Here is a 72,089-nt window from a genome sequence, read left to right as displayed (position 1 = left end):
TTAAGACTTTTATAAGAGACAAAGAAGGACACTACATAAAAATCAAGGGATCAATCCAAGAAGAAGATAAAACAATGGTAAATATATATGCATCCAACATAGGAGCATCTGAATATATAAAGCAAATACTAACAGCCATAAAGTAGAATTCAACAGTAACACAATAATAGTGGGTGACTTTAACATCCCACTTTCATCAATGTACAGATTATACAGACAGAAAATTAATAAGGAAACACAGGCCTTAAATGATATATTAGACCAGGAGGATTTAATTGATATTTATAGAGCATTTCATCCAAAAGCAGAATTATACACATTCTTCTCAAGGGCACACAGAACATTCTCCAGGATTGACCACATCCAGCCACAAAGTGAGCCTCAGTTAATTTAAGAAAATTGAAATCATATCAAGCATCTTTTCTCAACACAGTGCTATGAGATTAGAAATCAATTACAGGGAAACAAATGTAAAAAACACAAACACATGCAGGCTAAACAATACGTTACTAAATAACCAAGGGATCACTGAAGAAATCAAAGGGAAATCAAAAAATACCTAGGGATGAATGACAATGAAAACACGATGATCCAAAACCTATGGGATGCAGCAAAAGCAGTTCTAAGACGGAAGTTTATAGAATAAAATGTTACCTCAGGAAACAAGCAAAATCTCAAATAAACAACTTAACCTTAAACCTAAAGCAACTAGAGAAATAAGAACAAACAGCAGTAGGGAAGATGGCAGAAGAGTAAACACGGAGATCACCTTCCTCTCCACAGATACACCAGAAATACACCTACACGTGGAACAACTCCTACAGAACACCTACTGAACGCTGGCAGAAGACCTCAGACCTCCCAAAAGGCAAGAAAGTCCCCACGTACCTGGGTAGGGCAAAAGAAAAAAGAATAAACAGAGACAAAAGGATTGGGACGGAACCTGCACCAGTGGGGGGGAGCTGTGACGGAGGAAAGGTTTCCACACACCAGGAAGCCCCTTCCCGGGTGGAGACTGCATGTGGCAGAGAAGGGGAAATTCAGAGCTGTGGAGGAGAGCACAGCAACAGGGATGCGGAGGACAATGTGGAGAGATTCCCGCACGGAGGATCGGTGCCAACCAGCACTCACCAGCCCAAGAGGCTTCTCTGCTCACCTGCCAGGTAGGGCGGGGCTGGGAGCTGAGGCTCGGGCTTTGGTCGGAGTGCAGGGAGAGGACTGGGGTTGGCGTCTTGAACACAGCCGGCAGGGGTTAGTGCACCACGGCTAGCCGGGAGGGAGTCTGGGGAAAAGTGTGGACCTGCCAAAGAGGCAAGAGACTTTTTCTTCCCTCTTTGTTTCCTGGTGCGCAAGGAGAGGGGATTAAGAGTGCTGCTTAAAGGAGCTCCAGAGATGGGCGTGAGCCACGGCTAAAAGCGTGGACCCCGGAGATGAGGTGATATGGCTGCTGCTGCTGCCACCAGGAAGCCTGTGTGCGAGCACAGGTCACTATCCACACTCCCCTTAGGGGAGCCTGTCCAGCCCGCCACTGCCAGGGTCCCGGGATCCAGAAACAACTTCCCCAGGAGAACGCACGGCGCACCTCAGGCTGGTGCAACCTCACGCCGGTTTTTGCTGCCATAGGATCTCCCCGCACTACATACCCTTCCCTACCCCCCAGCGTGAGTGAGCCAGAGTCCCCGAAACAGCTGCTCCTTTAAACTCATCCCGTCTGAGGGAAGAACAGACACCCTCCGGCGACCTACACGCAGAGGCGGGGCCAAATCCAAAGATGAGCCCCGAGAGCTCTGAGAACAAAGAAGAGAAAGGAAAATCTCTCCCAGCAACCTCAGACACAGTGGATTAAAGCTCCACAATCAACTTGATGTACCCTGCATCTGTGGAATACATGAATAGACAACGAGTCATCCTAAATTGAGGAGGTGGACTTTGAGAGCAAAATTTATTATTTTTCCCCCTTTTCCTCCTGTTAGTGTGTACATGTATGTTTCTGTGTGAGATTTTGTCTGTAAAGCTTTGCTTCCACCATTTGTCCTAGGGTTGTATCCGTCCGTTTTTTATTTTTTCTTTCTTTAAAAAATTTTTTTTCTTAATGATTATTTTTTATTTTAATAACATTATTTTATTTTATCTTACTTTATTTTATCTTCTTTCTTTCTTTCTTCCTTCCTTTCTTTCTTTCTTTCTTTCTACTTTTTCTCCCTTTTATTCTGAGCTGTGTGGATGAAAGGCTCCTGGTGCTGCAGCCAGGAGTCAGTGCTGTGCCTCTGAGGTGGGAGAGCCATCTTCAGGACACTGGTCCACAAGAGACCTCCCAGCTCCACATAATATCAATGGTGAAAATCTCCCAGAGATCTCCATCTGAACCCCAGCACCCAGCTTCACTCACCAACCAGCAAGGTACAGTGCTGGACACCCTATGCCAAACAACTAGCAAGACAGGAACATAACACCACCCATTAGCAGAGAGGCTGCCTAAAATCATAATAAGTCCACAGACATCCCAAAACACACCACCAAACGTGGAACTGCCCACCAGAAAGTCAAGATCCAGACTTATCCACAAGAACACAGGCCCGACTCCCCTCCACCAGGAAGCCTACACAACCCACTGAACCAACGTTAGCCACTGGGGACAGACAACAAAAACAATAGGAACTACAAACATGCAGCCTGCAAAAAGGAGACCCCAAACACAGTAAGGTAAGCAAAATGAGAAGACAGAAAAACACACAGCAGATGAAGGAACAAGATGAAAACCCACCAGACCTAACAAATGAAGAGGAAATAGGCAGTCTACCAGAAAAAAAAAAATAAGAATAATGATAATAAAGATGATCCAAAATCTCGGAAATAGAATAGACAAAATGCAAGAAACATTTAACAAGGACCTAGAAGAACTAAAGATGGAACAAGCAATGATGAACAGCACAATAAATGAAATTTAAAATACTCTAGATGGGATCAAGAGCAGAATAACTGAGGCAGAAGAATGGAGAAGTGACCTGGAAGATAAAATAGTGGAAATAACTACTGCAGAGCAGAATAAAGAAAAAAGAATGAAAAGAACTGAAGACAGTCTCAGAGACCTCTGGAACAACATTAAATGCACCAACATTCGAATTATAGGGGTTCCAAAAGAAGAAGAGAAAAAGAAAGGGACTGAGAAAATATTTGAAGAGATTATAGTTGAAAACTTCCCTAATATGGGAAAGGAAATAATTAATCAAGTGCAGGAAGCACAGAGAGTCCCATACAGGATAAATACAAGGTGAAATACGCCAAGGCACATATTAATCAAACTGTCAAAAATTAAATACAAAGAAAAATTATTGAAAGCAACAAGGGAAAAATGACAAATAGCACACAAGGGAATCCCGATAAGGTTAACAGCTGATCTTTCAGCAGAAACTCTGCAAGCCAGAAGGGACTGGGAGGACATATTTAAAGTGATGAAGGAGAAGAACCTGCAACCAAGTTTACTCTACCCAGCAAGGATCTCATTCAGATTTGATGGAGAAATTAAAACATACAGGCAAGCAAAAGCTGAGAGAGCTCAGCACCACCAAACCAGCTTTACAACAAATGCTAAAGGAACTTCTCTAGGCAAGAAACACAAGAGAAGGAAAAGACCTACAATAACGAACCCAAAACAATTAAGAAAATTGGAACAGGAACACACATATCGATAATTACCTTAAATGTAAATGGACTAAATGCTCCCACCAAAAGAAACAGATTGGCTGAATGGATACAAAAACAAGACCCATATATATGCTGTCTACAAGAGACCCACTTCAGACCTAGAGACACACACAGACTGAAAGTAATGGGATGGTAAAAGATATTCCATGCAAATGGAAACCAAAAGAAAGCTGGAGTAGCAATTCTCAAATCAGAAAAAATAGACTTTAAAATACAGACTATTACAAGAGACAAAGAAGGATACTACATAATGACCCAGGGATCGATCCAAGAAGAAGATATAACAATTGTAAATATTTATGCACCCAATATAGGAGCACCTCAATACATAAGGCAAATACTAACAGCCATAGAAGGGGAAATCGACAGTAACACATTCATGGTAGGGGACTTTAACACCCCACTTTCACCCATGGACAGATCATCCAAAATGGAAATAAATAAGGAAACACAAGCATTAAATGATACATTAAACAAGATGGACTTAATTGATATTTATGACATTCCATCCAAAAACAACAGAATACACATTTTTTTCAAGTGCTCATGGAACATTATTCTCCAGGATAGATCATATCTTGGGTAACAAATCAAGCCTTGGTAAATTTAAGAAAATTGAAATTGTAACAAGTATCTTTTTGGACCACAACGCTATGAGACTAGATAACAATTACAGGAAACGGTCTGTAAAATATGCAAACACATGGAGGCTAAACAATACACTACTTAATAACGACGTGATCACTGAAGAAATCAAAGAGGAAATAAAATAAAATACCTCGAAACAAATGACAGTGGAGACACGTTGTCCCAAAACCTATGGGATGCATGAAAAGCAGTTATAAGAGGGAAGTTTATAGCAATACAATCCTACCTTAAGAAACAGGAAACACCTCGAATAAACAACCTAACCTTGCACCTAACGTAATTAGAGAAAGAAGAACAAAAACCCCCAAAGTTAGCAGAAGGAAAGAAATCATAAATATCAGATCAGAAATAAATGAAAATCAAATGAAGGAAACGATAGCAAAGATTAATAAAACTAAAAGCTGGTTCATTGAGAAGATAAACACAATTGATAAACCATTAGCCGGACTCATTACGAAAAAAAGGGAGAAGACTCAAATCAATAGAATAGGAAATGAACAAGATGAAGTAACAACTGACACTGCTGAAATACAAAAGATCTAGAGATTACTACAAGCAACTCTATGCCAATAAAATAGACAACTTGGAAAAAATGGACAAATTCATACATATGAACAACCTACAAAGACTGAACCAGGAATAAACAGAAAATATGAACAGACCAATCACAAGCACTGAAATTGAAACAGTGATTAAAAATCTTCCAACAAACAAAAGCCCAGGACCAGATGGCTTCACAGGCAAATTCTATGAAACATTTAGAGAAGAGCTAACACCTATCCTTCTCAAACTCTTCCAAAATATAGCAGAGGGAGGAACACTCCCAAACTCATTCTACGAGGCCATCATCACCCTGATACCAAAACCAGACACGGATGTCACAAAGAAAGAAAACTACAGGCCAATATCACTGATGAACATAGATGCAAAAATCTGCAAGAAAATACTAGCAAACAGAATCCAACAGCATATTAAAAGGATCATACACCATGATCAAGTGGGGTTTATTCCAGGAACGCAAGGATTCTTCAATATATGCTATTCAATCAACGGGATACACCGTATTAACAACTTGAAGGAGAAAAACCATATGATCACCTCAATAGATGCATAGAAAGCTTCTGACAAAATTCAACACCAATTTATGATAAAAACCCTGCAGAAAGTAGGCATAAAGGGAACTTTCCTCAACATAATAAAGGCCATATATGACAAACCCACAGCCAACATCGTCTTCAATGGTGAAAAACTGAAAACATTTCTACCAACATCAGGAACAAGGCAAGGTTGCCCACTCTTACCACTAATATTCAACATAGTTTTGGAACTTTTAGCCACAACAATCAGAGAAGGAAAAGAAATAAAGGAATCCAAGTCGGAAAAGAGGAAGTAAAGCTGTCACTCTTTGCAGAAGACATGATAATATACATAGAGAATCCTAAATATGCTAACAGAAAACTACTAGAGTTAATCAATGAATTTGGTAAATTAGCAGGATACAAAATGAATGCACAGTAATCTATGGCATTCCTATAACCTAATGATGAAAAATCTGAAATTGAAATTAAGAAAACACTCCCATTTACCAATGCAACATAAAGAATAAAATATATAGGAATAAACCTAGCTAAGGAGACAAAAGACCTGTATGCAGAAAATTATAAGACACTGATGAAAAAATTAAAGATGATACAAATAGATGGAGAGATATACCATGTTCTTGGATTGGAAGAATCAACATTATGAAAATGACTATACTACACAAAGCAATCTACAGATTCAATGCAATCCCTATCAAACACCCACTGGCATTTTTCACAGAACTAGAACAAAAAATTTCACAATTTGTATGGAAACACAAAAGACCTCAAATAGTGAAAGCAATTTTGAGAACGAAAAATGGAGCAGCAGGAATCAGGCTCCCTTACTTCAGACTATACTACAAAGCTACAGTCATCAAGACAGTTTGGTACTGGCACAAAAACAGAAATATAGATCAATGGAACAGGATAGAAAGCCCAGAGGTAAACCCACGCATATATGGGCACCTTATCTTTGATAAAGGAGGCAAGAATATACAGTGGAGAAAAGACAGCCTCTTCAGTAAGTGGTGCTGGGAAAACTGGACAGGTACATGTAAAAGTATGAATTTGGAACACTCCCTAACGACGTACACAAAAATAAACTCAAAATGGATTAAAGACCTAAATGTAAGGACAGACACTATCAAACTCTTAGAGGAAAACATAGGCAGAACACTCTATGACATAAATCACAGCAAGATTCTTTTTGACCCACCTCCTAGAGAAATGGAAATAAAAACATAAATAAAGTTCTTAATGAAACTTAAAAGCTTTTGCACAGCAAAGGAAACCATAAACAAGACCAAAAGACAACCCTCAGAATGGGAGAAAATATTTGCAACTGAAGCAACTGGCTAAGGATTAATCTCCGAAATTTACAAGCAGCTCATGCAGCTCAATAACAATAAAACAAACAACACAATCCAAAAATGGGCAGAAGAACTAAATAGACATTTCTCCAAAGAAGATATACAGACTGCCGACAAACACATGAAAGAATGCTCAACATCATTAATCATTAGAGAAATGCCAAACAAAACTGCAATGAGATTTCATCTCACACCAGTCAGAATGGCCATCATCAAAAAATCTAGAACAATAAATGATGGATAGGGTGTGGAGAAAAGGGAACACTCTTGCACTGTTGGTGGGAATGTAAATTGATACAGCCACTCTGGAGAACAGTATGGAGGTTCCTTAAAATCTACAGATAGAACTACCATACGACCCAGCAATCCCACTACTGGGCATATACCCTGAGAAAACCATATTTCAAAAAGAGTCATGTACCAAAATGTTCATTGCAGCTCTATTTACAATTGCCAGGACATGGAAGCAACCTAAGTGTCCATCAGCAGATGAACGGATATAGAAGATGTGGCACATATATACAATGGAATATTACTCAGCCACAAAAAGAAACGAAATTGAATTATTTGTAGTGAGGTGGATGGACCTAGATTCTGTCATACCGAGTGAAGTAGGTCAGAAAGATAAAAACAAATACCATATGCTAACACATATATATGGAATCTAAGAAAGAAAGAAAGAAAAAGTTCATGAAGAACCTAGGGGTAAGATGAGAATAAAGACACAGACCTACTAGAGAATGGACTTGAGGATATGGGGAGGGGGAAGGGTAAGCTGTGACAAAGTGAGAGAGTGGCATGGACATATATACACTGCCAAATATAAATAGATAGCTAGTGGGAAGCAGCCGCATAGCACAGGGAGATCAGCTTGGTGGTTTGTGACCACCCAGAGGGGTGGGATAGGGAGGGAGGGAGACGCAAGAGGGAAGAGATATGGGGATATACGTATATATATAGCTGATTCAGTTCTTTATAAAGCAGAAACTAACACACCATTGTAAAGCAATTATACTCCAATAAAGATGTTTAAAAAAGAAAGATTTAAAGTATATACCCCCCTTAAAAAAAATAAGTGCTCTAGAGCCAATAAGATAACGGAAGACTCACAAACACATTTTTATCTCTAATTCTTTTCCGTCTTCTGTATCTTTGTGTTTGTGTACTTGTGTATGTGTATGTATCTTTTTTTCCCCTAGTTTAGTTGTTTGGATGAGACATTATAGAGGGGTGGTTTGGCTCCAGAAGGTAGCAAAAGTGAAGGATACTTTTCAGTAGTAGAGAAACAACAAAGATCAGGATTTCATGGAAACACAAAGTAAAAAGCAAACCTTTGAATACTTTCATGCAATACAGTGGATAAACTATTGCTATATTCTTACCTTCTTATTTCTAAAAAAGAGATGTGTAACCTCCATTTGAAGTATCAGTAAAATTTTACATTGGACTCGAATAAATTCCTTGTTGTCCCTCTGAGATCCTTTCCCTCAGTCTACAAACATGACTAAGGTCCCCATATTTTTGTTTTTAAAATTCTCTCTCCTAAGTTAAGCTATCCTTCAAGTCACTACCACATCCTTTTACTTTATTCTTCACCAAGTCATATCCTATAAGAGCCGTTTACATTTTCCTGAACTCTAAAACTCTACAAAAGACTATATTTTAATTTCACTAAAGATCTAAATGCAATAATATCAACTTTCATCTTACTTATTTTAATGTCTCCCAGGCATTTCAAACATAAAATGGCCCAAATTCTAACATATTATCTAAATATCCAAATATGATCTGTCCCATCATTCCCTATCAATATTAGTGACATCCCAATTTTTGTTTACCTAGGCTAGAAAAACTTCATTTGCAATGACAAATTCAATAATCGAGTATTACTCTTCAAATTCTATAAAGACATTTTCTCACAAAATGAATATTTTTCGGCTAGAATAACTTCATTTGCAATGACAAATTCAATAATCGAGTATTACTCTTCAAATTCTATAAAGACATTTTCTCACAAAATGAATATTTTTCTGCCAGAAAGACAACTTGAAATAATTTGTTTTGGCTGAATAATCCATTGTAGAGTTTGGCTACTCCACACATTTGAACTGGGCAGTTCAAAAATCCCCATGCTTCCTTCCCTATCATGGTGAGAAAATAGAAAATCTGAATTGACCAATGGCATGGCAAATTTTCAAATATGATGGAAACAGGAAATATGAATGTGAAAAATACTTTTCAGAGTGTTTTCTAAATAATTTACCACTATTAGTCATGTTTCTATCAACAGAAGAATGGACAAACATGATACGGTTTATTCATATAATACAATAATATTCATCAATAAAAAACCAACACATCACTAACACATGCACAACTATGGTTGATTCTCAAAAACATTATGCTGAGTGAAAGAAGACTTACACAAAAAAGTATAAATGTATGATTACATTTATGTGGCATTCAGGTAAATACACACCAAATATGTAGTGGACCAAAAAATCAGAATAGTGTTGCTTTTGGCAGGTGAGGATATAGTTAAATTGGAAAAGCACAAGTGGAAAATTTTGGGGATCATGGTAATGCTCTATATCTTGACAAACATTTGATATACATAGCTATATGCATTTGCCAATACATACAATAGAATGGTACACTTTACCTTAAAAGGAAAAATAAGAGAAAAAATAAAACATTTACATCTAATTAACTATATGCAATCTGAGGGATTTAGGCAAAAGTGTAGTAAATGTCTGCAACTTACTCTTTAATGCTTCAAAATATAAGATGAATTATGGATAGATAGAAGGATATTTAGAGTGATTGATATGTAGATAAAACCTAATAGTAAAATGTAAATGATAGGATCCAGGAGGTGGAAACATGAGTGTTCACTCTATAGGTATTTCAACATTTTTACACGCTTTAAATTTTTCAGATTAAAACGTTGAAATGTATAAAAGAAAAATCATCCTAAAAATAGATTTTGGACACATGCTTGGAACATTTAACCACCAATATATGTTTTATTGTGGTAAGAACACTTACCATAAGATCTACCCTCTTAAAACATTTTAAGTGTATACAGAATTGTTAACTATAGGCACTATGTTGTTCAGTAAATCTCCAGAACTTATTCATGGCACATAACTGAAGCTTTATACCTACTTGAACAATAACTTTCCATTTCTCCCTCTTCCCAGATCCTGGCAACCACTGTTCTACTCTCTTCTATGAGTTTGACTATTTCAGATATCTCATATAAGTGGAATCATGAAGTATTTTCTTTCTGTGGCTGGCTTATTTCATTTAGTATCATATAAGTGGAATCATGAAGTATTTTCTTTCTGTGGCTGGCTTATTTCATTTAGTATAATGTCCTCCAGGTTCATCCATGCTGTTGCATATGGCAGGATTTCCTTTTTTCAAGGCTGAATAATATTTCATTGTATATATACACCACATTTTCTTTATCCATTCATCATTGATAGACACTTAGGTTGTTTTCATATCTTGGCTACTGTGAATAATGCTCCAATGAACGTGGGAGTGAAGATATTTCTTCGAGAGCCTGATTTCAATTCTTTTGAATATATATACAGAAGTAGGATTGCTGGATCATATGGTAGTTCTATTTTTAGTTTTTTGAGGAAACTCCAAGCTGTTTTCATAGTGGCTGCACCAATTTACATTCCACAGACAGTCAACAGAGGTTCCAACTTCTCCACATTCTTGCCAACAATTATCTTTTATTTTTTTATAATAGTCATCCAACAAGACATACAAATGGCCAACAGATTTATGAAAAGGTACTCAACATTACTAACCTCAGGGAAATGAAAATCAAAACTCCAATAAATCATCACCAATATTAATAGGATAACTTAATATATATTTAGGAGTGGCATCATTTTGCAGTATTTTGTCCTCAAAAAATTTCCCTCCATTTAAAGGTACAGTACACTAGGATCAGTGTCATATGCTATATAATAAATATAAAGACTTCTATACTTCATCATGCCATTTTAATATGTGTATTTTTTCACTGTGTAAACTTTGTCCCTTTTTCACTGTTATGGAAAACCAAATACCTTTTTTTAAACTAATTAATTAATCAATTTATTGGCTGCATTGGGTCTTTGTTGCTGTGCGTGGGCTTTCTCTAGTTTCAGAGGGCAGGGGCTACTCTTTGTTGCAGTGCACAGGCTTCTCATTGTGGTGGCTTCTCTTGTTGTGGAGCATGGGCTCTAGGCACGTGGGCTCAGTAGTTGTGCCTCATGGGCTCTAGAGTGCAGGCTCAGTAGTTGTGGCTCACAGACTTAGTTGTTCCGTGGCATGTGGGATCTTCCCAGACCAGGGAATGAACCTGTGTCCCCTGCATTGGCAGGTGGATTCTTAACCACTGCACCACCAGGGAAGTCCCCCAAATACCTTTTCAGGAATGTGATTAGTTCTCCACTACCATCTTTCCACAAGCTTAGGACCAAAAAGAAAGTGAGCTGGATTCCTGCTGCTATCTTGGTAAGTTTCATTTACATCATCCATGGGATTTTGGCTTCAAGTACTTTGTCTCCTTATGTGACTAGATTTATTCCTTTGCCTTTCTCTCTGATTAGCAGTACACATGTGTGTTTGTATGAACACACAAGACATGAGCACACATAGTTAAATACGCATACACCTTTGTGACAACATACATGACTATACACATAGTTAGCCACTTTCAAATACAGTATAGCTCTCTAATAAAGCTGAAGCTTCTAAGTATATTAGCTAAGATGAAATACCAGGAATAAAATTTACCCTTTTGCTTAAAAAAAAGTAAAAACCAGAAAAGAACAGCAGTTTTCAGAGAACGACTATCAAATAAAGATTGTCACCAACTAAGGTATGGGAAAAAACTAAGTTAACTCTACTATTTCCACTGCTTTTTGCCTGGAGAGAATTTGCAAGTCATAGTACAGGGACGATAACCCCAAGCAGAGCCCAGGGATCTCCCTGAGTTGAGGAGAGAAATGTGAGGGTCCAAATACACAAAGGGGCCTAGAGCTTGCAAGAAAGAACAACGTAGAGGAGAGAGAGAGCTTAGAACATCTATAGAGTGTTAGCCTTGAGTTTTCAACCCGAGTGCTTATTAGTGTATGCATGTGAAGAAACTACCCAAAACCAGGGAAAGAACCACCTGAAAGGATCATAGTTAAAAATCCTTGGAGCTCAAACTGGGCGAGATATAATTTGTTTTCAAACCAACCAAAGTAGAAAACTCAGTATGTCCTGGGACATTGGGTAGAGTACTCAAAAGTGTACTACCTCTGTAATGGGGAAAATTAGCCCTAGATTAAAAGCTGTTATGTCCCCATGCAACAAAGTCTGAAAACAGACTTTTAGAAAATCACACTGTTTCCAAGTAAATTAACTGCATCCCAGAACAAAGCTTAAAAAGATGAGAATACAAAAATATCCAACAAATAATAAGGTAAAATCACAGCATCTGGCTGTGATGTTGTGAAAGAAGAAAGAAGGAGGAAAGAAGAAGGAAAAGAAGAAGGAAAATAGGACCCATCAAGAGAAAAAAAAAATCAATTAAGAAAAAACTCAACCTAAAGTGACACAGATGATAGACTTAGTAGGAAAGGGCATTAAATGAGTTTTTATAAGTTCTTTCCACATATTGAAGAGATGGGGTAAAGATTAAGCATATTAAATAAGGACATGAAAGATATTTTAAATGATATATCTAGAAGATATTTAAAAATACTCATTGAAATTATAGACATGAAAAATACTATAAATGATTTGAAAACTTACATGGAATAGAATAAACAGCAGATTAGACATTATAGAAGTGACTTGTGAATTTGAAGACATTCCCAACAATGTTGAAGAATCTGCCCACAATGAAATAGAGAAAAAAGATGAAAAAAAAAGAAAAAGAACATCAATGAGCTGAGATAAAAATTCAAATGTCCTAAACATATGTGTAATTGGATTCTCCAAAGTGGGAAAGAGAAAGGGAATGGGAAAGATATTGGAAGAAATAATAGGCAAATATATCCCAAATTTAGTAAAAAATATAAAGGCATGAATCTAAGATGTTCAACAAATCTCAAATACAAGAAACATGAAGTAAACTACCAGCAAGGTATATGGTTACCAATTTGTTTAAAACCAGTGATAAAGAAAATATCTTAAACATAGCCGGAGAAAAAATATGAACAATGTATAGAAAAACAAAGATAAGAATTAAAGCCAGCTTCTCAGCAGAATCAAAGCACAATAGAAGAAAGTGGAGTGATATCACTGAAGTACTGAAAGAAAAAAATTCAAACTAAAATTCTATACCAATAAAAATATCTCAAAAATGAAGGCAAAAGAAATATTTTTTAAGATACAAAGCTAAAAGAATTAATCTTCAGCAGCACTACAAAGAATGCTAAAGGAAGTCCTTCTGGCAGAAGGAAACTAATAACAGATGGAAATATAGATCTACTTTCCTCTTAGGATAGTAAGGATTAAATGAGATAAAATATGAAAACTACTTGGACATTGCCTGGCATATTGGCAGCCCTTAACGTATATTATCTATACTGATAATAACAATTATTATTATTCAAGGGAATACAAACTATGTACAGAAATTATCTCTTTGTTCACATAGTGCACTGACTCCACCCATATCTCCCAGACTTTTCACAAATATTTCTTGATGGGTTTCCTTTTGTTCTGGATGCCCTACTTGAAACAATCAATGAATGTATACCCATTTTTAAAGCACATGGGTCTCTAAAACCCCCAAATTTTCCTCTCAAATAAACACTCAACTGTCACCATCTCTACAATATGGTACAAAAATACCTTTATTAAGCTCATAAATTCTACTCAAGTACTCTGTTTTTCTTTGAATATGAATGTGCCTTAATTCTAAATTTATAGGTGACTATCAGTTTTAATGTTAATAATAAGCATATGATTGCCCATTTATTCACAGATTAGTATTTACCAGGTATTTCTCACCCAATTTCTCTTTCAATCTCCAGCTCAATCCTGTGGGTGGAAAGTATTATTACAACCACTTTACAGGTAAGGAAACTGAAGTTTAGAGAAGTTAAATAATTTGCCTATGGTCACACAGTTATTGAATGATGGAACCAGATTCACACTCAAATCTATGTGGCTTTAAAGTTCAAGTCTTAACTAATCCACCATGCTGCCTGAAAGAAAATGGAATGAAGAGACAAGGTACCTATGCAGAGAAGCAAATGCAGGCTAGAGAACATACACAGGCTAGAGAGGGATACAAAAAGGAGCAATGCCCTTCTCTACAATCCATAAAAAAGGAAATAAATATTGGCTATGTGTATTGGAAGATTATAGTGATAATAGTCTAATCTCCCTCTTTGTCACATAAAGGGAAATAGAAGTTGAAAGAATGGACATGGATTGGCCAAGGTAACATGTCTATATAATAACAGAACAGGATATGGAGCCTAAGTGTCTTAGATCCCAGATCAGCTCCTACAACAATATGTAGGGAAGTGTGTGAAAATCTATATTTCATACACTTCATTCAAGCTAAAAGTAGAAATTAGCAATCCAGCATAATTTATGTGACATGGGCAGATGTATTTTTGTAGCTGATACACCCTTGTTTAAAATCAAATGAATTATTATAAGAAAAGATAAAACAGTTTTGTCAATATAGATGCAAATACTAAAGGAAAATGATTTATGGAGGGGAATTCAATCAGTTATTGGAAAACTCTTGAGACTCTGGTCACTGAAGCTCTCTGAACCACTATAAAATACACTAAACATATATTTGAAAGTGATATAAATATATATCTTCAGAAGTGGTTACTAGCCTAAGCTAAATAAATGAATCTCTAATTGATGGATTTCAGGCACTAGAAAGGGATGGTAAGAAATAATTAACGGTATAGGGCAATACTGTTCAACAGAAATAAAATACAAATCAAATATGTAATTTTAAGTTTTCTGCTAGTCACATTTAAAAAGTAAAAATGAACAAGCTAAGATTGAATTGAGTAATGTAATTTATTTGTCCCAACCTACACAAAATACATCAACATGTATCAATAATTAATATATAATATTATTAAATGAGATACATCATATTGCTTTTCCACACTAACACCTTACACATTACAATTTGGGTCCTACATTTAAATGAGAAATACACAATATGTACTTAGATTTCATAAAATTTACAGTTTAAAAAGTTGCTGCACATATGCAAATTGTTTCAAATTTAATTCAGTTTTCCAAAAACTGAATCAAATCACCCCCAGTTCCTTTAATATTGGTATCCACATTAACAAAGTAATTTAATCTTCTTTGGAAGAATTTTATTTTAAACAACAGCATATCAGTTTCAAAACTATTTTCTGTCAATGTTAAGTAAATTCATTAATTTGTGGGTCAATTCAGCATTAACATCAAAGTCAAAGGGATATTGCATTCTTCAAAATTTTCTTGTAGATTTTAAGGCTAACTTATGTAATACTAATAATTAATATCTTCACATTCATCCATGTTAGAAAAAATTATATAAAATAATTATATTAATTTTTGAGAGGGAAGATAGCAGAAGTAAGAAGAAATACAATTCTGCAGCCTGTGGAACAAAAACGACATTCACACAAAGTTAGACAAGATGAAAAGGCAGAGGCTATGTACTAGATGAAGGACCAAGATTAAACCCCAGAAAACAACTAAATGAAGTGGAGATAGGTAAACTTCCAGAAAATATTTCAGAATAATGATAGTGAAGATGATCCAAGACCTTGGAAAAAGAATGTAGGCAAGGATCGAGAAGATGCAAGAAATGTTTAACAAAAACGTAGAAGAATTAAAGAACAAACAAACAGAGATGAACAATACAACAACTGAAATGAAAACTACACTAGAAGGAATCAATAGCGAAATAACTGAGGCAGAAGGACGGATAAGTGACCCGGAAGACAGAATGGTGAAATTCACTGCTACAGAACAGGATAAAGAAAAAAGAATGAACAGAAATGAAGACAGCCTAAGAGACCTCTGGGACAACATTAAACATAACAACATTCGCATTATATGGGTCCCAGAAGGAGAAGAGAGAAAGGACCTGAAAAAATATTTGAAGAGATTGTAGTTGAAAACTTCCCTAACATGGTAAAGGAAAGAGCCATCCAGTCCAGGAAGTGCAGAGAGTCCCATACAGGATAAACCCAAGGAGAAACACACCGAGACATATAGTAATCAAATCGGCAAAATTTAAAGACAAAGAAAAATTATTGAAAGCAACAAGGGAAAACTGACAAATAATATACAAGGGAAATCCCATAAGGTTAATGCAGATTTCTCAGCAGAAACTCTACAAGCCAGAAGGGAGTGGCATGACATATTTAAAGTGATGAAAGGGAAGAACCTACAACTAAGATTACTCTACGAGGCAAGGATCTCATTCAGATTTGATGGAGAAATCAAAAGCTTTACAGACAAGCAAAACCTAAGAGAATTCAGCACCACCAAACCAGCTCTACAACAAATGCTAAAGGAACTTCTCTAAGTGGGAAACACAAGAGAAGAAAAGGATCTACAAAAACAAAGCAAAAACAATAAGAAAATGGTCATAGAAACATACATATCAATAATTACCTTAATCGTGAATGGATTAAATGTTCCAACCAAAATACACAGGCTCTCTGGATGAATAGAAAAACAAGACCCACATATATGCTGTCTACAAGAGATCCACTTCAGACCTAAGGACACATACAGACTGAAAGTGAGGGGATGGAAAAAGATATTCCATGCAAATGGAAATCAAAAGAAAGCTGGAGTAGCAATACTCATATCAGAAAAAAATAGACTTTAAAATAAAGAATATTACAAAAGACAAGGAAGGACACTACATAATGATCAAGGGATTAATCCAAGAAGTAGATATAACAGTTATAAATATATAGGCTCCCAACATAGGAGCACCTCAATACATAAGGCAACTGGTAACAGATACAAAAGAGAAAATTGACAGTAACACAATAAGAGTAAGGGACATTAACACCTCACTTACACCAATGGAGAGATCATCCAAACAGAAAATTAGAAAGGAAACACAAGCTTTAAATGACATAATACACCAGATAGATTTAATTGACATCTACAGGACATTCCATCCAAAAACAGCAATTTAAACTTTCTTCTCAAGAGCACACAGAAAATTATCCAGGATAGATCACATCTTGGGTCACAAATCAATCCTAAGTAAATTTAAGAAAATTGAAATCATATCAAGCATCATTTCTGACCACAATGCTATGAGATTAGAAATCAATTACAGGGAAAAAAATGTAAAAAAACACCAACACATTGGAGGCTAAACAATACATTACTAAATAACCAAGAGATCACTAAAGAAATCAAAGGCAATCAAAAAATACCTAGAGACAAGTGACAATGAAAGCATGATTATCCAAAACCTACGGGATGCAGCAAAAGCAGTTCTAAGAGGGAAGTTTAGAGCAATAGAAGCTTACGTCAAGAAACAAGAAAAATCTCAAATAAACAATCGAACCTTACACCTAAAGGAACTACAGAAAGAAGAACAAACAAAACCCAAAGTTAGCACAAGGAAAGAAATCATAAAAATCAGAACAGAAATAAATTAAATAGAAACAAAGGAAACAATAGCAAAGATCAATAAAACTAAAAGCTCATTCTTTGAGAAGATAAACAAAATTGATAAACCATTAGCCAGACTCAGCAAGAAAAAGAGGGAGAGAACTCAAATCAATAAAATTAGAAATGAAAAAGGAGAAGTTACAACAGACACCACAGAAATACAAAGCATCCTAAGAGACTACTGCAAGCAACTCTATGCCAAGAAACTGGACAACATGGAAGAAATGGACAAATTCTTAGAAAGGTATAACCTTCCAAGACTGCACCAGAAAGAAAGAGAAAATATGAACACACCAATCACAAGTAATTAAATTGAAATTGTGATTAAAAATTTTCCAACAAACAAAAGTCAAGGCCCAGATGTCTTCACAGGGGAATTCTATCAAACATTTAAAGAGCTAACACCCATCCTTCTCAAACTCTTCCAAAAAATTGCAGAGGAAGGAACACTCCCAAACTCATTCTATAAGACCACCATCACCCTGATACCAAAACCAGACAAAGATACTACAAAAAAAGAGAATTACATACCAATATTACTGATGAATATAGATGCAAAAATCCTCAACAAAATACTAGCAAACAGAATCTGACAACACATTAAAAGGATCAAACACCATGATCAAGTGGGATTTATCCCAGGGATCCAAGGATTCTTCAATATACGCAAATCAATCAATGTGATACAGCATGTTAACAAATTGAAGAATAAAACCCATATGATCATCTCAATATATGCAGAAAAAGCTTTTGACAAAATTGAACACCAATTTATGATAAACTCTCTCCAGAAAGTGAGCATAGAGGAAACTTATCTCAACATAATATAGGTCATATACGACAAACCCACAGCAAACATCATTCTCAGTGGTGAAAAACTGAAAGCATTTCCTCTAAGATCAGGAACAAGACAAGGATGTCCACTCTCACCACCATTTTTCAACATAGTTTTGGAAGTCCTAGCCATAGCAATCAGAGAAGAAAAATAAATAAAAGGAATATAGGGCTTCTCTGGTGGCACAGTAGTTGAGAGTCCGCCTGCCGATGCATGGGACATGGGTTTGTGCCCCAGTCCAGGAAGATCCCACATGCCACCGAGTGGTTGGGCCTGTGAGCCATGGCCACTGAGCCTGTGCGTCCGGAGCCTGTGCTCCACAACGGGAGAGGCCACAACAGTGAGAGGCCCGCGTACTGCAAAAAAAAAAAAAAAAAAGGAATACAAATTGGAAAAGGAAAAGTAAAATCATCACTGCTTGCAGATGACATGACACTATACATAGAGAATCCTAAAGATGCCACCAGAAAACTACTAGAGCTAATCAATGAATTTGGTAAAGTTCCAGGATACAAAATTAATGTGCAGAAATCTCTTGCATTCCTATACACTAATGATGTAAAATCTGAAAGAGAAATTAAGGAAACACTCCCATTTACCATTGCCAAAAAAAGAATAAAATACTTAGGAATGAACCTACCTAGGGAGAAAAAAAGACCTGTATGCAGAAAACTATGAGACACTGATGAAAGAAATTAAAGATGATACAAACAGATGGAGAAATATACCATGTTCTCGGATTGGAAGAATCAATATTGTGAAAATGACTATACTACCCAACGAAATCTAGAGATTCATTGCAATCCCTATCAAATTACCAATGACATTTTTTACAGAACTAGAAGCAAAAATCTTAAAATCTGTATGGTGACACAAAAGACGCCGAATAGCCAAATTAGTCTGAGGGAAAAAAACGGAGCTGGAGGAATCAGACTCCTGACTTCAGACTATACCACAAAGCTACACTAATCAAGACAATATGGTACTGGCACAAAAACAGAAATATAGACCAATAGAACTGGATAGAAAGTCCAGAGATAAACCCACGAACCTATGGTCAACTAATCTGTGACAAAGGAGGCAAGGATATACAATGGAGAAAAGACAGTCTCTTCAATAACTGGTGCTGGGAAAACTGGACAGCTAAGCTACATCTAAAAGAATGAAATTAGAACACTCCATAACACCATACACAAAAATAAACTCAAAATGGATTAGAGGCCTAAATGTAAGACTGAACACTGTAAAACTCTTAGAGGAAAACTTAGGAAGAACACTCTTTGACATAAATCACAGCAAGATCTTTTTTGATCCACCTCCTAGAGTAATGGAAATAAAAACAAAAATAAACAAATGGACCTACTGAAACTGAAAAGCTTTTGCAAAGCAAAGGAAACTACAAACAAGACAAAAAGACAACCCTCAGAATGGGAAAAATTATTTTCAAACGAATCAATGGACAAAGGATTAATCTCCAAAATATATAAAGAGCTCATGCAGCTCAGTATTAAAAAAACAAACAACCCAATCCAAAAATGGGCAGAAGACCTAAATAGACATTTCACCAAAGAAGACATACAGATGGCCAAGAAGCACATGAAAAGCTGCTCAGCATCACTAATTATTAGAGGAATGCAAATCAAAGCTACAATGAGGTATCACATCCCACCAGTTAGAATGGGCATCATCAGAAAATCTACAAACAACAAATTCTGGAGAGGGTGTGGAGAAAAAGGAACCCTCTTGCACTGTTGGTGGGAATGTAAATTGATACAGCCACTATGGAGAACAGTATGGAGGTTCCTTAAAACACTAAAAATAGAATTACCATAGGACCCAGCAATCCCACTACTGGGCATATTCCCAGAGAAAACCATAATTCAAAAAGACACATGTATCCCAGTGTTCACTGCAGCACTATTTACAATAGCCAGGTCATGGAAGCAACTTAAATGCCCATTGACAGGTGAATGGATAAAGAAGTTGTGTTTCATATATAAAATGGAATATTAGCCCTAAGAAGGAACGAAATTGGGTCTTATGTAGAAATATGGATGAATCTAGAGACTGTCAAAGAGAGTGAAGTAAGTCAGAAAGAGAAAACATATATTATATATTAATGCATATATGTGGAACCTAGAAAAATGATAGTGATGAACCGGTTTGCAGGCTAGAAATTGAGACACAGATGTAGAGAACAAGCCTAGAGACACCAAGGGGGGAAAGTGGTGGTGGTGGTGGGGGGGTGCTGTGATGAATTGGAAGCTTGGGATTGGCATATATACACTAATATGTATAAAATGGATAACTAATAAGAACCTGCTGTTTAAAAAAATAACTAAAATAAAATCCAAAAGAAAAAGAAATAATAATAATTATATTGATTTCTATTATAAAAAGTCAATTTCAGCAGAAATTCTCATATTTGTCTTGTGATGTATAAATGAACTTATCCATTCTGTACAGCTTCAAATTTAACTTGGTCATATGCAGTGTGATATCAGTGAGAAAACAGAAATCTCACTGCAATTTGTTTTGTCTTCCAATACTTAATGTTTGACAATCATTCATTTTGTAGAACTCTGCCATGACTCAACCAACGACAACTGGTAATATGAGATGATTAAATTCATCTTTTCTATTTCTTGTAACAGTTCCCTTAATAAATGAATTTTAACAACTGTATCCATGTATTTCATAGAGCCTGCTTCAGAAAACTGAACACAAATATTGCAATATGTACCACATAGTTCAGCAAAGCAACAAAGGAAATACCAGTCTTTTCTTTTATGATTCTAATATAACTGGATTTTTGAACTAACAGCTGCAGCATAGTTTGTTGTGTTAGTAACTATATTTTTCATAGCTATCTGAAAGTTTTCTGTGAATAATCAAAGCTATACGTATAGCTGATTCACTTTGTTGCACAGCAGAAACTAACACAACATTGTAAAGCAATTATACTCCAATAAGTATATTTGAAAAAACAATATATGCCACAATTTTTATTTTTAAGCTGAAAATTGACAATATTTCTTCCTAAGTTTGGAAGTCCTTTGATGCAAGACATATGTAAAATATTATTTGTATGGTATTACTTATATTACATAACATATACAGTTAAAGAAAAGTACTTGTACTTTTCAAATTTTGAATCAATTGATCTATAAGATTGTTAGAAGGGACTTGTAGTCTATGGGCATTCGTTTGGTAAATATTTTAAAAATTCTATCCCTGATATATTTCCAACAAAATTTATATAACCAAAATAATTGTTTTACCATTTCTTCATCCAAATATGGTTTTTGTTTTTGAGGAAAATATCAAGTTCTTTTAAAGCTGGCCAACGTTACAAGCTCAGGTTCTATTAAAAATCATTTTTATAGTTTTGTTGGACATTTAATTCTTATTTCAGGTGACAAAATTTATTGATTCTTCCTAACTTTTTAGAAGAAACTTCTAACCAAATCCACAGTTTTTGCTGAAAATGTCACTCAATATTATACACTTTGTTATTTTTTACACTATAAATAGCTTTTCTGATTTTCTCACAGCAAATAGCAATCAACATATTTTATGAAATTCTCAACATACTTTTTTCCAGTCTCTTTTTCTCTTTAATATTTTGGTTGTACTATTAGCTTCTGCATCTCCACTCAATTCTGCATCAGGAGTATGTCTTTATTTTAACTTTCAAACTTATCCATGCATTTTTTTAAACTAGAAGATGATTCCATTCTATTACATTTAAAATAATAAGTATTTCAATTTAATAACCAATTATGATTTATATAGGAATCATTATAAATCATACTGTCTGCATAAAATATGCAAATAAATACATTAGAATCTTATAATAGTACCTAGAATAAATCAGTGGAACTGAGTCATTCTCTTGATACTGACTAGATAGATGATGTGATTATGTGTAATATTAGAAATAACACAAACACATGACATGCATACTACCATATGAGAATTATCTCTAATACAAAGCAATGAATGGTAAAAATGAAACATAGTCTTACCAAAACAGTAGTCTTTAATGAAAAAGATAGCTTACACTGCTTCAGTTTTCCTGCTGTACAGCTGAAACAAACACAACATTGCTAATCAACTATACTCCAATATAAAATAAAAATTTTAAAAGAAATAAAGAAAAAAGATACTAAAAAAGTTAAATTTAATTAAATTTAAAAATTCAATTCTTCAGTTGCACTAAATCCATTTCAAGTGTTTAATATCCACACATGACTGGTAGCTACCATACTGGATAAAATAGGTATTAGGTTTAGGACAGCATATTAATATTGCATAATGTTGTTCTTCCTCCGTATACAAGATTTTTCCTGTCAAAGGAAAAGTAAAGAAATTTATTTAAATGTCTCGTCAATCTAAGGGGAAAAGTTTATCAATCTGGCCACTGAAGATTGGAACTGCATCTAGTTACTCATATATACTACCACTCTTTTGCATTGCTTATGTATCAAGCAAACATGGACAACAATTAATCTGTGAATTTAATGTCAATAAAAACATTGGCATGATAGGATAACTACAAATTTATATGGAAGAGAAAAATCCATCCAAATAGTCAACATTTGTTAAAGACATAGACTGGCTGAATGAATACAGAAACAAGACACATATATATGCTGTCTAAAAGAGACCCACTTCAGAACTAGGGACACATACAGACTGAAAGTGAGGGGATGGAAAAAGATATTCCATGAAAATGGAAATCAAAAGAAAGCTGGCGTAGCAATTCTCATATCAGACAAAATGGACTTTAAAATAAAGACTATTACAAGAGACAAAGAAGGACACTACATAATAATCAAGGGATCAATCCAAGAAGAAGATATAACAATTGTAAATATTTATGCACCCAACATAGGAGCACCTCAATACATAAGGCAAATGCTAACAACCATAAAAGGGGAAATCGACAGTAACACATTCATAGTAGGGGACTTTAACACCCCATTTTCACCCATGGACAGATCATCCAAAATGAAAATAAATATGGAAACACAAGCTTTAAATGATACATTAAATAAGATGGACTTAATTGATATTTATAGGACATTCCATCCAAAAACAACAGAATACACATTTTCCTCATGTGCTCATGGAACGTTCTACAGTATAGATCATATCTTGGGTAACAAATCAAGCCTTGGTAAATTTAAGAAAATTGAAATCGTATCAAGTATCTTTTCCCACCACATCGCTATGAGATTAGACATCAATTGCAGGAAAAAATCGGTAAAAACTACAAACACCTGGAGGCTAAAAATACACTACTTAAAAACCAAGAGATCACTGAAGATATCAAAAAATACCTAGAAACAAATGACAATGAAAACGCGACAAACCAAAACCTATGGGATGCAGCAAAAGCAGTTCTAAGATGGAAGTTTATAGTAATACAATCCTACCATAAGTAACAAGAAACATCTCAAAGAAACAACCTAACCTTACACCTAAAGCAGTTAGAGAAAGAAGGACAAAAAAATCTCAAAGTTACCAGAAGGAATGAAATCATAAAGATCAGATTAGAAATAAATGAAAAATAAATGAAGGAAATGATAATAAAGATCAATAAAACTAAAAGCTGGTTCTTTGAGAAGATAAACAAAATTGATAAACCATTATCCAGATCATCAAGAAAAAAGAGAGAAGACTCAAATCAACAGAATTAGAATTGAAAAAGGAGAAGTAACAATTGACACTGCAGAAATACAAAGGATCATGAGAGATTACTACAAGCAACTCTATGCCAATAAAATGGACAACGAGGAAGAAATGGACAAATTCTTCGAAATGCACAAACTGCAGACAATGAACCAGGAAGAAATAGAAAATATGAACAGACCAATCACAAGCACTGAAATTGAAACTGTGATTAAAAATCTTCCAGCAAACAAAAGCTCAGGACCAGATGGCTTCACAGGTGAATGCTATCAAACATTTAGAGAAGAGCTAACACCTATCCTTCTCATACTCTTCCAAAATATATCAGAGGGAGAAACACTCCCGAACTCATTCTATGAGGCCACCATTACCCTGATACCAAAACCAGACAAAGATGTCACATAGAAAGAAAACTACAGGCCAATATCACTGATGAATATAGATGCAAAAATACTCACAAAATACTAGCAAACAGAATCCAACAGCACATTAAAAGGATCATACACCATGATCAAGTGGGGTTTATCCCAGGAATGCAAGGATTCTTCAATATATGCCAATCAATCAGTGTGATAAATCATATTAACAAATTAAAGGAGAAAAATCATATGATCATCTCAATAGATGCAGAGAAGCTTTTGACAAAATTCCACAACAATTTATGGTTAAAAAAAAAAAGACCTTCAGAAAGTAGGCATAGGGGAAACTTACCTCAAAATAATAAAGGCCATATATGACAAATCCATAGCCAACATCATTCTCAATGGTGAAAATCTAAAACCATTTCCCCTAAGATCAAGAACAAGACAATGTTGTCCACTCTCACCACTATTATTCAACTTAGTTTTGGAAGTTTTAGCTACAGCAATCAGAGAAGAAAAAGAAATAATGGGAATCCAAATCAGAAAAGAAGTACTAAAGCTGTCACAATTTGCAGACGACATGATAGCATACATAGAGAATCCTAAAGATGCTATCAGAAAACTACTAGAGTTAATCAATGAATTTGATAAAGTTTCAGGATACAAAATTAGTGCACAAAAATCTCTTGCACTCCTATACACGAATGATGAAAAATCTGACAGAGAAATTAAGGAAACACTCCCATTTACCACTGCAACAAAAAGAATAAAATATCTAGGAACAATCCTACCTAAGGAGACAAAAGACCTGTATGCAGAACACTATAAGACACTGATGAAAGAAATTAAAGATGATATAAACAGATGGAGAGATATACCCTGTTCTTGGATTGGAAGAATCAGCATTGAAAAAATGACTCTACTACCCAAAGCAATCTACAGATTCAATGCAATCCCTATCAAACTATCAATGGCATTTTTCACAGAACTAGAACAAAAAATTTAACAATTTGTATGGAAACTCAAAAGACCCTGAATAGCCAAAGCAATTGTGAGAAAGAAAAATGGAGCTGGAGGAATCAGGTTACCTAACTTCAGACTATACTACAAAGCTACAGTAACCAAGACAGTATGGTACTGTCACAAAAACAGAAATATAGATCAATGGAACAGGATAGAAAGCCCAGAGATAAACCCACACACATATGGTCACCTTATTTTTCATAAAGGAGGCAAGAATATACAATGGAGAAAAGGCAACCTCTTTAATAAGTGGTGCTGGGAAAACTAGACAGCTACATGTAAATTGAAATTAGAACACTTCCTCACACCATACACAAAAGTAAACTCATAATGGATTAAAGACCTAAACGTAAGGCCACACACTATAAAACTCTTAGAGGAAAACATAGGCAGAACACTCTATGACGTACATCACAGCAAGATCCTTTTTGACCCACCTCTAGAAAAATGGAAATAAAAACAAAAATAAATAAATGGGACCTAATGAAACTTCAAAGCTTTTGCACAGCAAAGGAAACCATAAACAAGACAAAAAGACAACCCTCAGAATGGGAGAAAATATTTGCCAATGAAGCAACTGACAAAGGATTAATCTCCAAAATTTACAAGCAGCTCATGCAGCTCAATTTCAAAAAAACAAACAACTCAATCCAAAAACGGGCAGAAGACCGACATAAACATTTCTCCAAAGAAGATATACAGATTGCTGACATATATATGAAAGGATGCTCAACATCAGTAATCATTAGAGAAATGCAAATCAAAACTACAATATGGTATCACCTCACACCAGTCAGAAGGCCATCATCAAAAATTCTACAAACAATAAATACTGAAGAGGGTGTGGAGAAAAGGGAACCCTCTTGCACTGCTGGTGGGAATGTGAATTGGTACAGCCACTATGGAAAACAGTATGGAGGTTCCTTAGAAAACTAAATATAGAACTACCTTACAACCCAGCAATTCCACTACTGGGCATATACCCTGGGAAACCCATAATTGAAGAAGAGTCATGTACCACAATGTCCATTGCAGCTCTGTTTACAATAGCCAGGACATGGAAGCAACCTAAGTGTCCATCGACAGATGAATGGATAAAGAAGATGTGGCACATATATACAATGGAATACTACTCAGCCATAAAAAGAAACAAAATTGAGTTATTTGTACTGAGGTGGATGGACCTAGACACTGTCATACTGATTGAAGAAAGTCAGAAAGAGAAAAACAAATACCATATGCTAACATATATATGGAATCTAAAAAAAAATGTTTCTGAAGAACCTACGGGCAGGACAGGAATAGAGATGCAGTGGTAGAGAATGGACTTGAGACATGGGGAAGGGGAAGTGTACCTGGGATGTGAGAGCATGGCATGGACTTATATATACTACCAAATATTTAATAGATAGCTAGTGGGAAGCAGTCGCATAGCACAGGGAGATCAGCTCAGTGCTTTGTGACCACTTAGAGGGGTGGGATAGGTAGGGTGGAAGGGAGACGTGAGAGGGAGTTGATATAGGAATGTATGTATACATATAGCTGATTCAATTTGTTATGAAGTAGAACCTAACACACCATTGTAAAGCAATTACACTCCAATAAAGATGTTAAATAAAATACAAGAAAAAACCCAAAGCCTAGGTCTCAGGTGTTGGAGGACATGAGAGAGAAAGTGGGACTTTTGAGCACAGTGCCTTGGGAAATCTGCTGGGTTGCTGATCCAGGAGACTACAGGGGTAGCATATTTGTCCAGATGTCACCAAGCATCAAGCAAAGGGGTCTTTCTGCCCCATAGACCCAAAGGGCCAAGTAGTGATCAGACCTGGAAACAAATCAGAGGGCGCTGCCTGCAGGAAGCCAGGAACCAAGATGAAGTTTGAAGTTTTAAGTGCCTCAAATTTGAGTTGAGACAAGATCCTCACACCTCCCTCAGTGGGCTCTCTTGTTCCCCTGAGACTTCATCCACAGAAACAACTCTTTTCCCTGGATTATATATAATCCAGAGGATATTTTGTGAAAGTTCCTTTTAAAGTGACATTGCTGGAACAGGGAAAACAATAATGTGAGAAAGTGTAAGGTTGAGGGTACTCGTCTTCAGAGGCATCTCCTACTTTCTACCCTTGGGCAGGAGACACAGAGAACTAAGTAGCTTTCCCAGCAGCTCTGGCCTGGTGGCATCAGAACCCACTCCTCCCAGTGCTCTGTGGATGTGTGGGAAGGTGGGAGATAAAGTCTCTACGAAGGGGCATCGGGTGAACATTAGGTGCACTAAGGGAAGAGAAAGCCGAGAGTGTTTACAGAACCTTCCTGTGCCCCTAACTCTCTAATCTGGTATCAACACCGTGGCTGTGAGAAGCAGCATTCACTCAGCATAGAAAATGTCAGGAGTCTACTGTGATGCGGGGAAAGGCATCTCTCCCAGCCGACTTGGGAGGAGAAAAGGTGTGGGGGGCTGGGATGCAGTCGGTGGGGACATTGTATTCCATCCTTTTTTTATCAAAACATCTTACCTTTGCTTCTTAAGGGACAATAAAAATGCAGCCAAGGGCTTGAAGAAAAAAAAAACACTATAGAGCTACATGGTATATAAACGAACGTAGTATTGGCACAGGAATAGACTATTCAACATACGGAATCAGTACAATTACTATCCACTTAGAAAAAAATAATAGGCCTTCCTTTATTTCAACCCATATGCAAAAAAATTTCCAGATGAATTAAAGGGTTAAACACATAATTATAAGACTGTAAATTTTTAGACATTATCTTAGAGGAAGGAAAAGAACAAAGTTCAGAATCCATAAGTAGATACTAACAGATCTTTCTGCCCCCAAATTAAAATAATTTATATAATGAAAGTGACTATTATAAAATAGAGAAAACATGATATAATTGGAGAATCTGCTGAATAAATAATAGGCAAAGGATCAACATCCAAATTATATAGCTACTAAAAGTCAATAAAGAAAAATAGACTGTCACTGTTTGCAGATGACATGATACTATACATAGAGAATCCTAAAGATGCTACCAGAAAACTACTAGAGCTAATCAATGAATTTGGTAAAGTAGCAGGATACAAAATTAATGCACAGAAAACTCTGGCATTGCTATATACTAATGATGAAAAATCTGAAAGTGAAATCAAGAAAACACTCCCATTTACCATTGCAACAAAAAGAATAAAATATCTAGGAATAAACCTACCTAAGGATACGAAAGACCTGTATGCAGAAAATTATAAGACACTGATGAAAGAAATTAAAGATGATACAAATAGATGGAGAGATATACCATGTTCTTGGATGGGAAGAATCAACATTGTGAAAATGACTCTACTACCCAAAGCAATCTACAGATTCAATGCAATCCCTATCAAACTACCACTGGCATTTTTCACAGAACTAGAACAAAAAATTTCGCAATTTGTATGGAAACACAAAAGACCCCGAATAGCCAAAGCAATCTTGAGAACGAAAAAAGGAGCTGGAGGAATCAGGCTCACTGACTTTAGACTATATTACAAAGCAACAGTAATCAAGACAGTATGGTACTGGCACAAAAACAGAAAGATAGATCAGTGGAACAGGATAGAAAGCCCAGAGATAAACCCACGCACATATGGACACCTTATCTTTGATAAAGGAGGCAGGAATGTACAGTGGAGAAAGGACAGCCTCTTCAATAAATGGTGCTGGGAAAACTGGACAGGTACATGTAAAAGTGTGAGATTAGATCACTCCCTAACACCATACACAAAAATAAGCTCAAAATGGATTAAAGACCTAAATGTAAGGCCAGAAACTATCAAACTCTTAGAAGAAAACATAGGAAGAACACTCTATGACATAAATCACAGCAAGATCCTTTCTGACCCACCTCCTAGAGGAATGGAAATAAAAACAAAAATAAACAAATGGGACCTAATGAAACTTCAAAGCTTTTGCACAGCAAAGGAAACCATAACCAAGACCAAAAGACAACCCTCAGAATGGGAGAAAACATTTGCAAATGAAGCAACTGACAAAGGATTAATCTCCAAAATTTACAAGCAGCTCATGCAGCTCAATAACAAAAAAACAAACAACCCCATCCAAAAATGGGCAGAAGACCTAAATAGACATTTCTCCAAAGAAGATATACAGAATGCCAACAAACATATGAAAGAATGCTCAACATCATTAATCATTAGAGAAATGCAAATCAAAACTACAATGAGATATCATCTCACACCAGTCAGAATGGCCATCATCAAAAAATCTAGAAACAATAAATGCTGGAGAGGGTGTGGAGAAAAGGGGACACTCTTGCACTGCTGGTGGGAATGTGAATTGTTTCAGCCAATGTGGAGAACAGTATGGAGGTTCCTTAAAAAACTACAAATAGAATTACCATATGACCCAGCAATCCCACTACTTGGCATATACCCTGAGAAAACCAAAATTCAAAAAGAGTCATGTACCAAAATGTTCATTGCAGCTCTATTTACAATAGCCAGGACATGGAAACAACCTAAGCGCCCATCATCGGATGAATGGATAAAGAAGATGTGGCACATATACACAATGGAATATTACTCAGCCTTAAAAAGAAATGAAATTGAGCTATTTGTAATGAGATGGATAGACCTAGAGTCTGTCATACAGAGTGAAGTAAGTCAGAAAGAAAAAGACAAATACCGTATGCTAACACATATATATGGAATTTAAGGGAAAAAAATGTCATGAAGAACCTAGGGGTAAGATAGGAATAAAGACGCAGACCTACTGGAGAACGGACTTGAGGATATGGGGAGGGGGAAGGGTGAGTTTTGACAGGGCGAGAGAGAGTCATGGACATATACACACTAACAAACGTAGTAAGGTAGATAGCTGGGGGGAAGCAGCCGCAAGGCACAGGGATATTAGCTCGGTGCTTTGTGACAGCCTGGAAGGGTGGGATGGGGAGAGTGGGAGGGAGGGAGACGCAAGAGGGAAGACATATGGGAACATATGTATATGTATAGCTGATTCACTTTGTTATAAAGCAGAAACTAACACACCATTGTAAAGCAATTATACCCCAATAAAGATGTTTAAAAAAAAAAAAAAGAAAAATAGAAAATTTGGCAAAGGAAATGAACAGAAAATTTATGGAAATATCACAAATGGTCAAGAAACATAAAATGTTAAACCTCACAAAAAGAGAAATACATATTAAAATAAAAATAACTTTTTACCCTATGACTGCCAACATTTAAAAATATGTATAATATCTAATTTGGCTAGGATATTATGTTTTTTCATACAAAATTGATGACAATATACATTTGGTATAGGCTTTTGATTTGGAATGGCAATACCTGTAAAATTTTTAAATTGCATACATTCTGACACAGTAATTCTTCTACTAAGAATCTATTCTAAATATATATATATATATATGTTTATATTTATATATAGTGAACCTCCCCCGTGAGAGGGCATTCAGATTATTTTCAGTTGTTCATTATTTAACATAATACCTGTATATGTATATATAGGTACTTGAACATATAGCAAGTAGATGAAATCTAACAAGGATATTGATTCAGGAATTGTTTCAAATAGTGAATTTATACGTATATATATGCATATATGTGTATATATGTATAACCATGAATATATATTTAAATATTGAATATATAAATATATAACAGTAAAATATACCTACTTAGATAGTGAATGTATACATTCACTATTTAAAAGAATACTTGAATCAATATCCTAGCTAATTTTGTGTACCTACTACATATGTATGTATATAATATACATATATACACATTATGTTAAATAGCAAATGACTGAAAGAATCTGAATGGTCACCCATAGAGGATTGCTTAAATAAATGAGTATATGTCTATATATGAAATTTATGAAGTACTGTGTAAGATTTAGAAGAATAAAGTAACACTATAAATTATTGACATTCAAATATCTGCAAGATATATTGTTGAACAGAAAGCAAATTACAGAGTATTTCATATAGTATAATTAAATTTTGTAAAGTACATATTTGTATATCTTCTATATGTACAAAAAAGCATAGAAAAATAACTAGAAAATACCTACCAAATTGTTATTAGTGGTTACCTTTGGGGATATTGATGGGAGTTAAGTGGCAAGAAAGGAAGGTTTTTCACAGTTTACTCTGTATTGCTTGAACAAAGAGAAAAGATTCATGTTCTGCCACTGTAATAAAAGATAACTGCTAGAAGCATTCCCATTCATATTAGGAGGAACACAGTAAATAGTCACTGGGGATGATGATGCATGCACTGTAGAAATCTTAGTCGTCATTATTATAGTTTTAAAGTAATAGTAATAATGGCTAACACTTTTATCATAAATCAATATTTTCAGTCTCACATGGTGAGCAGGGAAGATAATATTGTGCAGAGTTCACATCTGAGAGTTCTCACAGAAAGTCAACATTTAGTGGATGATCTAGGAAAAAACTCATCTACTGACTTCAAAGCCAGGTTCTTTCAACTAAGCCTTTATGTTTCTTTCAAAACCTATTTAGAAAATAAACAAATGACTTTAATATAAAATTTAGTGCAATAAGTGAAATTAAATTTTTCCTTGAAATAATAATAATGTTAATGAACATTAAATCCCTGTATCGTTCATAACAAACACATTTTACTTCAGAATAATTTATGATATTTATCAGATAACCACCTGGATCTATCATGCTCCCTTTATTTTTTTTATTTTTTTTTTTAAATATCTTTATTGGGGTATAATTGCTTTACAATGGTGTGTTAGTTTCTGCTTTATAAGAAAGTGAATCAGCTATACATATACATATGTTCCCATATGTCTTCCCTCTTGCGTCTCCCTCCCTCCCACTCTCCCCATCCCACCCTTCCAGGCTGTCACAAAGCACCGAGCTAATATCCCTGTGCCTTGCAGCTGCTTCCCCCCAGCTATCTACCTTACTACGTTTGTTAGTGTGTATATGTCCATGACTCTCTCTCGCCCTGTCAAAACTCACCCTTCCCCCTCCCCATATCCTCAAGTCCGTTCTCCAGTAGGTCTGCGTCTTTATTCCTATCTTACCCCTAGGTTCTTCATGACATTTTTTTCCCTTAAATTTCATATATATGTGTTAGCATACGGTATTTGTCTTTTTCTTTCTGACTTACTTCACTCTGTATGACAGACTCTAGGTCTATCCATCTCATTACAAATAGCTCAATTTCATTTCTTTTTAAGGCTGAGTAATATTCCATTGTGTATATGTGCCACATCTTCTTTATCCATTCATCCGATGATGGGCGCTTAGGTTGTTTCCATGTCCTGGCTATTGTAAATAGAGCTGCAATGAACATTTTGGTACATGACTCTTTTTGAATTTTGGTTTTCTCAGGGTATATGCCAAGTAGTGGGATTGCTGGGTCATATGGTAATTCTATTTGTAGTTTTTTAAGGAACCTCCATACTGTTCTCCACAGTGGCTGAACCAATTCACATTCCCACCAGCAGTGCAAGAGTGTCCCCTTTTCTCCACACCCTCTCCAGCATTTATTGTTTCTAGATTTTTTGATGATGGCCATTCTGACTGGTGTGAGATGATATCTCATTGTAGTTTTGATTTGCATTTCTCTAATGATTAATGATGTTGAGCATTCTTTAATATGTTTGTTGGCATTCTGTATATCTTCTTTGGAGAAATGTCTATTTAGGTCTTCTGCCCATTTTTGGATGGGGTTGTTTGTTTTTTTGTTATTGAGCTGCATGAGCTGCTTGTAAATTTTGGAGATTAATCCTTTGTCAGTTGCTTCATTTGCAAATGTTTTCTCCCATTCTGAGGGTTGTCTTTTGGTCTTGGTTATGGTTTCCTTTGCTGTGCAAAAGCTTTGAAGTTTCATTAGGTCCCATTTGTTTATTTTTGTTTTTATTTCCATTACTCTAGGAGGTGGGTCAGAAAGGATCTTGCTGTGATTTATGTCATAGAGTGTTCTTCCTATGTTATCATGCTCCCTTTAAATTGCTATGTAGTTTTTCAATAATTGTTGATATCCAGGTTTTGCATAATTAACAGTGAATGTCAAATGGTGCATTTGTTGAATGGTTCTTTATATGTTTTGTGATAGGCAACTTAGCCAAAGACAAAAGTAAACATTTTTATTTTCTCAATATTGATAGTTTCTGGACAAAATGAAAACTTAATGGTAATTTTTAAAACATAATTAGTAACAAAAACAATTTATTGTTGAACACCAGTAAAAAAATAGACTTTTGTTTCATGTATACTGCAGACTTGCACCTTAGCACAGCTCTTAGCAATGGCTATCACCACCTCCATACCTACCGAGCTTATCTCTAATGGCTAGGTTTGCTTCCAGTCAGACCAATTCTACACATATGCCACAAACACACACACACATCACCCGTTTTTTTCCATTTCCATGTCTTATTTCACACTCTTCCCTACCTGAAGTGCCTTTCTTCCTTCTTTCATCAATTTCTATATATTATTTCCTCCATTACCTTCTTCCTCTAAGGAATTTCTCTTAATCTACCAATAGTAATCATAATTTGTGGCCCTTTGTGTACATTCAGGATTTATAATAAAATCAATTATACTCATAGAATAGCAAACATAGAGGGAGGTCTTAGAGAAAACTTAGTCCAATGGCTTTAAAATTTTTATTACCCATTGTATTAGAGTTCTCCAGAGAAACAGAACACAATATGTATGTGTATGTGTGTGTGTGTGTGTATATATATATATATATATATATATATATATATATATATATATATATATAAAATACATAAATTTATTATAAGGAATTGGCTCACATGATTATGGAGACTAATGGACTAATGAGTCCAAATCTGCAGTGTAAGCCAGCAGGCTGGAGACCCAGGAGGGCCAGTGGAGCAGATGAAATCTGAAGGCAATCTGCTGGGGAATTCCCTCTTGCTGGGGAGGCTGGTCTTTTTGTTCCATTCAGGCCTTCAACTGATTAGATGAGGACTATCCACATTATAGAGGGCAATCTGCTTACTCACATGTCACTGATTATAATGTTAATTTTAACTCCAAACACCTTTCAATTTGACACATAAAATTAACTATCACAGCCATAAAAGCTTCTTCAAATAAAAATTTTAATCAATAACATTGTTGTTGTCATTGTCATTACCATCAGTATAGGAATTGCTATTTAAGTGCTTATTGAGCTCTTGCCACTATTATAATTGCTTTCATTTTTTAATCCTCACAATGACACTGTGGCACAAGTACTGTTATTATCATTTTTTTTCTTTTTTTTTTTACAGATGAAGAAACTGAAGTATAGAGAGGTTATATAACTTGCCCAGGATTACACAGCTAACAAGTGACAGGGCTAGAATTTGAACCCAGACAATCTGAATTCAAGTTTCTCTATGCTATATGGCCTCTCACAGAGGTACGGCCAAAACCTACTGCTGATTGAGTCTAACCTCCTTGTTGAACAGACAATTATACATACACTACTGAATTCTTCTCTGTGTTTCTCTAATCAAACTTTACTCTGGACAAGTAGCTAACAATTTATTTTCTCTATACTCAAACTCTAGGCTGGAGGAAGAGAGAATCAGGAGAAAAGACATAAGTTGCAACCACTTCTAGATAATTGATTTTAAAAAATGGTGCATTGTTTCTCTATGGAATAAAAGTTGGAAATTGACAGTTATGCCATATGGTAATACTTTAAAAATATTCTTTAATTTTCATATTCATTTTATGTAGCCTTGCCACCATAATTAGGCAGCGGCTCTTGGAGAAGGAAGATTACACCTTTGTTTTTTATCAGACTCTCTTATAAAGCTTATCCAGAATTATGGATTTTTCAGAAATGAAAACAAAATAAATGTAAGCATAAGGCAGGACTTTGGAAAAAAAGTATCTTCTTTTTCAGTAAATGTCAACTTCTAAGCCATTTCCAGAACTCTGTGGAGGGAGAGTATACTATAGTAGCTAAGTATATCATCTATGAAGCCAGACAGATCTGACCTTGAATTCTGCTTTCACTACGTAGTAAACAGTTCACCATTTCTTTGACTCAGCCTCCTCATCTGTTAAGAGACATTGTTAGTACCCACATCACAGAGCTGTAGTGAAAATTAAACATGGGAATTCACAAACATTTTCAACACAGTGTCTGGCACAATGTGTTCAAAAATATAATCAAATTAGGTAATATTATTTATCTAGGCGATTGCACATGAATCCTCACCAAGTCTTTGAGATAAGTGTTACTATCATCATCATTTTACAAAAGAGAAAACTGAGACAGATAGGCAAAGTGATTTGCCTAAGGTCACACAACTAGTTAAGGTACAGAACAGGGATTCAAATCCACGGTGTCTGTCTCCAGAAACCATGTACTTAGCAATGAAACTATACTGCTCCTCAGGATTCAGATGAGTTTGTGTTTCTATAATTCCTCCCACAGGAAATGAGAATTAACCTCTCTGAAAATGAAAATTGTCACTTTTCAAAGGTACTCCAGACTTCAACAAATGGATGGAGGTTGTATTTAGGGGAAACAGAGGTCTTCACTGAATCTTAAAAGTCACTGATGGCTATCTTCTCCCTTTTTCAGAAGGCCCTCCTGTTTTGCTGGCCAAAGTTAGTGAACTTGCCTTAACTACTTTCCCTTCCCCAGCAAGAAATTTATACATAGCAGATGCAGAACTGTCACCATGGAAAGGAACCTCCCCTAGTCCTGACATGATGCATTAAAATATTCTTTAAATGATTTCAGAGACATCAGCCCACTGAAGCAATCATTGTGTTACAGAAGTTACTTCACCTGACGGGTGCTACAGCTTTCAAATGGGAAGACAAAATTTTTCAATTCTTCAGTAATGACTACATTTTTGCTTCAAAATTAACTTGACTTCTGTATGGGATACAATTTTGGCATGGATATACTCATTGTAAAATTTAGCAATTAAACAAAACAATACTAAAATATCATCAGTGATTCAGCAGTGCACAGGCAATTCAAAAAACATTGCTTTGTAAAGCAAAATGTCTTCAGCCTTCATCAGCATGACTGCACTTAAGAAATATTGGTATACATGCAGCTGTGGTTCAGAGATGCTACTGGAGATGCAGGCTACTGGAGATGCAGTACTCTATTTCTGGAGTGATCTCACTTTGTTAATAGATGGGACAGACCATAGACTTCTATTGAGTGCCTGAGTGTAAAAGTCCATTCCGCAGTACAGGCATTATCAAACCCTGACCTATAGAGCTCTAGTCACCTTGGGAGCCTTTAGTGATATCTTATGTAACAAGATTGACTGTGCAGGGCTGGCTTGCCTTCCCACCTCTGCTTCAATCAGAGTAGCTCTTCATTTATCCTTTAATGTATTGAGATTCCTCATAAGATTTCCTTTAAAATAAAAACTAATATTTTGATAAGACAAAACTTGGAAATGATCCTTGGAAACAGAAAAAGAAGTATATGTTTACTGTTTTCAGTTAGATTTACTATCTTTGGGGGATATAAGATACACAGAGTACAAATCAATATAGTATAAGTATCTAGGGAGGAATGAATAGTTTTGAGCCCATGCAGAGTTGTACAATCAGACAATGAAGCCCAGTTAGTCTGAGGCATTTTACATTCATTATCACAATAAATATTTACAACAATCATGGTAATGTTATCATTGTCCCAAGTTTATGGAGCAGTAAACTGCATTTCAGAGAGTACGTAAACTGCATAAAACCGGACAACTATAATCTGCAGAGAAGGGACTCAAACCATGTCTGTCTGTTCCCAAAGTCCATGATCTGTGAATGCTGTCTCGAACACATGTCATTGTCACAGGATTTTAGAAATGGATGACATCATTGTAGGCCATGTAGTCCAAAGGGGCTCACCAAAATAAGTCTAGCACACAAGGGTTCAATTCTATATCACCTTAGCCATTGTCCACTACAGAGCTTCAAAAGAATTAAATTGAAGACGTTGCAAATAGGCAGGCCCTCAAGCTGCATTTGGCTCACAGAAGTGCTTTGTTTCATCTGCAAGGAGTTTTAAAAATCAGGACATCCTACTAAAGATACAGATTTCCAGTTTTCTCTTTCAAAGAGTCAAATATTTGAACACCCTGGTTCTACATGACTAAACTTCAATTTAACTAAGCAGCAGCAGTTCTATTTAAATCAAAGAAGTGTATATTCTCTAGCTCCCCGCAGTCCTCACCATTCCCTATTGTTTTATTGACTGCTGTACTCATTTATGCCACCTGCCTGGTTTCTGTGGAAAACTGCATTTGTAATCCCTTATTTAAGAATTAGGAACAGGAGAGAGAATCTTCCTGCAACTGGCTTCTCTGAGATCATCCATGTGAAAAAGATATTAGATGGAGTTTGAATTAAGGAGCACATTAATAATATGGGGAAATATCACAATCTTGAATATACTACAGAAGAAGTGGTAAATTCAATAATTTAGGTGAACAATACTAAGGAGGTAGTATGGGAAGAAACACTGTATAAAGCTGATAATAAGATGAAAAAATCCATTTATACAACATATATTTATTGATTACGTATCATGTTTCTCAAAGCAACAGGGAGACAGAAACATAAAACATGGTCCCTGCTTTCAAGTTGCTCAGTCTAGTAGGGCAAAAAGACAAGAAAATGAACAATGAAAACATAATGTGAAAACATAAAAGCACTACATAAACAAAATAAGAAAGCTATAGCAGCACAGAGGCAGTGTATAAAACTAGGGGTTCAGGGAAAGTTATCAATGAAAACTGAGTTATTAGATAAGGAATAGATGAGAGAGAAAGAAAGGATAATCCAAGTAAAGGAATGACATTTATGAAAACAGAAAATTTGAATCATGACTCTTCAGAGAAATATGTTTTCTTCCTATAACTGAGCAAAGGGAGCATTTGGGGGGAAATGGCTGAAGATGAGGCTAGATTAGGCATACATTCATACATACATACATGTACCTATTCATTCAACAGAAGGTTAAAGGTACCAATTTGGGTATTGGGAATATAGCAGAGAACAAGGCAGAGGAGGACAGTACCTTTATGAAATTTACATTCTTAAAGATAGAGTCATATTAACAATGTAAATGATTAACTACATTAGTGCTAGGATGAAAGGTTTCTTTTTTTTTAAGTACTATAATAGAAACTAATAAGAGAGCTGGCTTTAGATAAGATGATCTAGAAAAACCAACGGTTCATAAACTTACATATCATAATTTTTTATTTAAAGAAAAAGAGCCACAGAAGGTTTTATAAGGAGGTGGAGTTGTGATTTAATCAGACATGTATTTTAGAAAGATAATTGTGGCAACAGTGTGAAGGACAGACTAGATGAGAGAAACATTGGAAGTAAGTAGACTAGTTAAGAGAATTGCTGGCAGTTTAGGTAAGAGAGGTGACAGCCTCAACTATGCTATTTTTGGCAGAGATGAAGAGAAATAGACAAAGAGTTAAGCACTTGCAAAATGACCACTGTGAATGAGGGAGAGGAACTTGTAGTAGTTCCAGGTTTCTAATGCTAGTACATCAATATCAAGATACGATTCAAAGTTATGGACAAGTTGGAGTGAAGGTCAGGGAAGGTCAATTTAATTCAGAAATCTATAAGGAGAGTAGAACAAGTAAGTCAAGTCATAGATTCCATCAGTTCAGCTGGTTATAGTTCTAGTCTTATTACCTAAGCAATATCAGTCCCTTTTTGAAGCTATGCTGTAACCCATAGGCAGGTAAAAATGGCATCTGGTATTTGAGAAACAGACCAGGTTGTGACAAACGATTTATGGAGAAGTTGACTCTAGCTTATTAATAAGAAACCTTCAAGGATGGGAAAATTCAAGCAACTGGAGACATGGAAGGCAATGTGAATTAACAGCACGATGAGAAAGCAGTGCAGAGATGAAAATGACCAATGTATTTTGATGGGATAGCAACTGTGGCAGAATATTCATGTTGGTACAAATGGGGAAAGTGGCGTATTCCTAATATTATCCACAAGTACTAAGAAGAAGAAGATTAAGTACTCTACTTTCAGAAATTTTTCAGAATTCTCTATTTCCAAAAGCTCTGCCTACCAAAACTTATTCAGCCTGTTCTAACCCATTTTAAGTCTCTATACATATACAATGAACAGGTTAATTTTCTTGTGAAAATATAGGTAATTGAGAAATTACTAACAGAATATTACCTAACAAGATCCAAGTTCTGCCAAATGAAGCACAAACTGGCTAATATGGGAAATCCCTTAATTATAAATTAATAAACTCAGGAGAGAGTTAAGATTTTAGCAGAGATGAACATTCTAGACAAGATAGGATAAAGTCATCCTATTGAAACTGTGTAATGGAGGATTACTTTTTCTTTCTATCTGTTTAGGTTTCATGAAAAAGTACCATCTGTAAAAAGAAATTGAATATTAGAAAAACTACTTCATTTTTATTACTATGCCATTCTACATTGAATCTTTCTTGTGTTGGTAGAGAAATGTATAGATGATCTAACTTTTGGCAATAACTCTGAAATTTGAAAATCATCACTAAAAGATCTGAATCTCTTTATACCAAGTCCAGAGGCTTCAGTTTACCAAGTAAACTTAAAAGGAAAAGACAAAATCCCATCAAGTACATAGAGGTGCTTAATGAAGCCACAGGATAGCCAAAATATGTGCCAGATTGCTCAAAGCTATTGAAGCTCTCATCTGAGGTTCCCATTTCTCAAGCACTCTCTTTGGTTGCTCTCTTTTCATTTCTTATCTGACCTCCCAGATCATGGTGACATTCCTTACACCATTATGGTTTGAAGTTGAGTCTACAACTCATATTGACTAACTCTGAAAAAGAAATTAGTTTAGATGGGGCTTAATTAAGATCAGTGTTCTCACTCTTATTCTGCATTTTAGATTCTATTTTTGTATACTTAATGTACTTCTACATTTTAGTGATCAAAGATTGGTTTGGAATTCAGACAGTGTTCTTAAGTAACAAAATGAGAGCCATTTAGCTACTCTCAGAAAAGGCTTCAGAGTCTTCTTACATACACTCACTTAGCACAAATTCACTTCTTCATTAAATGAGGATAGTGTTATAAAACACCTTATATATGGCTTCTTGAGTGCTAAAAGTGCATTTCAAAAAATCTGAAAAGACATTTTCCTAGCTAAAGATTTAATAAGAAATAAGACGTATTAAGATTTAACTCAAACTGGCTTTCATTGAAGTTGAACTAAGCATAGTGGTGCATCCAAAAGAAAACAAATCGCCAGCTCCAAAAGCCAAAAATAGCACAAGCGATTATTTATCATCAGAGACAGGTAAGTGTCATAGAAAAAGTAATGCTGGAGCATGGTCTTAAAGAATGAGCATACTTTCACAAGGCAATGGTGTATGGGTTGTAATACCAAGGGGATTCCAGACAGATGAAATAGCATAAGCAAATACCAAGGGATATACAAGTTTATTAAAGATTCAGAGAATAGGAATTAGTGTAGTAGAGCTAGAACATGGGTTTCATGATAAGGAAGCAGGAGCAGATTGAATGCCAGGAATCAAATGTGAGCTGGAGCCAAATTATGACAGTCTTTACTACCAAACAAAGGAACATATAATTTATATTGTAGACAATTAGGATACCCTAAAAATGTTTAGTCAAAGGAATTGCATGCTGAGAGTTAAGTTTTAGAAAGATTATTCTGGCAGAAATATGGCGAATGGATTTGGGATGAAAAACAATGGTAACGTGGAGACCAATTAGGAAGCTGGCAAGGAGAGGTTAGGAATCTGAAATGGGAAGAAGGAGTGTGAATGGAAATAAGGAGCACAAGAGTCTACAAATATAAACAAGACTCGAGAATAATTTTATATTGGGAGTAAGAGAAAGGAATCAAGCAGCTATAAGTCCTAGGTTACTAGCTTGATTTACTTAGTAGAGAGCACCATGTCTTTAATCAGAAAAATTAATGTAAATAGCAGGAAGTATGAGGCCAGGCTTACAGAGGTAATGAATTCAGTTTGGGACAATTTGTGTGACATCCAGCTGGATATATAAGTCTAGAAATATGATTAGAGAAATAACATTTAGGAGTCAAGGGTAGAAGTGTAAGACCATCTGCAGAAAAATTACAGGGAGAGAAGAAGGTTGAAAAACTTTAGAGGACATAAATATCTATAGAGTGATTAGAGAAAGAGGAATCAGAGGGAGATACTAAAACAAAGCTGGTAGATTGCAGGAGAACCTGGAAAGAGAAGTAGATCTATAGCTAAGAGTTCCAGGAAGGAAGGGGTAGTTGTCCCTCTTCATATTTTAGGATGAAAGAGATCTTTGCAATCCCACTCCTGGGCATATATCCAGATAAAACTCTAATTTGAAAAGATACATGCACCCCAATGTTCATAGCAGCACTATTTACAATAGCCAAGGCATGGAAGCAACCTAAATGTCCATCGACAGAGGAATGGTTAAAGAGGATGTGGTACATATATATATATACAATGGAATATTACTCAGCCATAAAAAAGAAAGAAATATTGCCATTTGCAGCAATATGGATGGACCTAGAGATTATCATACTAAGTATGTGAGACAGAGAAAGACAAATATCATATGATATTTTTTTCACTTATATGTGAAATCTTAAAAAATGATATAAATGAACATGTTTACAAAACAGAAATAGAGTCACAGACATAGAAAACAAATTTAGGGTTACCAAAGGGGATAGCAGAGTGTGGGGGGAGAGATAAATTAGGAGTTTGGGTTTAATATATATACACTACTATATATAAAATAAACAACAAGGACCTACTGTATAGCACAGGGAACTATACTCAATATCTTGTAATAACCTATAATGGAAAAGAATCTGAAAAAGAATATATATATATTTATAACTGAATCACTTTGCTCTACACTTGAAACTAACACAACATTGTAAATATTAACTATGCTGAAATTTTAAAAATAATATAAAAACAGCGATTATTTATAAGTAAAAAAAAAGATGTTTGATCAGACCTCACCTTCTTGAATCCTCAACTAGCTGTCTATTGCCATAGATATTTACAAGCTACATACAAATACACAGTACCAAGAAAACTCCAGGGTATCCAAACTCTTTATTATTAGCTAACACCTTAATCAATACCACCTGCTGATCCACCTACCCACTGAGCTGGGCTAAACCTGTAAGAGCCGAAGGAAATCCTTTTGGCCCTGAGCTCAGGAAAGAATTAGAGGAAAAAGAAGATGTGACACATATATACAATGGAATATTACTCAGCCATAAAACGAAATGAAATTGAGTTATTTGTAGTGAGGTGGATTGACCTAGAGACTGTCATACAGAGTGAAGTAAGTCAGAAAGAGAAAAACAAATACTTTATGCTAACACATATATATGGAATTAAAAAAAAATGGTTCTGAAGAACCTAGGGGTAGGACAGGAATAAAGATGCAGATGTAGAGAATTTACTTGAGGACACGGGGAGGGGGAAGGGTAAGCTGGGACGAAGTGAGAGAGTGGCATGGACATATATACACTACCAAATGTAAAATAGATAGCTAGTGGGAAGCAGCCGCATAGAACAGGGAGATCAGCTTGGTGCTTTATGACCACCTAGAGGGGTGAGATAGGGAAGGTGGGAGGGAGGGAGACACAAGAGGGAGGAAACATGGGGATGTATGTATATGTATAGTTGATTCACTTTGTTATACAGCAGAAACTAACACACCATTGTAAAGCAATTATACTCCAATAAAGCTGTTAAAAAATACTCTATATATTTTTTAAGTTTTTTTCATTGCATAAAACCTCATATCAGTTATATCTTAGTAGCTTGACCCTGTTCTTATGATGTGATGTTCCTTCTTACCCTTGTTAATGATTTATGCCTTAAATTATATCAAAGGAAACATCACCCATCCTTCCCCTCTCCTCTGTCATGTGGCTTTAATCCTGAAATTTTTGTTTTAACTTATTTGACCATATTTGATTCCTAAAGTAATACATTATTTAACTTTGTATGTTTTTTATTTTTAAAATTGTTTTATTTTTAAAAATTTTTTAAAGTTTTTAGGGAGAGTTTTAATAATTATGTGTGCTTATATATACAAAGTGAGCACACACACAGATTTATTAGAAAGAGGGCCCACTTGTGTGTTAATTGGTCATGTTCAATGATCTATGAAGTCATCTCCCTTTTTTGCATTAACTTGGGAGTCAGGGAGGGTGAGATTCAGTGGGGTTATGTCACCCATGAAATCCTTACCTAATGGTATGGGAATTTCCCCAGTCTCTTTTCCTAACTAGTAGAAACTCACCAAGCAGGTGGTATGACAACGAAGTTTCTCTTTTCCTTTTGGATCACTCATATCCTTTACTCAACAATTGCCAGAAACATTCCTATAATGTCAGATAAATGAAATCATATTATTTTGTAACTTTCTTCTATCACTCAACATTATGACTAAGAGATTCATCCACATTGCTGCTTAGTTTAGTTTGTTCATTTTCATTGCTGTATAAGAGCCCATTGTATGAAAATACAACAGTTTATCTATTCAACAATGGATAAACATTTGTATTGTTTCTAAATTGTGGCCATTAACAAATAATTTTTATAAACATCTCGATACGCATACATTAGAGTTTCTCTCAGGGGCTGGCAAATTTCTTTAACAGCCCAGATAGTAAATATTTTAGGCTTTGTGGATCATATACGGTCTCAGTCACCTATTCTTTTTTTAGATTTTTAATACATCTCTTTAAATATGTAAAAAACATTCTTAGTTTGCAGGGCCATACAAAAAGAGGCTGCAGGATATACCCGTCTGTGGTCCATAGTTTACCAACCCCTGCTGAGTAAATAGCCAGGAATGAAATAGCTGTCAAACTTTTATATTTTTGCCAACATGAGAAATGTAAAATGGTATTTCATTGTCATTTTAATTTCATGAGGCTACACATCGTTTCATATGTTTATTGGCCACTTGGGTTTCCTCTTCTGTGCAATGACTATTCAAGAATTTCCCTCATTTTTCAAGTGGATTGCTTTCTCTTATGACCTGTACATTAGTCCATCCTGAGTTATCTGCATAGCAGTTCATAGCTTGGTTGCTGAACAGAAACTCCTAAACTTATTTTAATCTAATTTATCTACCTTTTCTTTATATTATGTACTTCTTGCCCCTTATATTGTCTTCTAAAAGTTTTTATAATATTATCCTGAAGTCTTGAATACACCTGGAATCTATTTTTATATATAATGTGATATGGGAGTACAATTTCATTTCTTTCTATTGCTTTGAAGGAAGAAGTTCCTTCTTTCTCTCTTGAACTAGAATGCTGATTCTGTGGTACACTAGGTTCTCATAAAATTAATGCTGCAATAACAAAAAGCCCTGACATGTCAGTGGCTTATACAGTTCATTTCTTGCTCACATTACATGTTGACAGCCTGTCAGCATTAGGTCTCATCCATTTTTTTTTTTTAATTCAGGATTCAAACTGAAGGAGCAATCCTTATTTGGAACATGACATTTTTTTTGGCAGAAGTAAAAGAATTGTCAAACCATGCAATGAAATTTCTGTCATTATAGTTATACAGTTAGCATGGTTAAAGCTGCTGTCCAGTGTGGTGTATGACTGCTCATATTTTATTGGCTAAAACAAGTCACATGGTCAGGCCCAACATCAACTGGATGGGTGGTGAGGAGCATACACTCCTCTCACATAAAGGCACTCCAAGTTGTGTGGCAATGAGTGAACACATAAAATCCTCTTGTAGAGAGGAGAGTAATTTGGGGGAATAATAATACAGTTTATCACAACGTATGTGTGAATCTTTTTCTGGGCTATCTGTACTATTCCTCTGGTCAGGTTATCTATCCCTGTGCAAATACCACACTATCTTAAATAGTATAGTTTTGTAATAATAACTGATATGTGGTAAGGCAAATCACTGCACCTTGTTCTTTTCCTTTATAGTGTTTTGACTCTCTTTGGACCTTGCTCTTCCATACGTATTTAAAATTCACTAATAATATTTAAATATTCTAAAAGATTTTATGCTACTAAACATAGTATCTTTTATTATATATTTCATTGGTTTCTGGTGAATATAAATGTACTTGATGGATTTTTATGTCCAAAAAACTTGCCAACCTGCCTAATTAATTCACTAAGTCTGTAAATGAATTAATTCTATAGATTCTTCCAGTTTGTAAAGAATTAATAAACAGACACTTCAGTTAAATAGAGTTGGGATTTCTCAGAGCGGTAGTCACCACATTCCCTTATATTTAGCCCTTGCCCTCTGCCAAGCCAAGCACTTGCACACATAGTATCTCATTTAATCTTCATGGAGTCACACTGAGGTCACTGTTATTAACTCCCTGGCAACACAGTATCAACCTCATAGTGTTGTTGCAAGTTAGTATAGTAAATCACTGCCTGGCTCCTACCAAGTGCCCTGTAAGTATAAGTCATTATCATTGCTGCTGCTGCCACTGTTGTCTTCTGGTTGTTAAGGAGACTAAATGGTCTGTCCAATTTCAAACAGCTTCTCAGGCAAAGCCAGGCCCATCTGACACCAAAAAGTCCATGACTTTCTGTCCACTCACCACACATGGAGGCACCACACATAGCAGCCAACAGTATAGGCGCTGGGGCTTAGAAAGACAGATCTGGGTGTGAATTCCAGCTCTGCCAGTTACTTAGCTGGACACTGCCTGGCCAGATCAGACGCTGACCATAAACATCCAGCCCAGGCCTAGGAGGGAACCTTCACAGTCAAATTGCTTCCAGTGTGATTTTCTGGTTGTTCAGTGCGTATATATTATCTTCCCCTACCACCCCCAGCAAAGCTTTTAAAGAACCTTGTCATAAGAGATGATATTTTAAACATTTATCTCAAAAAAAAACAATTAATCACGTTGACTGATGGCTTGGTTAATGAACTAGCTGGAGGGTGCGATGTGACTCATCCTCTCCACTCACCCACTGTCGCCGAACAGGAGCAGGACAGTCTGCAAGGGAGGAGGACAAGAATTAGACCTCCAAGCACCAGCTCTGAGCCAGACCCATTGTCCATTAATCATCCCAATTAATCCTCATGACACCCTTGAGGAGGAGCTGTTGCAGTTAGAAGGGAGAAGGTGGAGCTCTGATGTTCCCAGAGAGGCCTTCTTGGGGTATTTGGGTCACCCTGGCTAGTTCACCATGCCTCAGGCCCAGGCATCCTTGGCCTTGCAGCCTCAGAAACCTCACCAGGTCAGAACAAAGAGCAGGGCCCATTTCTCGGAGACAGACTCATGGAAACCAAGTTCAAGAGCAGATACTAACACAGCCATGGCAATGAGAAATGCCCCCATCACAAGGACCTGAATAGCGCATCGTCTGTCTATGGATACTGGAAGCCAAATTAGTTACGAACAGCCACGCAGTGAGTGTGGAATCAGAAGGAGGTGACCAATGGGGGAAATCTGCAGTGGTGCTCAGCGGATTCTAATTCTAGTTTGTCTATTGAGCCTCAGTTCAGGTGTCACCTTCTATTGGAAGGCTCCCTGTCCCCACCTCCACCCCCATACCAAGACTGGGCCCGGGACGCCCCCTCCATGCTCCCAGAACACAGTCTCACCATGGCACAGACAGCACTGCACTGCCCCACATCTTCACAATCACACTGATCAGCCTGCCTACCCTGCTACATCCTCTGAGGCATAGAGGGTGCCTTAACTCCTAGGTATCCCCTTCGCCTGCCATACAGAGGGGGCTCAGGAAAGGTTTACCCAAAATGTAAAAAATATAAATCTTTGGGCCAGGACTCCTTCTCACTAGGGAAGGCCAGCACGAGTCTGTCAGCTTCGGGCTCTTTCTTTTCCAAGCTACGTGCTGGGGACACCCTTCTGCTTGTTCTCCAAAGAGGATATACACTGCTGTGAGTTTGCGTCCTACTAGCAAAATTATAATCACACACCAGTCTCATCTTCCCAAGATTACATGCAGCTACCTTGCCTGAAGGTTTGTGTAACCCTGGTCACACGGTCAGTCCCATGGGATCTCCTGGGTCCCTCCACCCATGACTCCTGTTGTGTATGCTGAGTTTAGTGTTTAGCTTTCAGAGGGCAGTGAAAGTGTCAACTGATAAGGGCATAGTTAGATAAACCATACCTCCTTACAATGGAGTATTGTGCAGCTAAGACAATGATGTTTACAAAGCAGTTTTAATAAAACCAGAGGAGTGCTGATTCTATGATATTACAGGAAAAAGTAGGTTAAAAATTTGTGTACATCATATGGTTTTAGCTATGTGAATAAAGGGCAAAGATAAAACACTGGAAAAGATATAGTAAACTGTTAAAAGTAGCTACTTCTGTATGGTGGGCTAATCGGTCACTTTCCCCCTCTTTCTTTATGCTTTTCTGTGCTTCCCAATCTATATATAATAAGTAGGTTGCTTTTATGGTTAAGTAATACAATGAACTTTAAGGAAAAATTCATGAGTAGTACATTTCTCTAAAAATATATTGCTATTTAATTATGATAAATAAATAAATAAATAAAGAGTTGGGAGACCAGAAGGGGGAGCTCTCATACCCTGCAACAATAGCACAGCCCAACAGGAAAAAGAGACACCTCTTCTTTCCCGGCAAGGACTCAGCCAATGAAAAGCCAAGGACTCTTTGTTTACTATAGCCCTCCCAACTTCTTTTTCCTCTCTGTAAAAGCCGTCTCTCTCACTTGCCATGTGGGGTCTTGCAGGTGGCTTGCCATGGTTGCAGACCCTGAATTGCAATTCCCTACTGATCCTGAATAAATCTATCTTTGCTGGACAAATATCTGGCAGTCTATTTGTATCAGGTCAACACGTTTTTATGTAAGTAATCATATCAAGTACAATAATAATGACAGTTAAATATACCTTTTCTAATTGCTCCATTTTCCAATTTTATATTTAATTTTGTTTTAGGTTTTTCTCTTATATGCATAATATAACTGATTTTTCTCAAATCCAATTTGATACACTTATTTACTTCTTTTTTTGATTATGATATACTTTAGTGTATTTCACCCATTGCCTTTTATGTTTTCTTTACTATACCTTATTAATAATTCATTTCCACCCTTTAATGATTTTTTGATTCATAAGGTTACCTATAAACCTTTTTCTTTCCTCTATTATACTGAAATCTATGGATTGCATTTCTATTTTATGAATAGTTATACTTTATATTTTTGCATATATCCTCACCTCAAAATGTTCCTAATGGTATCTAACATTATTCAGTACATCCTTTCCCTCTTCACCCACACACACACACACACACACACACACACACACACACACAGTCTTGACTTGCTTTAAGTCACCACAAAACATATTGAAGAGCACCAACTCAAACCCCATTGTTGTTATTGCTGTCTAAAATTTCAGTTTCATCTTTTAATTGCAAAAAGTTATTTTCTATTCAATGGTAAATTTAATTTACTAATATATTATCAAAAATCTGTGCTTGTGGGGCGGTGCTGGGAAGATGGCAGAAAGTAAGACGTGGAGATCACCTTCCTCCCCACAGATACAACAGAAATACATCTACACGTGGAACAACTCCTACAGAACACCTACTGAATGCTGGCAGAAGACCTCAGACCTCCCAAAAGGCAAGAAACACCCCATGTACCTGGGTAGGGCAAAAGAAAAGAAAAGAAAAAACAGAGACAAAAGAATAGGGACAGCACCTGCACCAGTGGGAGGGAGCTGTGAAGGAGGAAAGGTTTCCACACACTAGGAAGCCCCTTCGTGGGCGGAGACAGCGGGAGGTGGATGGGGGAGCTTCGGAGCCGTGGAGGAGAACACAGCAACAGGGGTGCGGAGGGCAAAGCGGGGAGATTCCTGCACAGAGGATTGGTGCTGACCCACACTTACAGCCCGAGAGGCTTGTCTGCTCACCCGCCAGGTGAGCTGTTTTGTGTTTTGGTCGGAGCGCAGGGAGAGGACTGGGGTTGGCGGCTTGAAGGGGTTAGTGCACCACGGCTAGCTGGGAGGGAGTCCGGGGAAAAGTCTGCACCTGCCGAAGAGGCAAGAGACTTTTTCTTCCCTCTTTGTTTCCTGGTGCACGAGGAGAGGGGTTTAAGAGCGCTGCTTAAAGGAACTCCAGAGATGGGCACGAGCCACGGATAAAAGCACGGACCCCAGAGACGGGCACAAGGCGCGGCTAAAAACATGGACCCCAGGGACGGGCGCGAGCCACGGCTAAAAGCGCGGACCCCAGGGACAGGCGGGATACACTAAGGCTGCTGCTGCCGCCACCAAGGGGCCTGTGTGTGAGCACAGGTCACTATCCACACCCCTCTTCTGGGGAGCCTGTGCAGCCCGCCACTGCCAGGTTCCCGGGATCCAGGGACAACTTTCCCGGGAGAATGCAGGGCGGGCCTCAGGCTGGTGCAACGTCACGCCGGCCTCTGCCACCGCAGGCCCACCTCGCATGCCGTGCCCCTCCCTCCCCCCGGCCTGAGTGCACCAGAGCCCCTGAATCAGTGGCTCCTTTAACCCCATCCTGTCTGAGCAAAAAAAACAGACGCCCTCCAGCGACCTACATGCAGAGGCATGGCCAAATCCAAAGCTGAGCCCCTGGGAGCTGTGAGAACAATGAAGAGAAAGGGAAATCTCTCCCAGCAGCCTCAGAAACAGCGGATTAAAGCTCCACAGTCAACTTGATGTACCCTGCATCTGTGGAATACATGAATAGACAACGAATCATCCCAAATTGAGGAGGTGGACTTTGAGAGCAAGATCTATGATTTTTTCCCCTTTTCCTCTTTTTGTGAATGTGTATGTGTATGCTTCTGTGTGAGATTTTGTCTGTATAGCTTTACTTCCACCATTTGTCCTAGGGATCTATCCATTCATTTAAAAAATTTTTTTTCTTAATAATTAATTTTAATAACTTTATTATACTTTACCTTCTTTCTTCCTTCCTTCCTTCCTTCCTTCCTTTCTTTCTTTCTTTCTTTCTTTCTTTCCTTCCTACCTTGCTTCCTTCCTTCCTTCCTTCCCTCCTTTAGACAACGAATCATCCCAAATTAAGCAGGTGGACTTTGAGAGCAAGATTTATGATTTTTTCCCCTTTACGTCTTTTTGTGAGTTGTATGTGTATGCTTCTGTGTAAGATTTTGTCTGTATAGCTTTGCTTCCACCATTTGTCTTAAGGTTCTATCCATCCCTTTTTTTCTTTTCTAAATAAATATTTTTTAATTCAATAACTTTATTATACTTTATTTTATCTTACTGTATCTTCTTTCTTTCTGTCTTTTTTCCTTCCTTCCCTCCTTCCTTGCTTCCTCCCTCCCTCCCTCCCTCCTTTCTTTCCTTCTTCCCTTCTTTCCTTCTTTTCTTCTTTCTTTCTTTCTTCCTTCCTTCCATCTTTCTTCCTTCCTTCCTTCCTTCCTTCCTTCCTTCCTTCCTTCCTTCCTTTCTTTCTTTCTTTCTTTCTTTCTTTCTTTCTTTCTTTCTTTCTTTCTTTCCTTCTTTCTTTCTTCATACTTCTACTAATTCTCTCTGCTTTTTCTCCCTTTTATTCTGAGCCATGTGGATGAAAGGCTCTTGGTGCTCCAGCCAAGACTCAGGGCTCTGCCTCTGAGGTGGGAGAGCCAACTTCAGGACACTGGTCAAAAAGAGACCTCCCAGCTCCACATAATATCAAATGGCAAAAATCTCTCTGAGACCTGCATCTTAACACCAGCACCCAGCCTCACTCAATGACCAGGAACCTACAGTGCTGGACAACCTATGCCAAACAACTAGCAAAACAGGAACACAACCCCACCCATTAGCAGAGAGCCTGCCTAAAATCATAATAAGGCCACAGATACCCCAAAACACACCACCAGACGTGGACCTGTCCACTAGAGAGACAAGATCCAGCCTCATCCAACACAACACAGGCACTAGTCCCCTCCACCAGGAAGCCTACACAACCCATTGAACCACCCTTAGCCACTGGAGACAGACATCAAAAACAACGGGAACTACAAACGTGCAGCCTGCAAAAAGGAGATCCCAAACACAGTAAGATAAGCAAAATGAGAAGACAGAAGAACACACAGCAGATGAAGGAGCAACATAAAAATGCACCAGACCTAACAAATGAAGAAGAAATAGGCAGTCTACCTGTAAAAGAATTCAGAATTATGATAGTAAAGATGATCCAAAATCTTGGAAATAGAATGGACAAAATGCAAGAAACATTTATCAAGGACCTAGAAGAAATAAAGATGAAAAAAGCAACAATGAACAACACAATAAATGAAATTTAAAATACTCTAGATGGGATCAATAGCAGAATAACTGAGGCAGAAGAATGGATAAGTGACCTGGAAGATAAAATAGTGGAAATAACTACTGCAGAGCAGAATAAAGAAAAAAGAATGAAAAGAACTGAGGACAGTCTCAGAGACCTCTGGGACAACATTAAACGCACCAACATTCGAATTATAGGGGTTCCAGAAGAAGAAGAGAAAAAGAAAGGGACTGAGAAAATATTTGAAGAGATTATAGTTGAAAACTTCCCTAATATGGGAAAGGAAATAGTTAATCAAGTGCAGGAAGCACAGAGAGTCCCTTACAGGATAAATCCAAGGAGAAATACACCAAGACACATATTAATCAACCTGACAAAAGTTAAATACAAAGAAAGCATATTAAAAGCAGCAAGAGGAAAACAACAAATAACACACAAGGGAATCCTCATAAGGTTAACAGCAGATCTCTCAGCAGAAACCCTACAAGCCAGAAGGGAGTGGCAAGACATACTGAAAGTGATGAAAGAGAAAAACCGGCAACCAAGATTACTCTACCCAGCAAGGATCTCATTCAGATTCAATGGAGAAATTAAAACCTTTACAGACAAGCAAAAGCTGAGAGAGTTCAGCACCACCAAACCAGCTTTACAAGAAATGCTAAAGGAACTTCTCTAGACAAGAAACACAAGAGAAGGAAAAGACCTATAATTATGAACTCAAAACAATTAAGAAAATGGGAATAGGAACATACATATCGATAATTACCTTAAATGTAAATGGACTAAATGCTCCCACCAAAAGACACAGATTGGCTGAATGGATACAAAAACAAGACCCATATATATGCTGTCTACAAGAGACGACTTCAGACCTAGAGAAACACACAGACTGAAATTTAGGGGATGGAAAATGATATTCCAAGCAAATGGAAACCAAAAGAAAGCTGGAGTAGCAATTCTCATATCAGACAAAATAGACTTTAAAATAAAGACTATTACAAGAGACAAAGAAGGACACTACACAATGATCAAGGGATCAATCCAAGAAGAAGATATAACAATTGTAAATATTTAGGCACCCAACATAGGAGCACCTCAATACATAAGGCAAATGCTAACAGCCATAAAAAGGGAAATCGACAGTAACACAATCAGAGTAGGGGACTTTAACACACCACTTTCAGCAAGGGACAGATCATCCAAAATGAAAATAAATAAGGAAACACAAGCTTTAAATGATACATTAAACAAGATGAACTTAATTTTTATTTATAGGACATTCCATCCAAAGACAATAGAATACTTTCTTCTCAAGGGCTCATGGAACATTATCCAGGATAGATCATATCTTGGGTCACAAATCAAGTCTTGGTAAATTTAAGAAAACTGAAATCGTATCAAGTATCTTTTCTGACAACAAGGCTATGAGACTAGATATCAATACAGGAAAAGATCTGTAAAAAATACGAACACATGGAGGCTAAACAATACACTACTAAATAACCAAGAGATCACTGTAGAAAACAAGAGGAAATCAAAAAATACCTAGAATATTATGACAATGAAAACACCACGACCCAAAACCTATGGGAGGCAGCAAAAGCAGTTGTAAGAGGGAAGTTTACAGCAATAAAATCCTACCTCAAGAAACAAGAAACATCTCAAATGAGCAACCTAACCTTACACCTAAAGCAATTAGAGAAAGAAGAATAAAAAACCCCAAAGTTAGCAGAAGGAAAGAACTCATAAAGACCAGTTCAGAAATCAATGAAAATCAAATGAAGGAAAAAATAGCAAAGATCAATAAAACTAAAAGCTGCTTCTTTGAGAAGATAAACAAAATGGATAAACTATTAGCCAGACTCATCAAGAAAGAAAAGGGAGAGGACTAAAATCAATAGAATTAGAAATGAAAAAGAAGTAAAAATTGAAACTGCAGAAATACAAAGCATCCTAAGAGACTACTACAAGCAACTCTATGCCAAGAAGATGGAAAACCTTGAAGATATGGACAAATTCTTAGAAAGGTATAACTTTCCAAGACTGAACCAGGAAGAAATAGGAAATATGAACCGACCAAACACAGCATTGAAATTGAAAGTATGATTAACAATCTGCCAACAAACAAAAGGCCAGGACAAGACGGCTTCACAGGAGAATTCTATCAAATATTTAGAGACCCATCTTTCTCAAACTCTTCCAAAAAATTGCAGAGGAAGGAACACTCCCAAACTCATTCTACGAGGCCACCATCACCCTGATACCAAAACCAGACAAAGATACTACAAAAAAAGAAAATTACAGACCAATATCATTGATGAATACAGATGTAAAAATCCTCAACAAAATACTAGCAAACACAATCCAACAACACATTAAAAGGATCATACACCATGATTAAGTGGGATTTATCCCAAGGATGCACGGATTCTTCAGTATATGCAAATCAATCAGTGTGATACAACATATTAACAAATTGAAGATGAAAAAAACAAATGATCATCTCAATAGATTGAGAAAAAGCTTTTGACAAAATTCAACACCCATTTATGATAAAAACTCTCCAGAAAGTATGCATAGAGGGAACTTACCTCAACATAATAAAGGCCATATATGACAAACCCACAGCAAACATTCTCAATGCTGAAAAACTGAAAGTATTTCCTCTAAGATCAAGAAAAAAAACAAGGATGTCCACTCTCGCCATTATAATTCAACATAGTTTTGGAAGTCCTAGCCAAAGCAATCAGAGAAAAAAAAGAAATCAAAGGAATGCAAATTGGCAAAGAAGAAGTAAAGCTGTCCCTCTTTGCAAATGACATGATACTATACACAGAGAATCCTAAAGATGCCACAAGAAAACTATTAGGGCTAATCAATGAATTTGGTAAAGTTGCAGGATAGAAAATTAATGCACAGAAATCTCTTGCATTCCTATACACTAATGATGAAAAATCTGAAAGAGAAATTAATGAAACACTCCCATTTACCATTGCAAGAAAAAGAATAAAATACTTAGGAATAAACCTACCTAGGGAGAAAAAAGACCTGTATGCAGAAAACTATAAGAAACTGATAAAGAAAATTAAAGCTGATACAAACAGATGGAAAGATATACCATGTTCTTGCACTAGAAGAATCAATATTGTGAAAATGACTATACTACCCAAAGCAATCTATAGATTCAATGCAATCCCTATCAAATTATCAATGGCATTTTTCACAGAACTAGAAGAAAAAATGTCACAATTTGTATGGAAACACAAAAGATCACGACTAGCCAAAGCAATCTTGAGAAAGAAAAAGAGCGCTGGAGGAATCAGGCTCCCGGACTTCAGACTATACTACAAAGCTACAGTAATCAAGACAATATGGTACTGGCACAAAAACAGAAATATAGATCAGTGGACCAGGATAGAAAGCCCATAGATAAACCCATGCACATATGATCACCATATTTTTGAGAAAGAAGGCAAGAATATACAATGGAGAAAAGACAGCCTCTTCAATAAGTGGTGCTGGGAAAACTGGACAGCTAACCACATGTAAAAGAATGAAATTAGAACACTCCATAACACCATACACAAAAATAAACTCAAAATGGATTAAAGACCTAAATGTAAGACCAGACACTCTAAAACTCTTAGAGGAAAACATAGGCAGAACACTCTATGACATATATCACAGCAAGATCCTTTTTGACCCACCTCCTAGAGAAATGGAAATAAAAACAAAAATAAAACAATGGGACCTAAAGAAACTTAAAAGTTTTTGCACAGCAAAGGAAACCATGAATAAGATGAAAATACAACCCTCAGAATGGGAGAAAATATTTGCAAATGAAGCAACTGACAAATGATTAATCTACAAAATTTACAAGCAGCTCATGCAGCTTAATATCAAAAAGACAAACAGCCCAATCAAAAAATGGGCAGAAGAGCTAGACATTTCTCCAAAGAAGATATACAGATTGTCATCAAACACATTAAACTATGCTCAACATCACTAATCATTAGAGAAATGCAAATCAAAACTACAATGAGGTATCACCTCACACTAGTCAGAATGGCCATCATCAAAAAATCTACAAACAATAAATGTTGGAGAAGGTGTGGAGAAAGTGGAACCCTCTTGCACTGTTGGTAGGAATGTAAATTGATACAGTCACTATGGAGAACAGTATGGAGGTTACTTACAAAACTAAAAATAGAACTACCGTACAACCCAGCAATCCTACCACTGGGCATATACCCTGAGAAAACCATAATTCATAAAGAGATGTGTACCACAGTGTTCATTGCAGCACTATTTACAATAGCCAGGACATGGAAGAAACCTATATGTCTATCGACACATGAATAGATAAAGAAGATGTGGCACATATATATAATGGAATATTACTCAGCCATAGTAAGAAAGGAAATTGAGTTATTTGTAGTGAGGTGGATGGACATATAGTCTGTCATACAGAGTGAAGTCATAAAGAAAAAACAAACAGCATATGCTAAGACATATATATGGAATCTGAAAAAAAAAAGGTTCTGAAGAACATAGGGGCAGGACAGGAATAAAGATGCAGATGTAGAGAATGGACTTGAGGACACGGGGAGGGGGAAGGAAGGTACCTCAAAGCAATTATTAGACACAAAATATATATAACACATTAGGAGTTACTGTTGATTTTTATTTGCCAAGGAGACATCTGATATATGTACACACAGACAAACTATATCATCACTCATATTGCTAAAATACTTTCATATCAAGCCCTCAGTATGGTACAGGAAAATTTATGACAACTACCCATTTTTAGATGTCCCTTTTGGCTTTTCAATTCTACACCAGTAGCTTTTTCTTTACTAATGTTACATGATAGTAGTAGCACTGGCTGTTTCAAATTCGCAGAGGAGAAAATAAAAGAATACTCTATGACCTTTTTGAAACATCAGAAAGATTTTAAATGCTCTCATTTTTATTGCTGACAACACTCTTAAATTCTTATTTATTCTCAAGGATGATTAAAATCAGGTATGTTCGTTTTTGTTGCTTTTTCAAAATGTGATTTATGGACTATAAACATTAGAATCAACTCAAGTGCTTGCTAAATAGGTCACATCCTAGGCCTATGGAATCAGATAGTCCAGGGATGAGGCAATGGAGTTTGTATAGTTACAAAGCCCCCCAGGTGAGTCTCATGCACTAAAGTTTAAGAAATACCATGAGATCCTTCCAAGAAACCACTCTGTGATGTAGAAAAACCATAGTTTTCTTCCTAGCCCCACCCTCAAATGGAACATGTTTAACAGTAAGTAGAGTTACCACTTACTGAGTGCTTCGTACATGCCAGACACTATTTTATGATCTCTATATGCATTATCTCACTTAATCCTCAAAAACCTTACTAGGTAAAGACTACTATCGTCTTCAAGTGAGGGGATTGAGGCTCAAAGGATTTAAGTACATTTCCTAAGGTTGTAGCATCAGTAAGAGGTAGAAACAGTATTTGAACATAACTGGATGAATGAACCCACTCTCTTCACCGAAGGATACATGAAAATTAGAATTTCCAAGAACTTAAGATGTTCAAAGGAAGTACTCAGTAAATTGTAACTCTTAGTTGGTTTATATGATTTGAAACAGAATCCCACTCAGTAGCTAGGGGTACAGGAGATAAGGAGCTTACACATAGTTCATCTGCATTATCAAAAATACATCTGTCTCGCAAAAAAAATTACTCAAGATTTTGTTGACAGGACTGGCAACGCAGGGACTGATAGGTACAAATTAAATCACAGTAGACCCTTCTCATACATGGACTTAATATTTTATTTTTGTCTCTTCACATGCAGGTCTATGACACATAACAATTTGTAATGGAGATCATGCAAAATTATCATAGGTTTGTGAGTATGAAATAATAATGTATATAAAGTATCATTAACTGAGAGGCAGGTATGTGGGAGCAAATCACATAGCTACTGAGTAAATAAAACTAACAACATGAGGTCGATATCACATTTAGTAGTATCCATGAATTTAGGGAACCCCAAGTTCTTATAACCCATCTCTTGTGGCTATGTTATTTTATGGAAATCATGAAAAGAAAGACTACATTGAAGACAAGCTCAACAAGAGAGGCTTTGCTATGTCTATATTTTCACTTATGTCTTAAACACAGTAAAAGAGTAGAACATGTAAAAAGGAAAATGGAGGGCATATCAAGAGACATCAACACCACTGGAAAATTTTCCATTGGCCTGGGCTATAGCATGAGGAAATGAGATTAGGCTAGCACATAAGAACCAAAACCAGATGTTTAAAAATGAAAGGTATCAACACATTGGGGAAAGGACAGTTGAGCATCTACTATGTAATAGTCCCTATACTGAGACACTAGCCTTATCTAATCTTCACACTGAAAATTTTGATGTAAGTCTCATTTTTTTTTTTACTCTGTTTTTGGTCAAATCAGTCATACAATCAACTGGGTCATTCCATCATTGGATGACTTGAATAATATATATATATATTTTATACAGCAGATTCTTATTAGTTATCAATTTTATACACATCACTGTACACATGTCAATCCCAATCACCCAATTCATCACAGCACCACCCCCAACACCCTGCCGCATTACCCCCTTGGTGTCCATACGTCTGTTCTCTACATCTGTGTCTCAATTTCTGCTCTGCAAACCAGTTCATCTGTACCATTTTTCTAGGTTCCACATACATGTGTTAATATACAATATTTGTTTTTCTCTTTCTGACTTAGTTCTCTCTGTATGACAATCTCTAGATCCATCCACGTCTCAACAAATGACTCAATTTTGTTCCATTTTATGGCTGAGTAATATTCCATTGTATATATGTATCACATCTTCTTTATCCATTCATCTGTCAATGGGCATTTAGGTTGCTTCCACGACTTGGCTATTGTAAATAGTGCTGCGATGAACATTGGGGCACATGTGTCTTTTTGAATTATGGTTTCCTCAGGGTATATGCCCAGTAGTGGGATTGCTGGATCATATGGTAATTCTATTTTTAGTTTTCTAAGGAACCTCCATACGTTCTCGATAGTGGCTCTATCAATTTACATTCCTACCAACAGTGCAAGAGGGTTCCCTTTCCTCCACACCCTCTCCAGCATTTGTTGTTTGTAGATTTTCTGATGATGCCCATTCTAACTGGTGTGAGGTGATACCTCATTGTAGTTTTGGTTTGCGTTTCTCTAATAATTAGTGGTGCTGAGCATCCTTTCATGTGTTTGTTGGCAGTCTGTATATCTTCTTTGGAGAAATGTCTATTTAGGTCTTCTGCCCATTTTAGCGTTGGGTTTTCGTTTGTTTTTTTTAACATCTTTATTGGAGTATAATTGCTTTACAATGGTGTGTTAGTTTCTGCTTTATAACAAAGTGAATCAGTTATACATATACATATGTTCCCATATCTCTTCCCTCTTGCATCTCCCTCCCTCCCACCCTCCCTATCCCACCCCTCTAGGTGGACACAAACCACCGAGCTGATCTCCCTGTGCTATGCGGCAGCTTCCCACTAGCTATCTATTTTAAGTTTGGTAGTGTATCAAAACTACAATGAGATATATACACTACCTCATTGTAGTTTTGATTTGTATTTCTCTAATAATTAGTGATGTTGAGCAGCTTTTCATGTTCTTCTTGGTCATTTGTATGTCTTCTTTAGAGAAATGTCTATTTAGGTCTTCTGCCCATTTTTGGATTAGGTTGTTTTTTCAATATTGAGCTGCATGAGCTGTTTATATATTTTGGAGATGAATCCTTTGTCCATTGATTCGTTTGCAAATATTTTCTCCCATTCTGACGGTTGTCTTTTCGTCTTGTTTATGGTTTCCTTTGCTGTGCAAAAGCTTTGAAGTTTCATTAGGTCCCATTTGTTTATTTTGGGTTTTATTTCCATTACTCTTGGAGGTGGATCAAAAATGATCTTGCTGTGATTTATGTCAAAGAGTGTTCTTCCAATGTTTTCCTCTAAGAGTTTTATAGTGGCCGGCCTTACATTTAGGTCTCTAATCAATTTTGAGTTTATTTTTGTGCATGGTGTTAGAGACTGTTTAATTTCATTCTTTTACATGTAGCTGTCCATGTTTCCCAGCACCACTTATTGAAGAGACTGTCTTTTCTCCATTTTATATCCTTGCCTCCTTGTCATAGATTAGTTGACCATAGGTGCGAGGGTTTATCTCTGGGCTTTCTATCCTGTTCTATTGATCAATATTTCTGTTTTTGTGCCAGTACCATATTGTCTTGATTGCTGTAGCTTTGTAGGATAGTCTGGTGTCAGGAAACCTGATTCCTCTAGCTCCGTTTTTTTCCCTCAAGGCAGCTTTGGCTATTTGGGGTCTTTTGTGTCTCCATACAAATTTTAAGAGTTTTTGTTCTAGTTCTGTAAAGAATGCCATGGGTAATTTGATAGGGATTGCATTGAATCTGTAGATTGCTTTGGGTACTATAGTCATTTTCACAATATTGATTCTTCCAATCCAAGAACATGGCATTTCTCTCCATCTGTTGGTATCATCTTTAATTTCCTTCATCATTGTCTTATAGTTTTCTGCACACAGGTCTTTTGTCTCCCTAGGTAGGTTTATTCCTAGGTATTTTATTCTTTTCATTGCAATGGTAAATGGGAGTGTTTCCTTAATTTCTCTTTCAGATTTTTCATCATTAGTGGATAGGAATGCAAGAGATTTCTGTGCATTAATTTTGTATCCTACTACTTTACCAAATTCATTGATTAGCTCTAGAGTTTTCTGGTGGCAACTTTAGGATTCTCTATGTATAGTATCATGTCATCTGCAAACAGTGACAGTTTTACTTCTTCTTTTCCAATTTGTATTATTTTGATTTCTTTTTCTTCTCCAATTGTTTTGGCTAGGACTTCCAAAACTATGTTGAATAATAGTGGAGAGAGTGGACATTCTTGTCTTGCTCCTGATCTTAGAGGAAATGCTTTCAGTATTTCACCATTGAAAATGATGCTTGGTGTGGGTTTGTCGTGTATGGTCTTTATTATGTTGAGGTAGGTTCCCTCTATGCCTACTTTCTGGAGAGTTTTTCTCATAAGTCGGTGTTGAATTTTGTCAAAAGCTTTTTCTGCATCTATTGAGATGATCATATGGTTTTTATTCTTTATTTGTTAATATGGTGTATCACATTGATTTGCATATATTGAAGAATCCTTGCAACCCTGGGATAAATCCCACTTGGTCATGGTGTATGATCCTTTTAATGTGTGGTTGGATTATGTTTGCTAGTATTTTGTTGAGGATTTTTGCATCTATATTTACCAGTGATATTGATCTGTAATTTTCTTTTTTTTTTGTAGTATCTTTGTCTGGTTTTGGTATCAGGGTGATGGTGGCCTCATAGAGTGAGTTTGGGAGTGTTCCTTCCTCTGCAATTTATTGGAATAGTTTGAGAAAGATGGGTGTTAGCTCTTCTCTAAATGCTTGAGAGAATTCACCTGTGAAGCCATCTGGTCCTGGACTTTTGTTTATTAGAAGATTTTAAATCACAGTTTCAATTTCATTGCTTGTGATTGGTCTGTTCATATTTTCTATTTCTTCCTGGTTCAGTCTTGGAAGGTTATACCTTTCTAAGAATTTGTCCATTTCTTCCAGGTTGTCCATTTTCTTGGCATAGAGTTGCTTGTAGTAGTCTCTTAGGATGCTTTGTATTTCTGTGGTGTCTGTTGTAACTTCTCCTCTTTAATTTCTAATTTTATTGATTTGAGTCCTCTCCCTCTTTTTCTTGATGAGTCTGGCTAATGTTTTATCAAATTTTTTTTACCTTCAAAGAGAACCAGCTTTTAGTTTTATTGATCTTTGCTATTGTTTCCTTTGTTTCTATTTCATTTATTTCTGATCTGATTTTTATGATTTCTTTCCTTCTGCTAACTTTGGGTTTTGTTTGTTCTTCTTTCTCTGGTTCCTTTAGGTGAAAGGTTAGATTGTTTATTTGAGATTTTTCTTGTTTCTTGAGGTAGGTTTGTATAGCTATAAACTTCCCTCTTAGAACTGCTTTTGCTGCATCCCATAGGTGTTGGATCGTCGTGTTTTCATTGTCATTTGTCTGTCGGTATTTTTTTGATTTCCTCTTTGATTTCTTCAGTGATCTCTTGGTTATTTAGTAACGTATTGTTTAGCCTCCATGCGTTTGTGTTTTTTAAGTATTTTTCCCTGTAGTTCATTTCTATTCTCATAGTATTGTGGTCAGAAAAGAGGCTTGATATGATTTCAATTTTCTTAAGTTTTCTGAGGCTTGATTTGTGACCCAGGATGTGATCTATCCTGGAGAATGTTCTGTTCGCATTTGAGAAGAAAGTGTAATCTGCTGTTTTTAGATGGAAAGTCCTATAAATATTAATTAAATCTATCTGTTCAATTGTGTCACTTAAAGCTTCTGTTTCATTATTTCCATTTTGGATGATCTGTCCATTGGTGTTAGTGAGGTGTTAAAATTCCCCACTATTTTTGTGTTACTGTCGATTCCCTCTTTTATAGCTCTTAGCAGTTGCCTTATGTATTGAGGTGCTCCTATGTTGGGTGCATATATATTTATAATTGTTATATCTTCTTCTTGGATTGATCCCTTGATCAATATGTAGTGTCCTTCCTTGTCCCTTGTATCATTCTTTATTTTAAAGTCTATTTTATCTGATATGAGTATTGCTACTCCAGCTTTCTTTTGATTTCCATTTGCATGGAATATCTTTTTCCATCCCCTTACTTTCAGTATGAATGTGTCCCTAGGTCTGAAGTGGGTCTCTTGTAGACAGCATATACATGGGTCTTGATTTTGTATCCATTCAGCAAGCCTGCCCTCTTTTGGTTGGAGCATTTAATCCATTCACATTTAGGATAATTATCGATATGTATGTCCCTATGACAATTTTATTAATTGTTTTGGGGTTTGTTTTGTAGGTCCTTTTCTTCTCTTGTGTTTCCCACTTAGAGAATTTCCTGTAGCATTTGTTGTAGAGCTGGTTTGGAGGTGCTGAATTCTCTTAGCTTTTGTTTGTCTTTAAAGCTTTTCATTTCTCCATCGAATCTGAATGTGATCCTTGCCGGGTAGAGTAATCTTGGTTGTAGGTTCTTCACTTTCATCACCTTAAGTATATCATGCCACTCCCTTCTGACGTGTAGAGTTTCTGCTGAGAAATCAGCTGTTAACCTTATGGGAGTTCCCTTGTATATTGTTTGTCGCTTTTCCCTTGTTGCTTTCAATAATTTTTCTTTGTCTTTAATTTTTGCCAATTTGATTACTATGTGTCTCGGTGGTAAGTCTCATTTTTATTTCTATTTTATAGATGATAAAACTGAAAGACAGAAAATTAAGTAACTGGTCCATAGTCATGATGGAATGGTGACAAAACTGGGATTTAAAATTGCCTATTTCATTCTAAATCCCCTGATCTTTCCTTTATGCTACATTTCCCTCTGTAGAATTTCAAAGGTGTTTTTGTCAACTGTTGCCAACTCCTAGGCTTGTTAAGTGTGTTATAAATACACACTATAATTTTAAATAATAACAAGCTCTGTGAAGAAAATGAAATACATTCTTGCAATAAAGAGTGATTCCAGGACAGAGATGAGGGACATAAAATAGGGATAAACTCTACAAGAAAGTAACATTTGAACTAAAACAAACAGAAGGTGTAAGGTAAGGGAAGATCTATGAGAAAGCAAAGAGAAATTCTCAGAGGAAAGGCAGTCTCACTGTGGTTTGAGGACATGAAGGAGGATCACTCTTTGCACAGTAATTGAATAGGCAAGAGAGTGACAAGAAGACATAAAAACATACTATATCATGTCCTGTAAACCCTGAGAAGGAATTTGAATTTTATACTGTTATGGGAAGCCACTGGAGGTGTTTAAGCACAGAAGTGTTATGATATAATTCACAATAAAAAGTTAAAATTCTTCTGGATTTTGTGTGGAGAATAGACTGCAAAAGGACACCTGTGGACAGGAAACCAGAACACTGGTTTCCCCAGAAACCAGTTAGAAGACAACCATACAGATGAAGCAATCAGAAGACAATCAGAAGACAGCCATACAGATGAAACAATCAAAAGACAACCTGAAAACAATCATACAGGTAATAGTGGCCTGGAGTAAGGTGAGTAAGTGTGGAATTGATAAGATGTAGTTGGACTTGAAAAGTATTTTCAAAGTAGAGCTGATAAGAAGTGCTGATGGATTAGATATAGGGAATGAGATAGAAAGAAAAATCAAAATTCTTAAATTAGGGATCTGAAACTTGAGTAAATGCTATCTCCATTAAGTTGGATGGAGAAGACTGAGGAGGGGATGATGATTCTCGAAGTGGTGGAGGAGGAAGTGAGGAGATGGAAACATTTTTAGACATGTTAAGTTTATGATGCTTATTCAACATTTTAATGAAGATGTCAAGGAAGCAGTTGCATCTAAGAGTCTGAGGCTCAGCTTTTTTCAATATCCTTAAAGGTAAGCACACTTATCCTCCCCATGCACCCTCAAGCCAATGGGCCAGATAAAAGGTGATAAAAGATTGTTAGCCTCACATCCATTATGCAACTCTCTGTACCAGAGGGGTAATGAGATGCCTCACATATCACCATGAAATCCTTTTACAACACTGTTGTTCATGTCCCTGCCTAGAGCATCTCAATGAAGAGCAAGTATGGCTTTCAACATCAATACTTTCCTCTACTTGGGTAGGCTATTCCAAAGCTAGCCATTTAAAAAATCCTAGTATATCTATTGCCAACAGGTAGCTCAGTTTAACAAACCTTCATATATATATATATATATATATATATATATATATATATATATATATATGTATAAATAACAAACATAGATGGCTTTTACCTTGCAGCATGCTACAGTCAAGAGAAAATCAGTTTGGGCATCAGAAGTGGATCTGAATCATGTTTCATTCAATATGTATGATATAGGACAACTACTTTAAGCCTTATTTAACTCATCTAGAAAATAGAGTTATTAATAGTACCTATCTTTAGGGTTGTTATGAGGATGAAATTATATAATCTATGTAAAGCCTTAACATGGTACCCAGTAAATGTTGATTCTCTTCTATTCTTGAGATTAAGTTGAACCAAATGAAATTGCTAATATTTGACAATTCTTTTACTAACAGAACAGCAATTATAGGTGGTCTAAAACAATAAAAAATATGTCTAGTTCACTTGGCAATGGCAGAAACAAATTGAAAGCGATATCAACTACTCAAACCACATGAAGACCAGACCTCTTCCCCAAACTGGACTTAAGCTTTGGGGTGTTGATAATGAAATTAGAGAGTATTCCTATCATACACCTAAATCTATTTCCTAGTCACAAGTAGCTCCTGTATGGGGAGGAGACTAATGTACAGACTTTGAGAAAAGAGGAGAAGGAAAAAACCATAGTAGGAGCCCAGAAATCAAATATCATAAATAGTCAGTGCCTTCCAATAATATCAATATCAAGTAAGCTATCCAGTCACCTACCTCCCTCTTTGTGAAAGACCTAACCACTTCCTTTCAATGACCAGCACATGGTGCCTCCAAGCTGAGGCATTTTAAAATATAACTTTTAAAATTCTAAAATACTTTTAGATTTACAGAAAAATTATTTTTAAAATACAGATAATTTCTGTATAACTCATACCCAGTTTCTATTATTAACACCTTATGTTAGTATGGGATATTTGTTACAATTAATGAACCAATATTGACAAATTTTATTAGTGAAATTCCATACTTTCTTCAGATTTCCTTACTTTTTACCCAGTGTACTTTTTCTGTTTCAGGATCCCCTTTAGATTAAGGCATTACATTTAGTCACCATACATCCTTATGTTCCTCCTAGTGGTAACAGTGTCTTAGACTTTCCTTGCTTTGATGCCCTTGAAAGTTTTGAAGATTACCAGTCAGATACTTTGTAAGAATGTTCTTTAATTAGGGTATATCTGGTGATTTTCTAATGACTAATCTGTGATTATAGGTATGGGAGGAAGAACAAACACAGAAGTAAAGTGCCATTTTCCTCACACCATATCAAGGGTACATACTATCAACATGATTTACCACTGCTGATGTTAACCTTGATCACTTGGCTGAAGTAGTGTTTGTCAAGTTTATTCACTGTAAACCTATTCTTTTTCTCTCTTTCCATATTGTGTTCTTTGGAAGGAAGTCACTATGTGCAGATCCCACTTAAGGAGTGGGTAGTCACGCTCCACTCCTTTCATGGAGAAATATCTACATAAAGTATTTGGATTTTTTCTGAATGGAAGATTTGTCTCTTCCACATTTATTTTTGTATAAACAAATTCTTTATATCAATATGAACTCATGTATATTTATTTTTTACCTTGAGCTATAATCCATCACTATTTTATTTATCTTGCTTCAGATTATTCTAGCTTTGGTCATTGAGAGCTCTTTCAGTTGGCTCCTGTGTCCTTTTGACATAGCCCCCATCATTGTGGGATTTGATTTACTTTTTGAGGAATCCCTTATTGTCTGGTACTGTAGGATACTCTAGGCTCATCTTTTGTAGTTTCTGCCTCAGTCTTGTATATTTGCCTGACTTATTTGAAAACTTATGTCCACACAAAATCTGCATGCAATACTTTATAACATTATTCCTAACTGACAAAAATTGGAAGCAGCCAAGTTGTTCTTCAACAGGTGAATAGATAAACTGTAGTACATCCCTATAATGGAATAACATTCACCAATAATGAAATTAGATATCAAGCCATGAAATGGCATGGATAAATTTTAAGTTCATGTTGCTTAGTGAAAGAAGCCAGTCTGGAAAAGCTACATATTATGTTATCCCAATTATATGACATTCAGAAACAAGCAAAACTACACTGATGATAAAAATATGAATAGTTGCCAGGGTTTCAGGGGGAGAAGGTAAGTATGAAATAGATGAAGTACAGGGAATTTTTTTTATAGTAGTGAAACTCTTCTGTACGAAATTGTAATAGTGTATACATGACAGTAATCATTTGTCAAAACCCATAGACTTTTATAGCACAAAGAGTAAAACTTATTGTATGCAAATTTTAAAACATTATCTAGGAGATCGCAGGATTCCAGGATGGAATTCAGAATGGGACATATCAATCTAGCTATATTAAAAGTGCATGAAATAATCTCACTAAAGAGGGTTGGGGGAAAGGTTGCTTATCTAAGTAACTTTGGAAATGAGTGAAGACTGTAAGACTAAAAGCAAAAGATACTTCATAAGCACTGAAATCTAGTTGACAAAGTGTTCTCCTTTTTTTCCCCATTGAGGGCATAGTTTAGCAATCCTGATACTGCTATGTATGTATACTGGAATTGAAAAGTTAAATAAATAGATGGCAGTTGGTTGGAGCCACATTTCCCACTGTTGGTATGGGAGGTTATAGATAAGCTAGAAGAGAATGCTAGAATTATTAACTGTGTAATAGGTTAGAGTACAAGGTATCAGTATGAACTCATGTTTAGCTTAATATAGATACAAATGGTTACATATAGACATATTTGTAAAAATATACACATGGATTAGTTTATATACATGCATTTCCTGTCTGCTGAGATGGCCTACAAGCAATGACACTCCAGTAGTAATGAGCACATCTATAGCCCAAATATTTATTTCTAATATTATTCTCTGGTCAAATGAACCAGGACTGCCTGAAGAAATGGTTGATTTAGGCATTTTCTTAACCTCAGATGCACAGAATCAGATTAGTCATGATCCATGTTTCATGGTTAAAAATTCCTTGGCTTATTGGTTCATGGATGATTCCCCCCTTTTATTTTTTCTCATTTTGACTGTGCCCCATACTACTTATGTGTCATTAGGCAAGACACAACCTCTCCTAATCTCAGTTTTCTAATCAGTAAAATAGGAATACTAAGAAAACTTATGTAGTTGTTATATAGATTAAATAGCATGATACATATGCAATATTAAAAAAGAAAACCTGGCACACTGTAAGCATTCAGTAATTATAAGCCTTTCTTAAGTTTCCAAGTAGGACATCAAGGGAAATTTGGAGGCATACAGAGGACTGAGTAATATAACTTATTTTTCTGAGGGCAAAAATTGTCAGTGCCTGTGCTCATTCTGAAAACTATAACACCCACACTAGGCTGAAATAAAATACTGAGTTAGCAACAGAACTAGGTATTGAGTATGTGTGGTGGTGAGGTAGGCAATAAATTGGGTGTTGGGAGGCCTGGCTAAATAGAATTTGACTCCACTCCTTTTTTTTCCTTCTCTTAAGCTTATCCTGGGAAGCAATGGGATAAGATGAGATATATGGAATGAGGAAGCATAGGGGTATTTTATGTGGGAGAGGAATTTACATAATCATGAAAAGGACAAAGACTATGTGGAGAGAAAAATTTTAATGGTAATGGAAAGGAGAAGAATAATATAAATACCAGAGAGGGAAAGGCCCAGTTACTTGTTTCAATATTAAAACGTAAGTAAATCTAAGCCTAACAGAAGAATCTTAGTAACTTGGAGAAAACTAGTTGGTTGATGGTCTGAAATATTTACTTTTCACATGACGACTTTGGCAAAATGAAGAAACAGCTTTAATTTGAACTAAAGATTTTCTGACAACGCTTTCTCAAAAGTATTTCTTTTGAAGACAATTCCAAAGCAGTTTCAATAGAAGATGGTAGAATAGGAATTCCTAGACCACAGTCGCCCACAGAAACATTAAATTAACTTTACAGAATAATAAACCTTTATGACAACTTCAGAAACCAGCTAAGTTGCAGTACCCTCAGGCAAGCATGAAGCTGAGAACAGCCACACTGAAGGAAATAAGAAGAGGTGTTTCACTTTATCTGTAATGGCATCTCCCCCAAGCCTGCACCACTCATCTTGGCTCATAGCTTCTCCCTTGGAGGGGAAAGAGAAGAGTGGAATGTGCATCCACTGCCACAGCTATTTGGAGGGCTGCTTGACGGACTGATTTCTTTCTTCCTTGACTAAAGGTACTAACAGGATCAGCATAGTTTGTATGCCCAAGGACCACAGATAGCAAGGGAAAGTGAAGGTAACTTTCTGCAACACCAGAGGGCTTGTGGTGCCACAAAAGGAGACTGGCACAATTTGACATAATCAGGAAAATATTCAACTCATGGCTTCTCCCTCAAGAGGGAGAGAGAAGAGTGGAGCATGAGTAAAGCATTTTGGCCTTTCAGAGAACTTCCAGAGGGACTGGTATCTGTCTCACCTGGTTTGAGGAACTATGTGTAAGTCAGCACACTTTGGGTGCCTGGGGGCCACCAAGAGCAAAGGAGAGCCAGGAGGCTTGCTGCTGTAGTACCAAAGAGTGCAGTATCACAAACAGACAATAGAGGGAGCAAAATATTATGAGCTCCTGAAAAAAAAAAAAACAGAAAACAAAAAACAAAAAAAGAACCCCAGAAAAACTCTCAAATTGTGAAATTACACACACAGGCCCAGAACACCACATTCCCACCAAAAGTTTCAGAGGGCCCTAGAATCTCTAGCCAGACTGATTGGTGAAGGTCTTTCTCTGAAGCCAGACTGTAAATTCTGGGAGAGGTGGCTGTTTTCTCAAATACATTAAACTCAAAAAAGAAAATCACAAGGCACATGAAGAAAGGGAACCATGGCCCAATAAAAGGAACAAAATAAATCTCTAGACACCAATGTCAAAGAAGCAGGGATCTATGAATTATCTGACAAAGAATACAGAATAATTATCTTAAAGAAGCACAATGATTTACATAAGAATACAGATAGACAACTAAACAAAATCAGGAATATGACACATGAACAAACAGAACATCAACAAAGGGAAAGAGACTATTAGAAAGCACCAAACAGAAATTCTGGAGCTGAAGAATAAAATAACTGAATTTTAAAATTTCCTAGGGGGATTCAATAGCAGACTTGATCAACCAGAAGAAAGAATAAGCAAACTCAAAGACAGATCATTTGAAATTATTGAGGCAGAGGGACAAAGAGAACAAAAGAATGAAGGAAAGTAAAGAAAGACTAAGACTTATAAGAAATCATCAAGTGGAAAAATATACACATTATGGGAGTTCAGGAGAACAGAGAAAGAGACAGAGAGCTTATTTGAAGAAATAATGGCTGAAAACTTCCAAAACTTAAGGAAGGAAATGAACTTCCCAATACAAGAAGTTCAAAAGACTCCAACCAGAATGTATTCAAAGAGACCTACACCAAGACACATTACAATCAAACTGCAAAATCCAAAGAAGTAATATTTATTTTTTGAATGTTATTTATTTTTTCATACAGCAGGTTCTTATTAGTCATCAATTTTATACACATCAGTGTATACATGTCAATCCCAATCACCCAATTCATCACACAACCATCCACACCCCCCCGCAGCTTTCCCCCCTTGGTGCCCATACGTTTGTTCTCTATATCTGTGTCTCAACTTCTACCCTGCAAACCAGTTCATCTGTACCATTTTTCTAGGTTCCACATACATGTGTTAATATACGATATTTGTTTTTCTCTTTCTGACATACTTAACTCTGTATGACAGTTTCTAGATCCAGCCACGTCTCAACAATTGACCCAATTTCCTTCCTTTTTATGGCTGAGTAATATTCCATTGTATATATGTACCACATCTTCTTTATCCATTCGTCTGTCGATGGGCACTTAGGTTGCTTCCATGACCTGGCTATTGCAAATAGTGCTGCAATGAACATTGGGGTGCATGTGTCTTTTGGAATTATGGTTTTCTCTAGGTATATGCTCAGCAGTGGGGTTGATGGATCATATGGTAATTCTATTTTTAGATTTTTAAGGAACCTCCTTAAAAATAGAGGAGGTTCCTGTTAGTACCTTGATACAGTCACCATAATGGCTGTATCAAATTACATTCCCACCAACAGTGAAAGAGGGTACCCTTTTCTCCACACCCTCTCCAGCATTTGTTGTTTGTAGATTTTCTGATGATGCCCATTCTAACTGGTATGACGTGATACCTCATTGTAGTTTTTTTTTAACATCTTTATTGGAGTATAATTGTTTTACAATGATGTGTTAGTTTCTGCTTTATAACAATGTGAATCAGCTACACGTGCACTTATATCCCCATATCTCCTCCCTCTCGCATCTCCCTCCCACCCTCCCTATCCCACCCCTCTAGGTGGACACAAACCACCGAGCTGATCTCCCTGTGCTATGCGGCTGCTTCCCACTAGCTATCTATTTTACGTTTGGTAGTGTATCAAAACTACAATGAGATATATACACTACCTCATTGTAGTTTTGATTTGCATTTCTCTAATAATTAATGATGTTGGCAGTTTTTCATGGCCTTCTTGGCCATTTGTATGTCTTCTTTGGAGAAATGGCTATTTAGGTCTTCTGTCCATTTTTGGATTGAGTTGTTGTTTGTTTAATATTGAGCTGCATGAGCTGTTTATATATTTTGGGGATGAATCCTTTGTCCGTTCATTCATTTGCAAATATTTTCGCCCATTGCGAGGGTTGTCTTTTCGTCTTGTTTATGGTTTCCTTTGCTGTGCAAAAGCTTTGAAGTTTCATTAGGTCCCATTTGTTTATTTTTGTTTTTATTTCTATTACTCTAGGAGGTGGATCAAAAAAGATCCTGCTGTGATTAATGTCAAAGAGTGTTCTTCCTATGTTTTCCTCTAAGAGTTTTATAGTGTCCAGTCTTACATTTGGGTCTTTAATCCATTTTGAGTTTATTTTTGTGTATGGTGTTAGGGAGTGTTTAATTTCATTCTTTTACATGTACCTGTCCAGTTTTCCCAGCACCACTTATTGAAGAGATTGTCCTTCCTCCATTGTATATCCTGACCTCCTTTGTCATAGATTAGTTGACCACAGGTGCATGGGTTTATCTCTGGGCTTTCTATCTTGTTCCATGCATCTATGTTTCTGGTTTTCTGCCAATACCATATTGTCTTAATTACCATAGCTTTGTAGTATAGTCTGAAGTCAGGGAGCCTGATTCCTCCAGTGCTGTTTCTCTTTCTCAAGATTGCTTTGGCTAGTCATGGTCTTTTGTGTTTCCATACAAATCGTGAAATTTTTTGTTCTAGTTCTGTGAAAAATGCCACTGGTAATTTGATAGAGATTGCATTGAATCTGTAGATTGCTTAGGGTAGTATAGGCATTTTCACAATATAGATTCCTCCAATCCAAGACCATGGTATATCTCTCCATCTTTTGGTATCACCTTTAATTTCTTTCATCAGTGTCTTATAGTTTTCTGCACACAGGTCTTTTGTCTCCC

This window comes from Phocoena phocoena, chromosome X (assembly GCF_963924675.1).
Source record: "Phocoena phocoena chromosome X, mPhoPho1.1, whole genome shotgun sequence".
In the NCBI taxonomy this organism is placed as follows: domain Eukaryota; kingdom Metazoa; phylum Chordata; class Mammalia; order Artiodactyla; family Phocoenidae; genus Phocoena; species Phocoena phocoena.
Note: the sequence above shows the minus strand (reverse complement) of the source record.